The sequence below is a fragment of the Panthera uncia genome, chromosome E3 (genome assembly GCF_023721935.1).
Source record: "Panthera uncia isolate 11264 chromosome E3, Puncia_PCG_1.0, whole genome shotgun sequence".
NCBI lineage: Eukaryota > Metazoa > Chordata > Mammalia > Carnivora > Felidae > Panthera > Panthera uncia.
Genome location: NC_064815.1, coordinates 16679422 through 16750840, shown reverse-complemented (window position 1 = coordinate 16750840; position 71419 = coordinate 16679422). Strand labels below are relative to the sequence as shown.

The following is a 71419-nucleotide window of genomic DNA, read 5'->3' as shown; positions in this document are numbered from 1 at the left end:
CTTGGCTGGGATGGAGTGTGTAGCCTTTGAGCTGTATACATGAGCCGTGAAGACGTCTCACCGGCTTCTTTCCTTCTCTTTCTTTCTTTCTTTTTTTCTTTCTAAGCAGTGGTAAAACAGAGCTAACGTGAAGTTTACCGATTTCACCATTTTTTTATGTTTATTTTTGAGAGGGGGGGAGGGAGACAGAGCACGAGCAGGGGAGGGGCAGAGAGAGGAAGAGACACAGAATCGGAAGCAGGCTCCAGGCTCCGAGCTGTCCGCGCAGAGCCCGACGTGGGGCTCGAACTCGCAAGCCGTTAGATCATGACCTGAGCCGGAAGTCAGATGCTTCACCAACTGAGCCCCCGCCAGGCGCCCCTCAATCTGACCATTTTGAATTGTACAGTCCCAGTCCGGTGGCATTTAAGCGCGCTCAGTGAGCGTGAGCGTGCTTGGTTTCTTGCACACCAGCACCCTCTGCCGAGTCAACGTGCCAGCCTCACCTGCCCTTCTCTCCCTGTTCCCCTGCAGACTCCAGCTCGAACCTCTCCCTTCAGGAAAGGTGGACCGTGTTCAAGGTATGGATGGTGGCGGGTCCCCCGTGGCCAGTGTCCGCCTGCCAGCCTGCCACTTACAGCTTCTGACCCTTCCAGGGCCTGCTGTGGTACATCGTCCCCTTGGTCCTGGTCTACTTTGCGGAATATTTCATCAATCAGGGGCTTGTGAGTGAGGGCTGCTGGGGGGGGGGGGGGGGGGGGGGGCGGAGTAGCAACGGAGGCGGGGCCCCACGTGTCTCTGACCGTCTGCCCTGCCTGCTCTCTGCTGCAGTTTGAGCTCCTGTTCTTCCGGAACACGTCCCTGACTCACGCTCAGCAGTACCGCTGGTAAGAAGGGCGAGGGTGTGGCGGCAGGACGGGCAGGGGGCTGGGGGCGGCACCCGGAAGGGCTTCCTCCTACTCCCTGCCTCCACCGAAGGTACCAGATGCTCTACCAGGCCGGTGTCTTTGTGTCCCGCTCTTCTCTCCGCTGCTGTCGAATCCGCTTCACGTGGGTCTTGGCCCTGCTGCAGGTACCGAGCCCAGCCCTCCCTCTGTTCCCACCGTAGCTCCCGGCTTCCCAGACCCCAGGCTTCCCTCCCTCAGCAGGAATTATTTATTGCTCACCATCAGGTTCTGGGCCCGGGGGACAGAAGGCCAGCAGGGCTCCGGCTCTGCGTAAAACGCGTGGCCTCAGCAGCCTGGCAAACCTGAGTGCAAATCCCAGCTTGTGTACTCTGTAGCTGGGTGACTTAGGGCCGGTCTCTACACCAGCCTGAGCCTGGAGCGCCTCCTCTATAAATCGGGTGTGGCCAACACCTACTTGTCAGGGCAGTCGTAGGAAATAGAGGTGAGAGGAAGAAGAAGAAAATGAGATTTTGTATTCTGTTTTAACCCATTAGAAGCACTCACTTAATGGTTATTTCCACAAGCCTCGCGCAGAGACACAGGGTTTCAAATAACGTTTCTAAGGATAAAAAAAAAATGTACCATTCTTTTATTCTGGATGGTTCATTGTGATAGAATCGGTGATGTCGTAGTCAACAGGCTATTGACCTCAAGGCTGGCGAGCAAATTGTGACTTCCCACAGCAAAAGTATTACAGCGTTAAGTGCACAAACACCATCCACTCCCAATGGTCTAACCCAAGTAGCTTCACATAACCAGCCTTCGCTGTTTCAAGGTCATGTGTCTACAGCTCCTGGAGGTAACTCATTTTCAAGGTCATGTGTCTACAGCCCCTGAAGGTGACTCTCAAAATACATCTTTGGTTAGTACAGGAAAGTCCTTTCTAATAAGCTGAGCTCACGCCTCAGATAATGAGATATAGGGCAAGTGAAGATTTTGCACTTCTGGGTTATGACGACGCCATGTGAATGGCCTCCAGCTTCTCTGTTGGTCTGAGCAGTACTGCGAACCCAGGGCTATGTACCCCCAAAGTGCCAAAGCACTGCGTCAACAATTCTGAACTCAGTAGATGCCACTGAAATGGGTGGCTTGCGATTTTAGCTGTCCTTTTTTTTTTTTTTTTTAAAGTTTATTTATTTACTTATTTTGAGAGAGAGCGAGTGTGCACGCGCCAGTGAGCAGGGGAGGGGCAGAGAGAGAGGGAGACACAGAATCCGAAGCAGGCTCCGGGCTCTGAGCGGTCAGCACAGAGCCCGATGTAGGGCTCGAACCCATGAACTGTGAGATCATGACCTGAGCTGAAGTCAGACGCTCAACCGACGGAGCCACCCAGGCGCCCCCTACTGGGCGTGTTCTTTTCCATGCAGGTCTCTGAGCTTACCTCAGACTTCATGAATGAGAACCTCTGAGGGCAAGGTCTATGTGGGTCACCACACCCCTAGGTGTATGTACATCAACCTCGTGAGCTGCCACGGTGGCCTACCCACTGGGGAGGCAACCTTGTGTGCTCAGACCTGGGGCACTGGGGATCCTCTGAAGGACTGGAGCACACAGGAGGGACCTACCCCCTTGGGTGGGGTCGGAGAAGCTTCGTAAGAGAACTGAGAACACTTTAGCCAGAGTTTCTCAACCTCGGCACTGTTGACGTTTGGGGCTGGACCATCCTTTGTCGTGGGGCCGTTCGTGCCCGGCAGGGGGCTGGGCCTCTGCCTACTCCGTCCCCACTCGTGACAGCCAAGAACATCTTTACATGTTGCCCAGTGTCCCCTGGGTGGCGAAATCACACCCGGTTGAGAACTGCTGGTGCATGTGTAGCCTCAGTCGGGTAAAATGGGGGGGGGGGGGGGGGGGGCCCCGGGGGGGGGGGGGCACGGGGGGGGGAGGGGTCCTGATCCAAGCTGAGCCACGAACAGTGGTGGCTAGGAGATCCCAAGTGAGGGGAAGGCAGAATAGCGCTCCAGGCAGCAGGCGTGACAGGACCAAAGGTGAGGTGGGGCGAGACCTACGAGGTCTCGGGTACTGGGACGGGACAGGGAGCAGGCTTACCCCGGATCTCAGGGTCTGGTAGGCCAGCTGGGTGCTGGGATGTGATCCAGGCCCGTCAGCCCTCTCAGCATCTCTCGGAACCAGGGGCCAGTGGATGGGATCGCGGCCTCCCTGCCCGCCGCCGGTCCCAGGCTCAGCCCTCCCCTCCTCCTGCATCCATAGTGCTTCAACCTGGCCTTCCTGCTGGTGGACGTGTGGTTGAGCTTCCTGCCCAGCATCTACCTCGTCTTCCTGATCATTCTGTATGAGGGACTCCTGGGCGGTGCTGCCTATGTGAACACCTTCCACAACATTGCGCTGGAGGTCAGCACCAGCTGGCTGAGGGTTGTGGGTAGCCTCGCTGGGGAAGGCCAGGGCAGGGGTGTCTACGACTGAAGCCTCACCCCTGCTTTCTGCCCTCTCCAGACGAGTGATGAGCACCGGGAATTTGCCATGGCGGCCGCCTGTATCTCCGACACCTTGGGCATCTCCCTGTCAGGGCTCCTGGCCCTGCCTCTGCACGACTTCCTTTGTCATCTGTCTTGACACTCTGGCTTCTTGGAGCACTGGTCACACTAATCTGGGCCTGCGCTGACAGGCGGGCAAGTCAGGCCGCGGGCCCACAGCCCAGAGCTCATTCCCAGAGCTCCGCCCCAGGCTTCCCTGCACGGCTGGGGTGCAGAGAAGCACCGAGGTTCCGTTCCCCCTTGAGCTGGGGGGAGCCGTTTTCTCCCACTCCCAGGCTGGCCTTGGGGGGGTTTCTTCACGGCATTATGTCCTTGGAATAAATGCCTATTTTGTCAATTGATTCCTGTGCCATTTTTTTCTGGTTGAAAAAAAATGTTTCTTTTATTACAGAAGTAATACAAACCCACTTTGGAATGTAGGCAGGAGAGCATAAAGAAAGCATTTCAGCAGATTTCTACTTCATCTTTGAGGCCTTACTCATTCATTCATTCATTCATTCACTGTACGGGGCCATATATATATACATTTCCCCCCAACATGTAAGTTTTCATGCCTACAGGGAGGTTGAGAGAATTTGTATTCATGTAAGCATGGTTCCACAGTAAACCTTTTGCTAGAATTACTTTATCCCATATGTAACACTCCATGCAAATCAGCCTATCTTATTTTTGTGACATATTTCAAAGTAGGAGGCTGACTTTCATATATTTCTCCTATGTTTCTAAGATTTTATTTTATTTTTTAAAGTTTATTTATTTTAAGAAAGAGAGGAAGAGTGGGGGAAGGGCAGAGAGAGAGAGGGAGAGAGAGACTCGCAAGCAGGCTCCACCAGCACAGGGCCTGACACAGGGTTCAATCTCATGAACCGGGAGATCATGACCAGAGCCAAAATCAAGAGTCGAACATTTAACCAACTGAGCCATCCAGGCGTCCCAAGATTTTATTTTAAAGTGATCTCTATAGCCGACGTGGCGTTCGAACCCACAACCCTGAGATCGAGAGTTGCATTCTTTGCGGACTGAGCCAGCCAGGCGTCCCCAATACACTTCCCTCTAAACACATCAGCATGCAGGTGCGCCCGGGTGGCTCTGTCAGTTAAGCATCTAACCCTTGATTTTGGCTCAGGTCTAATCTCACAGTTTGTGGGATCAGCCCCCATGTCGGGCTCCATGCTGACAGCATGGAGGCTGCTTGGGATCTTCTCTCTCCCTCTTTCTCTGCCCCTCCCCTGCTCTCTCTCTCTCACTCAAAATAAATAAATAAACATTAAACGCTCTAGCATGTGGATTAGCTAGAATCTAGTATTTTTGTACAGTCCTTTTTTTAGGTATAATTTTTATACACTAAAATGCATAAATCGTATCTTTTTTTTAATGTTTACTTATTTTTGAAACAGAGACAGAGCATGAATGGGGGAGGGTCAGAGAGAGAGGGAGACACAGAATCCAAATCAGAGCTGAGCTGTCAGCACAGAGCCGGACGGAGGCTTGAACTCAACAAGACTTGAGATCATGACCTGAGCCAAAGTTGGACACTTCATCGACTGAGCCACCCAGGTGCCCCTGCATAAATCATATATTTTTTAAAAAATTTTAGGGGCTTCTGGGTGGCTCAGTAGGTTGAACACCTGACTTCGGCTCAGGTCATGATCTCACAGTTTGTAGGTTCAAGCCCCACGTCAGGCTCTGCGTTGACAGCAGGTAGCCTGCTTCAGATTCGCTCTCTCTCTCTCTTTCTGCCCCTCCCCCCCACCTCATTAAAAATTTTTTAATGCTTATTTATTTTGAGAGAGAGAGATAGCAAGCAAGGGAGGGGAAAGAGAGGGAGAGAGAATCCCAAGCAGGCTGTGCACTGTCAGCGTGGGCTCCAACTCCCACACACACGTGAGATCATGACCTGAGCCGAAGTCGGATGCTTAACCGACTGAGCCATCCAGGCGTCCCCATCGAGTGCTTTTATTCACTTAGTATTTCTTTTAATTAAGTGACCATACAAATTTTTAAAAGGAAGCTTAATGCTACTCTTGGAATCATGAGTTTGAAATGCTAGTTACATGTTTTCTTCACTCCATTAAAATAAACGCAGACAGTCCCTGACTCATGAGGGTTTCACTTACAATTTTCCGACTTTACAATGGTGTGAACGTGAGAGCCAGTCAGTAGAAGCTCTACTTGGAATTCGGAATTTTGATCTTTTCCCGGGCTGGCGATACGTGGTGCTATCCTCTCGTGACGCGGGGCAGTGGCGGCGATCCGCAGCTCCCAGTCAGCCACGCGATCGCCGGGGTCAACGACAGACTCACCTACAGCCCTTGTGTTCCCGTACAACCATTTTGTCACTTTCAGTACGGTATTCAATCAATCACATGAGGTATTCCACACTCTATTGTAAAATAGATGTTGCGTTCGATGACTTTGCCCCACTGCAGGCTGGGCTAAGTGTTCTGAACACATTTCAGGTAGGCTCGGCTAAGCCATGATGTTCAGTAGGTTGGGTGTATCACATGCATTTTCAAATTAAAATAGTTTCAGTTTAATGGGTTCATCACAACAGAACCCCGTCCTCAGTCGAGGAAGACCTACCGGTACATAACTCTCGGAGTTCAAAGTGAACATCCAAGTACGCTCTGAGACCATCCATCCCATCACTACTTGTGATGTTTGGGGCCCACGCTCAGCGAAACGTGGGCATGATGGTTAATAGCGTGGGCTTTGCAGGCAGAGAAGCCCGGTCTGCGGGCCCCAGCTCTACCATTCGCTAACTCACGATCTCGGGCAATTACCTTCATCTCTGCACTTCCGTCTACTGATTTGTCCAGTGGGAATAAGCGAAGTTCCAACCCCTCGTAATATGGTTGTGGAAACGACATGACCTCGTGGGAAGGCAGAGTCAGCACTCAGTACATGTTAGCTTTGATCCTGCTACAGTTGGAATCCTGCCTCTCCTGTTACACTGCGTTATGCCAGTGGTTCTCACACTTTAGTGTGCTCCAAAGGGCTAGTGAAATACGGATTGTTGGGCCCACCCCCAGGGCTCTGATTGAGGAAGTGTGGGGTGGGGACCAAGAATATGCATTTCTATCGTAAGTGTAGGTAATGCTGACGCTGTTGTTCTTGGGACCACACTTTTTTTTTTTTTAAGTTTATTTGAGAGAGAGAGAGAGAGAGAGCAGGGGAGGGGAGGGGCCCAGAGGGAGGGGAACAGGGCATCTGAAGGGAGGCTTTGTGCCAACAGCAGACAGCCTGATGCGGCGCTCGAACTCACCATGAGATCATGACCTGAGTTGAAGTCAGACGCTTAACCCACTGAGCCATCCAGGTGCCCCTTTAAAACATTTTATTTTATTTTATTTTTTTAAACATTTATTTTTGAGACAGAGAGAGACAGAGCATGAACGGGGGAGGGTCAGAGAGAGAGGGAGACACAGAATCTGAAACAGGCTCCAGGCTCTGAGCGGTCAGCACAGAGCCCGACGCGGGGCTCGAACTCACGTACCGTGAGATCGTGACCTGAGCCGAAGTCGGACGCTTAACCGACTGAGCCACCCAGGCGCCCCAAAACATTTTTTTTTAAATAGGACTTCCCTCAGCCTCCTTTTCGGTTCAACAAATTTATGAGTTTGTCCTTCGAAAGGCCAGGAACTTTTTAGATAGAAAAATATGTTTCATTTTGACGGGTACACAGTATTCCATCACTGTGGCCCTTTACAGCTTATTTAATCGTTCTATTAATGCTGGCCATTTGTCTTGTATCCATTTATTGTTATTATTATTATTAAACATAACCCTTTTACATTAGATTTTTCTGTATATAACAGTATTTCTCTGGGGTAGATTCTCAAAAGTGAAACTTGAAGGATGCGTGTTCTTTGAGGGCTGATACGTAACCACATAATTTTCTGAAAGGTGTTTTGTTTCACCAGTTTAGGGCACCTGTCAAGTGTGTGTGCTTCACAGCACCCTCCTCAGCACTGGGTATAATCATTTTTGATCATTTGCTAAGTGAGTGGAAACGTATCCAATCTGGATTATCTAAACGTTTCTAACAGCTTTACTGAGATATACATTGCTTCACGTAACCGTATACAGTAATCGGTTTTCTGTATAATCAAAGATAACTATGCCCCGTATTACAGTCAACTCTAGAACACCTTTATCACCCCATAAAGGAATCCTGTACTCTGTAGCTGTCACTCCCTACCCTTCCATCCCCACCCTACCCCCACCAGCCCTAAGAAACTTCCAGTCTACTTCCTGTCTCTATAGATTTCCCTATTCTGGGCATTTTGTGTGAATGGAATCATATAACATGTGGCCCCGGTGACTGGCTTCTTTCGCTTAGCATAATATTCTTAAGGGTCACCCATGTTGTAACATGGATCAGTATCTTATTCCTTTTTATGGCCGAATAATATTATTTCATTGTGTGGACATACAATGCTTTGTTTATCCACGTGTCCATTGATGGAAATCCAGCGCGTTTCCTTTTTTTAATTTTAATTTTTTGCTACTATGAACAATGCTGCTCTAAGTATTTGTGTCAAGTTTGTGTGTGTGTGTTTATTTTTGAAAGAGAGAGAGAGAGTGGGAGACACAGAATCCGAAGCAGGCTCCAGGCTCTGAGCTGTCAGCACAGAGCCCGACGTGGGGCTCGAACTCACAGACCGCGAGATCATGACCTGAGCCGATGTCAGACGCCCAACCGACTGAGCCACCCAGGCGCCCCACTGGGTCAAGTTTTTGAGCACACATATGTTTTCATTTCTCTTGAGTAACAGGGCCTATAACACTGTAGGTCATTTGGTAACTCTGTTTAATTCATGACGGAACTGCCAGCCTGTTACCCAAAGTGACTATACCATTTTACGTTCCACCAGTAACGCGTGAGGGTTCTGATTCTCCACATCCTCACCAATATTTACTCTTTTCCTGTTTTGTTTGTTTTTTTGTTCTTTGTTTTATTATAGCCTCCTAGTGGGTGTGAAATGGTATCTCATTGAGGTTTTGATGTGCATTTCCCTGATGGCTAAGGATTTTGAGCGTCTTTTAATGTACTTATTGGTCATTTGTATATGTTCTTTGGAGGAAAAAGTCCTTTGCCCATTTAAAAAAATGTTTGAGTTGTAAAAGTTCTCTAGGTATTGGGGCGCCTGGGTGGCTCAGTCGGTTAAGCGGCCGACTTCGGCTCGGGTCATGATCTCGCTGTCCGTGAGTTCGAGCCCCGCGTCGGGCCCTGTGCTGACGCCTCAGAGCCTGGAGCCTGTTTCGGATTCTGTGTCTCCCTCTCTCTCTGACCCTCCCCCATTCATGCTCTGTCTCTCTCTGTCTCAAAAAATAAATAAATGTTAAAAAAATTTTTCTTTAAAGTTCTTTATGTATCTTAGATACAAATTCTTTATCAGAGGCAGGATTTTCAAATGTTTTCTCCTCCTCCGTGTGTTACTTTTTTTTACCTTTTTGATGATGTCTTTGGTGCACAACACTTTTGAATTTTGATGAAGCCAAATTTATCTATTTTTCCTTTGGCTGCTTGGACTTTTGGTGAAATAGTTAAGAAAGCATTGCCAAAGCTACAGTCAAGAAGAATTATCCCTGTGTTTGTTTGTTTTTTTAAGTTTATTTATTTTTGAGATGGAGGGGGGGGAGGGTCAGAAGGAGAGAGAGAGAGAGAGAGAGAATCCCAAACAGGCTCTGCACTGTCAGCGTGGAGCTCAACTTGGGGCTTGAACTCACAAACCGTGAGATCATGACCTGAGCCAAATCAAGAGTCAGATGCTTAACTGACTGAGCCATCCAGGCACCCCTCCCTATTTCTTTTTAAAAGTTGTATTGTTTTGGCTCTTACATTTAAGTCTTTCGTCCATTTTGAGTTCTTATTTGCATGTCATGTGAGGTAAGGGTATGCCCAGAAAAGAGTTAACGTAGCAGGCCCAAACGACTAACCTTGTAAAAAGGCTGCTTGCAAGGTTGGCCTGTGGTTGGAGTTTGAGAACTTAGGTTTCAGGAGGATTCCCATCATTAATTGCTACCAGGGGCACACACTTCTTAAAAGGCTTGTACAAACACTATGGGTTCTGCTGAACACTTGATTTCCTTCTAGAAGTTTGGAATTTCCCTAGATGGCAACATTTCATAGGTGTTGTCACAATTCATTGCTGGGAGATTTAAATATGTGTTTTCACCAGGACAAGACTCGGAATCTTGTATCTGGTTGCCCTGGACTTCATTCCATGTGTCTTTCTTTTCCCTTTGCTGATTTTTGGCTTGTTTTCTTTCAGCCGTGAGTATGACTATATGCTGAGTCCTATGAGTCTTCCTAGTGAATCATTGAACTTGAGGATGGTCTTGGGGACCCCTAACACGGGGCCCAACTTCATCCTTTTGCATGTGGATATCCAGGTGTCCCAACGCCATTTATTGAAAAGATTCCCAGGGCACATGGGTGGCTCAGTCAGTTAAGCGTCTGACTTAGGTTCAGGTCATGATCTCACAGTTTGTGGGTTCGAGCTCCATGTCGGGCTCTGTGCTGACAGCTCAGAGCCTGGAGCCTGCTTCGGATTCTGTGTCTCCCTTCTCTCTTTGCTCCTCCCCCACTCACGCCCTATCTCTCCCTGTCTCAAAAATAAGTAAACATTTAAAAAAATGTTGTTAAAGAAAAAAAAAAACATTCCCTATTGATTTGTTTTGGAAAATCAGTTGTTATAAATCAGTTGACTGTAAATTTGGGGATTTATTTCTGGACTCTCAATTCAATCCTATCGATCTACATGCTTATTCTTATGCTATTACAACACTGTCTTGATTACTGTGGTTTTGTAGAGAGTTTTTGAAATAGGGAGGTGTGAATCCCCTAACGTTGTTCTTCTTTTTCAAAAACGTTTTATGAATCTCCGCATAGAAACCAACTTGCGATTTTGATAGGGATTGCACTGAACCTGTTGATCAGTTTGGGAAGTATTGCCAACTTAACAATATTAACTCTTTGGATCCATGAACATGGGATGCATTTCCTCTTACTTAGAACTTTATTTTCTTTCAACAATGCTTTCTAATTTCAAAGTATACGTTTTGCACTTCTTTTGTTAAATTTATTTCTAAGTATTTTCTTCTTTCTCAGTGATTTGTGAGTGAAATTGTTTTCCTTGTTTCCTTTTGGGATTGGCCTCTACAAACGTATAAAAATACAATTGCTTTTTGTCTTTTGCTCTTTTACCCTCCAACCTTGCTGAACTCAATATTACTTCCAACAGTTTTTGGTGAATTCCTTAGGATTTTCTATATGCGAGGTCTGCAAACCTATCTAATCTGTCCTTTATGTAATTTTTTGCCTAATTGCCCTGGCTAGAACCTCTAGTACAACGTGGAAGAGAAGTGGTAAGAGTAGACTTCCTTGTCTTATTCCTGATTTTAGGGGGAAAGCTTTCAATCTTTCATCATTAAGTATGATGTTAGCTGTGGATTTTTTGTAGATGTCCTATATATCATATTGAGGAAGTTCCCTTCTGTTCCTACTTTGCAAAGTGTTTCTATCATGAAGATGTTTTGCATCTTGTCAAATGCTCTTTTTTTTCACATCTATTGAGATGATCGCGTGGTTTTTGTCTTTTATCGATATGGTGTATTACATTGATTCATTTTTTCTTTAATGTGTATTTATTTATTTTGAGAGAGAGAGAGTGAGTAGGGGAGGAGCAGAGAGAGACAGAGTCACAAGCATGCTCCATAGTTTCAGCGCAGAGCCCGATGAGGGGCTTGAACCTAAGAATTGTGAGATCGTGACCTGAGCCAAAATCAAGAGTCAGATGTTTAACTGACTGAGCCACCCAGGCACCCCCCTCACAACTTCGTATTCCTAATAAACCTCGCTCGGTCACAGTTTGTATATTAGATTTTCTAGTGTTTTGTTGAGGATTTTGTGTCTCTATTTATAAGAGATATTAGTCTGTAATTTTCTTATGTCATTTTTTTCTAGTTTTTGGTATCAGGGTGACGCTGACCTCATTTAATGAGTTGGGAAGTATTCTTTTTTCTAGTTTTTGGAAGAGTTTGTGAAGAACTACTATCAATTCTTTAAGTAGTTGCAGAATTAACCAGTGAAACCATATGGATCTGGGCTTTTCTCTGTGGGAAGTTTTTGCTACGTGTGTTTTTAAGCACTTGAAATGTAGCTAGTATGACTGAAAAACTGGACTTCTAATTTCATTTAATATATAACAAACCACAGATGGCTATTGTTGACCATATTGGACAAAAGAGGTGTTGCTTGGGCAGTGGTTCTCAATGGGGTGATACTGCCCCCTATCGTCATTTTGGAAGTTTGTGGGGGTTTTGAATCTCACTGTGAATGAAGGCAGGGCCCTTACAGGGTGAGGGCCAACCCATCCTGCTATGTGTAATATTGTCCTGCATGAAGAATAATTTTCCTATACCCAAGTGGCCTGTCAGTGTCCCTGCTAGACATCTAACAATACGTGCCAAAAATCTAACTTCATTTTACATGTAAACTCAAGATATATCTTGCTTGATGGGGCGCCTGGGTGGCTCAGTCAGTTGAGCATCTGACTTCGGCTCAGGTCACGATCTCACTGTCCATGAGTTCAAGCCCTGCGTTGGGCTCTGTGCTTGGAGCCTGGAGCCTGCTTCTGATTCTGTGTCTCCCTCTCTCACCGTCCCTCCCCCGCTCATGCTCTCTCTCTCTCTGTCTCTCTCTCTCTGTCTCTCTCTCTCTCTCTGTCAAAGATAAATAAACATTAAAAAAAATTTTTAAAGATATATCTTGCTTGCTGTTAATCTGCACCAAATTTTCCAGGAATTAAACTATTATTTACATTGCAGGAAGACTGTGTTTTGTTTTCTTTGGATCTCTCCCAAGAGCTGCTCACTATGTTTGGAAAATACCCCTCACTGAAGGCATCCCTTATAATAAAACCTATAAGGCTGTACCGTAGCTGCCTCGTTCACTGTGATTCTAAATATATGTCAAAAAGCTGAGTATATATACAAATACCTCTTTCGAATTATCAAATATAAAGAAACAAGTTCAACATTTGTTCATATTATAATTGTTTTCTCATAAATCCAAACTATGTCATTGCAAGTAGCTGTAAATCTCTGACTCTTTCCTTATATCTTCTAGGGAAATCACACCTTAACATTTGCATATTTAAGTACTTCTTTCCTTTTCTTTTAATGTTTATTTTTGAATGAGAGAGAGAAAGAGAAGGGGTGTGTGAGCGGGGGAGGGGCAGAGAAAGAGGGAGACAGAGAATCCCAAGCAGGCTCCAAGCTGTCAGTACAGAGCTCTTTTGGGGCTTGAACCCATGAACCACGAGATCATGACCTGAGCCAAAATCAGAGATTGGACGCTTTACTGACCGAACCACCCGGGCACCCCTTAAGTACATATTTAAACTTTTTTAAATGCTTATTTATTTTGAGAAAGAGAGAGACAGAGTGTGAATGAGAGAGAGGGAGACACAGAATCCGAAGCAGGCTCCAGGCTCTGAGCTGTCAGCACAGAGCCTGACGCGGGCCTCAAACCCACGAACCAAGAGATCATGACCTGGGCCAACTGAGCCACCCAGGTACCCCTTAAGCACATATTTCAAATAGAGTTTATTTGTCTTTTTCTCCTTTATAAATACAGTTCAAGTATAGCAGTATTTACTCAAGCTGAATATACATTTACTCTATGGTTCAGCTATGGGCTCTCTCACCAAAGAAGGTACGTACTAATGTCCACAAAAAGAGTTGTGTAAAAATGTTGATAAAAGCTTTGCTCATAATAGCCCCAGAGTGGGAACAACCCAAACCAACAGGAGAATTAATACGTTATGGCCTAGTTACACAATTGGAGAGCAACGACCAGTATGTAACAACATGGATGAATCTCACAGATTCACTCACTTCTGAAAGAGGCCAGACACAAAAAAGGACATACATTATAATTCTATGTGTATGAGGCTCAAGGACAGGAAAAACTAACATGATGGTAGAAGTGAAACTAACAACTTGTATGTATGTTGCCTTGCCTTTCAATAGTAATCGTAAGAAGGACACATTATTGAACACAGACTACATGAAATGCATTGAGGGAGGAGCACCTGGGTGACTCAGTGGGCTAAGCATCCGACTTTGGCTCAGATCATGATCTCATGGTTCATGGGTTCGGGCCCCGCATCGGGCTCTGTGCTGACAGCTTGGAGCCTAGAGCCTGCTTTGGGTTCCATGTCTCCCTCTCTCTCTGCCCCTCCCTGACTTGTGCACGCGCGCTCTCTCTCTCAAAAGTAAATAAATATTTTTAAAAATGAGAAACAAGGGGGCGCCTGGGTGGCGCAGTCGGTTAAGCGTCCGACGTCAGCCAGGTCACGATCTCGCGGTCTGTGAGTTCGAGCCCCGCGTCAGGCTCTGGGCTGATGGCTCGGAGCCTGGAGCCTGTTTCCGATTCTGTGTTTCCCTCTCTCTCTGCCCCTCCCCCGTTCATGCTCTGTCTCTCTCTGTCCCAAAAATAAATTAAAAAAAAAAAAGTTGAAAAAAATAAAAATGAGAAACAAGAAAAAAGAAATGCATTGAAAGAGATACTAAAATGTATTAAAGATACTATAGCCCTGGGTGCCTGGGTGGCTCAGTCAGTTAAGTATCTGACTTTGGCTCAGGTCGTGATCTCGCCGTTTGTGAGTTTGAGTCTCGCAGGGAGTCTCACATCAAGTCTCGCATTGGGTAAGCACGAGCCCTGCTTCTGGTGAACGTGAGCCCCGCTTTGGGTGCGCCACTCTTCCCTCTCTCTCTGTCTTTCTCTCTGTCCCCTGCCCTTTGTGGGAGTCTCTCTCTGCCCTTGCTCACATGAGCCCTCTGTCTCAATTAAAAAAAAAAAAAAAAAAAAAAAGGGACGCCCCGGTGCCTCAGTCAGTTAAGCGTCCAACTTCGACTCAGGTCATGATCTCGCGGTTTGTGAGTTCAAGCCCCGTGTCAGGTTCTGTGCTGACAGCTCAGAGCCTGGAGCCTGCTTCGGATTCTGTGTCTCTGCCTCTGCCATGCTCATGCTCTGTGTCTCTCTCTGTCTGTCTCTCAGTAATAAATAAATGTTAAAAAAATTTTTTTGAAAAAGATATTATTCCTGTCTTCAAGGAGTTCAGGAGCTATTTGGGAAAATAAAACACACACAAAGTAAAGAGAAAAAATTGTATGTGTCAGAAGGTTATAGTGTCTATGAATTTCATAAAGTGTCTCAAGATAATTGTTTTAAGGGGCTCCTGGATGGGTCAGTCGGCTAAGTGTCTGACTTCAGCCCAGGTCACGGTCTTAACTGTCTGTGGATTCAAGCCCACGTAGGGTTCTGTGCTGACAGCTCAGAGCCTGGAGCCTGCTTCAGATTCTGTGTCTCCCTCCCTCTCTTTCTGACCCTCCCCCATGTGTGCTCCGTGTCTATCTCTCTCTCTCAAAAATAAATAAAACATTACCAAAAAAAATTTTTTTAAGATATTTGTTTTAAAAATGGGGCACCGGATCCACCAGAACTGAGGCCTCCATGGCTGGAGGGAGTGAGAGAGAGCGTGGTACCTAGGATTCAGTCCCAGAGAGCAGTCTTAAAGCAACCCTCCCCCCCCCACCGCCATGCTCAGTCCTGTCTCCTCTCAGTCTGCTCCCCTCTTACAATTATAATGTATCTCACTTTACCAACAATGAAGCAACAGAAAGAGAAATCAAGGAATCGATCCCATTTACAATTGCACCAAACACCATAAAATACCTAGGAATAAATCTAACAAAAGAGGTGAAAAATCTATACACTAAAAGATATAGAAAGAAATTGAAGAAGACACAAAAAAATGGAAAAAGGTTCCAAGCTCCTGGATAGGAAGAATAAAAATTGTTAAAATGTCAATACTACCCAAAGCAATCTACAGATTCAATGCAATTGCTACCAAAATATCACCAGCATTCTTCACAGATCCAGAAAAAACAATCCTAAAATTTGTAAGGAACTAGAAAAGACCCTGAATAGCCAAAGCAATCTTGAAAAAGAAAACCAAAGCAGGAGGCATCACAATCCCGGCCTTCAAGCTGTATTACAAAGCTGTAATCATCAAGACAGTATGGTACAGGCACAAGAACGGACACTCAGTTCAATGGAACAGTATAGAGAACCCAGAAATGGACCCACAAATGTATGGCCAACTAATCTTTGACAAAGCAGGAAAGAACATCCAATGGAATAAAGACAGTCTCTTCAGCAAATGGTGCTGGGAAAACTGGACGGCGACATGCGGAAGAATGAACCTGGACCCCTTTCTTACACCAGACACAAAAATAAACTCAAAACAGATGAAAGACCTAAATGTAAGACAGGAAGCCATCCAAATCCTCGAGGAGAAAGCAGGCAAAAACCTCTTTGGCGTTGGCCACAGCAACTTCTCACTCAACACGTCTCCGGAGGCAAAGGAAACAAAAGCAAAAATGAACTACTGGGACCTCATCAAAATAAAAAGCTTCTGCACAGCGAAGGGAACAATCAGCAAAACTAAAAGGCAACCGACAGAATGGGAGACGATATTTGCAAATGACGTATCAGAAAAAGGGTTAGTATCCAAAATCTATAAAGAACTTATCAAACTCAACACCCAAAAACAAATAATCTGGTGAAGAAACGGGCAAAAGACATGAATAGACACTTCTCCAGAGAAGACATCCAGATGACCAACCGACACGTGAAAAAATGCTCACCATCACTCATCATCAGGGAAACACAAATCAAAACCACAATGAGATACCACCTCACATCTGTCAGAATGGCTAACATGAACAACTCAGGCAACAACAGATGTTGGCGAGGATGCGGAGACAGAGGATCTCTTTTGTGCATTGCTGGTGGGAACGCAAACTGGTGCAGCCACTCTGGAAAACAGTATGGAGGTTCCTCAAAAAATTGAAAACAGAACTACCCTATGACCCACCAATGGCACTACTAGGCATTTATCCAAGGGATACAGGGATGCTGTTTCGAAGGGACACATGCACCCCCATGTTTATAGCAGCACTATCAATAATAGCCCAAGTATGGAAAGAGCCCAAATGTCTGTTGATGGATGAATGGATGAAGAAGATGTGGTATATATATACAATGGAATATTGCTTGGCAATCCAAAAGAATGAAATCTTGCCATTTGCAACTACGTGGAATGGAACTAAAGGGTATTATGCTAAGTGAAATTAGCTAGTCAGAGAAAGACAAATACCATATGACTTCACTCATATGAGGACTTTAAGACACAGAACAGATGAACATAAGGGAAGGGAAGCAAAAATCATATAAAAACAGGGAGGAGGACAAAACAGAAGAGACTCACAAATATGGGGAACAAACTGAGGGTTCCCGGAGGGGTTGTGGGACGGGGGGGATGGCCTAAATGGGTAAGGGGCATTAAGGAATCTACTCCTGAAATCATTGCTGCACTAGATGCTAAATAACTTGGATGTAAATTTGAAAAAATAAAATTAAAAAGAAAATAATGTATCCCGCTTTGCTCAACATTACAAAGTAAAACAATGTATCCAGAAGAGTCTTCTGTGGCCTCCGAATTAGAGGATCTGTCACTAGCTGAGCCATCACCTGCATTTTCAGAGTCTTGGTTTTCTCATCTGTAGAATGAGGTTAGTAGTGACTGCTTTTCCTGCCTACCTACAAGTTTGTCACGAGTTTCAAATGCCTTTGTGCGTTTGAAATTGCTGTTCAAATGCCAGTGATGACTAACACCTTTCGGCTTGCGGGTTGCATTATTACAGGCCTTCAGAGAGAAGCAATCTGCCAAGGGGTGTGTGACGCCCACATGAACTGTATGCACCAGACTGATCAAAGCTCTGCCAGGGTGTGCTTCCTGTTCTGCCACCATCGAGGAGCCCATCAAAATCTAGGCATTGACAAAATTCACCTATTAAAAACGCCCATGTTACGCTTGGCTCCAGTTACGAGGCCTCGTTCTGCCCTTAAAGGAAGAAATTCTCAGCTTTTCTTTACTCTGCTGACCTCATTCCCACCCATCCTATTGAGAAGACCAAGTTTTGTTTGTTTTTTTTTTTTTAACTCACAAATTGTTAGGATCTTGCTCTAAAACAGAAAAGCTCTCAACAGTTCTGAAGGCCGTGAAGGAATATTTGGGTTGGAATACGGGCTAGCCGTGTGCTCTTGGGCAAGTCACTTGACCTCCTGCCTAGGCGACACCATCCTCTTCTCTAAAGGGTTGTTGTGGGGGCACCTGGGTGGTTCAGTCGGTTGAGCGTCTGACTTCTGCTCAGGTCATGATCTCACAGTCTGTGAGTTCGAGCCCCGCGTCGGGCTCCATGCTGACAGCTCAGAGACTGGAGCCTACTTCAGATTCTGTGTGTCTCTCTCTCTCTGCCCCTCCCCTACTCGCTCTCTGTCTCTCTCTCTCTCTCTCTCTCTCTCAAAAATAAATAAACATGGAAAAAAATTTATTTATTTATTTATTTTTATTTATTTTAAATTTTTTTTTTAATATATGAAATTTATTGCCAAATTGGTTTCCATACAACACCCAGTGCTCATCCCAAACGATGCCCTCTTCAATGCCCATCACCTACCTTCCCCCCCTCCCCCCCCCCATCAACCCTCAGTTTGTTCTCAGTTTTTAAGAGTCTCTTATGCTTTGGCTCTCTCCCACCCTAACCTCTTTTTTTTTTCCCTTCCCCTCCCCCACGGGTTCCTGTTAAGTTTCTCAGGATCCACATAAGAGTGAACACATATGGTATCTGTCTTTCTCTGCATGGCTCATTTCACTTAGCATCGCACTCTCCAGTAACATGGAAGAAATTTTACAAAGAGCTGCAAAATATATGAATAATGAAATAAGATACAGAAAAGCACAAAAATGTGTTAATGATTTGTGTAAGAAAAAAGGAGGGGATATATCTCTTCCATCTCTCTACTGATATACCTCTCTGTATAAATATTGGTACATAAAAAGATACAGATATATGTGTGTATGCATATTATAAGGGTTATATTGATAAGATCTATCAGAAACCTCGCTATCTACACATCCTTATTGATATAACCCATATACATACCCATACACACATATATCTGCACCGAGTCCAACATGGGGCTTGAACTCAACCAACCGTGAGATCAAGACCTGGGCTGAGATCAGAGTCGGATGCTTAACCGACCGAGCCACCCAGGCGCCCCTGTATCATTTACGTTGTGTGAATTAATGAACATAATTACATTCTGTAATCATGCACACATATTATTAAGAGAAAGACCATCCATGTGAAGGGGTTTGACACACACTAAGCGCCTTAAAGATATTTGTGGATGTGAATCTTATTCATTAAGACCTCTATTTACCTAGGAGTTCCTGAGTGTGTTTTTATTTAAAAAAAAAATAACAAAAGCTGCATCCAATGTGGCATATTAAGTTGTGACAACCCTGGATGGGTTGTGGGTCCATAGATGTTCACTAGAGTACTCTTTATTCTTGTCTCTATGTTTGAAATATTTTATAATAAAAAATAAAATTTCATAAAATAAATGATTAATAAATAATGGATCATATTAGTAATTTATTAATAATAATAAAATAAATGGTGAATAAATAAATTCAATAAAATAAATTAATAAAATAAATTTTATTGGGGCGCCTGGGTGGCTCAGTGGGTTAAGCGTCCGACTTCGGTTCAGGTCATGATCTTGCAGTCTGTGGGTTCGAGCCCTGTGTTGGGCTCTGCGCTGACAGCTCAGAGCCTGGAGCCTGCTTCAGATTCTGTGTCTCCCTCTCTCTCTGCCCCTCCCCTGCTCATGCTCTGTCTTTCTCTGTCTCAAAATTAAACAAAAACATTAAAAATATTTTTTTTAATTTAAAAATAAAAAATAAAAAAATAAATTTTATTAATAAAATTTAATAAAATCTACTACCCTGCTAGGTAGTAACTGGAGGCGAATGGAAGAACAGAATTTAGAGGTGGGGTGGGGGGGCTCTGGTCATGTTCTGGTTTTGATGTGAGTGCTGGCTCTATAAGTCTGCTCACTACGAAAATTCATCAAGCTGTATCTGTCACTCATCTGAACCTATGTTACACTTCAAAAAAAAGTTTACTAAAAAAACCCTTTCCTGTTAAATTGAAATTTTTCATAATCACTTAGTAAAAGATTGGTTTAAAAAAATTCAGTATGAGATGATTTTTTTGCAAATTATCAGGGTCTGGGGAGTAACAGGAAGCCACGCTAAAATCAGTAGCTTTCCTTTAGTGTTAATGTGCATTTCTTCATCCTCACTGACGTTGATCTTTATCTCACCCAACCTCCTTCACCCTTTACCTTGGGCTCCCTTGGCAATTTCAATGCATTCTTTTTCTGTTCTGGGAGGTGATGAAGTTGATGTTGGAATCAAATGGACCTGTGGGGAGAGAGGGAAGGAGAGAGGAAGAGAGAGAGAGACAGACAGAGAGTGGGAGATGGGAAGAACAGAGATGACTGGCCAAGATGTGCAGAGAGGCCCTGCCACATTCTAATCCCAGTATACCAGTTGCTAAATGTCCCAGAGCTTTCCTGTTTCTGGGATTTTCATACTCTTTTCCCTACCCAAAGTGGCCTCCTTCTTTCCCTTCAGTCTGCTGCTAATTCCCACTTTTTTCAGAGGAGCATTGTGCTTTCAATGCTAAACACGGGCCCAGACGTGCAGCAAATACTGAATGAATGAAACTACCTTTAAAAATGTAAGACAGTCCCTGTGGTGGTAAAACCCCTGCTGATGGTTTCTTCAACCCACCCGGATTTAAATCCACAGGACTAGAAGGACCTGAATGATCTGGTATTGTCTACATCTAAACTATTAATGCCTGATCACTTTGCTGATAGCACACTGGCATTCCCTTTACTCCCAGAACCTGGCCTCAGGACGTTTGCACTTGCTGTTTCTCTTTCCTAGAAGAAGAGTTAGAAATGCTCTTTCCCTGAAAGACCTTCTGCATGGCTTCCTTCTTTTTGTCATTTGGATCTCAACTCAAACGTCACCTCTTCAAAGAGGCCCTGACCTTCCTATCCAAAACAACTTTCCCACCTAACCAGCTACTTTAATATCTTTATGGTGCTTATTACTATCTGAAATTATGTTTACTTGTTAATTTATGCCACTCCACTAGACTGAGTTCCTTGGGAAGTTAGGGACCATTTCTGTCTTGTTCACTGCTGTATCCAGTGCCTAGAACACTGCTGGCTCATGATAAATGCTTGATAAATACGTATTTGTGTTATAATGAGTGAATACTAGCTAATTATTACATGCTTATTTTGTACAAGGCACTGTCCTAAATGCTTCACATATACGAAGCCATTTAACTCTCATGCAACCCCATGAGGTAGGTGCTATCATTGTCATTTTACAGTTTGGGGAGAATGAAACACAGAGAGATCAGGAAATTTGCCTAAAGTCACACAAAACGGTGGAGCTAGGATTTGAATCCAAAGTCTGATTCGAAGTTTGCTCTAAGCCTAGCTCCAAAACCTAGCAGCTCATCAGTATTACGTGGGCACTTTAAAAAAGTAAACTCCCGGCCCTGAAATTCTGATTCCGCAGGAGGTGGCTGAGGATGTACCTGAGTAACAAAACGTGACGACATCGCGCAGTACGCTGTGAGACTCTTGAGGAACCGCCTTGCCTGCCAAGGTGACGTCAGGCCGGTCTCCGCCCCTGAGTGGCGCGAAGACCACTGGGAATTGTAGTCGCCGGTGTAGTTCAGCAGCGTCTCCCGGAAGTGCCGTAGCGTCCCGCCTTCCCTCTCTTTCCGTTTCCGCTGTGCCGGCTACGCAGTGTGACTCCCGAGTTGCGACGGTGTGTTTTTCTTGGGCCTTGTTCTTTGGGGAGGGATCGCGGGTCGGGGTACTTGCGGGGACAGTGAGAGGTGGGGGTCGAGAGGTGACGACCCCAGTCCTTTCTTGTGGCCTGTGACTCCGGCTTTCCCCACAGGTCCCGCTGCGCCCGCCGCAGCCTCTCAGCCCGTCGCCATGTCGCGGTTTTTCACCACCGGTTCGGACAGCGAGTCCGAGTCCTCCCTGTCAGGGGAGGAGCTCGTCACCAAACCCGTCGGGGGCAACTACGGCAAACAGTGAGTGGGGGGACTGCGCGGGGGTGACCAGTCGAGGCGTGCGGCGTTAGGCAGGCTCCGCGCGGCCGCGTATGTGGGAGAGGTGGGGAGGGGAGGTGGGGGCGAGAGCGAGAGCGAGTTCTCGAGAGTTCGAGGAACCAGAGCAGTAGTGTTGGCGGGACAGCCTTCATGCTTCGGGGTGCTGTGAATTGTGTACCACCCGCCGGGTACAAAGGATAGAGCCAGAGGTTTCCCACTGGCTGGGTCTGTTGCATCAGCTTCCTAGCTGGCTTATATGTCCACAGCTTCTGTGCCACCTCTCCTCTGCTCGGCATGGGACTCCAACAAAAGTCGTGGTTATTCTGACCGCTAAAAAACGCTGCTCGCAAAAAGAAATCCAGAATGCTCGTTTGGTATTTCAGAGCTGCTTGATGTGGCTCTGAAGCCCAGCCACCTGGCGTTGTGGGCTGGTTCACAAACATCTATTTAAACATCTATTATTTTCCTTTTTTTTCGGGGGGGGGGGTGTTCTCTTAAATACCCTTTCCCTATCTCTGCGAATTAAAATTCTTTGCATCAGTGGAACGTTGTTTCTCCAACTTCCTTCCCACACGTGTCACCTTCACGATTTTTATTTTTTTTTATTTTTATTTTTTTTTTAACGTTTTATTTATTTTTGAGACAGAGAGAGACAGAGCATGAACAGGGGAGGGTCAGTGAGAGGGAGACACAGAATCTGAAACAGGCTCCAGGCTCTGAGCTGTCAGCCCAGAGCCCGACGCGGGGCTCGAACTCACGGACCGCGAGATCATGACCTGAGCCGAAGTCGGCCGCCCAACCGACCGAGCCACCCAGGCGCCCCACCCTCACGATTTTTATATCCCTGTGCGGTTTGAAAACACACATACGTACCCATGTGTACCTACCTGCATGCAATTTTATATTATTGCCGCAATCGGAAAACCAATATGACTTCTAACATAGAAAATGATTGGAAAGATTAATAAAATGGAAGGAAAAGAATGGAAGTGTGTTGCCAGCTGAATGCTGTCTGTGGTCTTATTAAAGAAAAGCGCTAGTAATGGAGATGTTAAAGCCATTAGGACTTTAACCTTGCCGTTGGGCTCTCACACTCTGGGAAACATTGCTTTCTGTGATCTAATTCAAATACCACCTTCTTAACGCCATTTCCTTTCATTCTAGTTGTGGTACCTTGTGTGTGTGTGTGTGTGTGTGTGTGTGTGTATGTGTGTGCTTCGTTAGTTGTGTCTTCATGTAATAAGTTTTCTGACGCTGTGAATAATAAGCACCTTTATTTTTGAGAGGATGGGGATGGTCATTTTTGTAGGTGCAACAGTGACAAAAGGGCATTCTTGAAGCAGGCTTCAATAACGGGGTTATAGATGATGAAGTTTTGAAGAGGAAGACTCAAGGATGAGTGTGGTATGATGGCTTGAATATTTCCATTTTTTCTGTCCCGTCTGAGAAGGGCACTAGAGATCACTTGAAAAGACTGGAGCCAGGAAGGGAAGTTAGTGATCTCTGTTGTTTCAAACAGGCCGTTGTTGCTCAGTGAGGATGAAGAAGATACCAAGAGAGTTGTCCGAAGTGCCAAGGACAAAAGGTGAGGCCAGGGGGAGGCCGGGTGCCGGGGAGTCTCTGCAGCAGTGGTGGCTTTTCTGGTGTCGGTGGGCATGTCCAGTGTGATTTTGGGCGTCCGATCTAGGTTTGAGGAGCTGACCAACCTCATCCGAACCATCCGTAATGCCATGAAGATCCGGGATGTTACCAAGTGCCTGGAAGAGTTTGAGCTCCTGGGGAAAGCATATGGGAAGGCTAAGAGCATCGTGGACAAGGAAGGTGTCCCCCGGTTCTACATCCGCATCCTGGCTGACCTGGAGGACTATCTTAATGAGGTGTGATTCCTGTGGGTAAGGGTGGATCCAGAGGGGATCGTGGTCCTAGGTCCTGCGCCTAACCCACTTCCAGGGATCCTGTCGCCTCTTGGTTGTTTGCTGTGTGTACGGTACTTCCTAGAACATAAGAAACGGGGGGATGAAGCGAGGAGAGGGACCTTTTTCGGCCAAGCATCTTAATCGTATTTGTTTTTATGTTGTTTATCTGTGGCTTCTCTTCTTTTGGTGGTAATACACAAAGGATCTGTTTTAAAAAAATAACAAATATGGTTGGTAAGTAGTGCAGACGGTGTACAGATAGCAAAACTCATAGTGGTGTGCTGAAGCCTGGAGTTTAAGAAGATACCACTTAGTCACAGCCCCCTCTTCCCCCTTTCTGCCCTCTTTTTTCCTTTAGCTGTGGGAAGATAAGGAAGGGAAAAAGAAGATGAACAAGAACAACGCCAAGGCCCTGAGCACCCTGCGTCAGAAGATCCGAAAATACAACCGAGATTTTGAGTCCCATATTACAAATTATAAGCAGGTAGGGATGCTGGAGGCAGACCTTCTGCCCTGTGGGGACGGTGACTCCACGAGTGAGACAAAAGCGTTTGCAAACGGAAGATGTGACTAGAGAAGGAATCAGGTCACGACTGTCTGGGGTGAGGGGGTAGGCTGGGGTGGTGCTTGGCAGGCCTCGTGAATTATTTTCTCGTTTCCCTTTGTCAAGAACCCTGAACAGTCTGCAGATGAAGATGCTGAGAAGAATGAGGAGGATTCAGAAGGTGAGAGGGGACCCCCTTACTGCAGGCGGTTAGAGGCCCAGAGCTGGGGCTTCCCTTGGCCTGGCTTCTTCGCTGCCTTCAGCTTTGCTCTTGACCATCTTGCTCTCTCCTCGCTCCTCTGCCACCAGCCTCTTCGGATGAGGATGAGGATGAGGATGGAGTCAGCGCTGCAGCTTTCCTGAAGAAGAAACCAGAAGCCCCTTCTGGAGACAGTCGCAAGTTCCTCAAAAAAATGGAGGTAAGAGCCAGGGTGAGACTACGAAGGGTGATTTGCCTCCTGTGGACCGTTCTTGGGTTTTTGGGGAGAAGACTCCCAGAACCCTAGGGCTGGGAGGGGTGGGGTTAGTAGAGTCCGGTTTGAGAACAGGCTTCCCCTTGGATTAGAGCGCTGAGCGACCTGGGACAGAGAGAACAGAATAGATTCGGGGCCCAGCTCTGCCCCTGGGGAGCTGTGTGTCCCTGGAGCAAGCCAGCCCTTCGCTCTGGGCCTTGGCGGTCCAGTCCAGCTCCTAATATGCCGATTCACAAATGACCACTCGTGTTCTGCTCCTGAGAGACTCTGGAACGTGTGTTAGCTGGCAGAGCGGGTTGGCCAGTCGGCCTCCTCATCTTCTTCCTGCCGATTCTCTTGTTTCTGTAAGGATGAAGATGAGGACTCGGAAGATTCAGAGGATGATGAAGATTGGGACACGGGTTCCACATCTTCTGATTCAGACTCAGAAGAGGAAGAAGGAAAACAGACCGTGCTGGCCTCAAGATTCCTTAAGAAGTAAGAAAAGTAGTGGTGCTTCAGGCGACAGTGGGGAGGGTGGGAAAGCCTGGCGTCGTCTTGAAGGCTGTTGCTTTTTCCACGGAATCCTTGCGGGTTGTTCAGGCCAGCGGGGGGACCTTGGGGTCAAGTATGTTGGGTGGCTAAGGGCACAAAGCTAATGTGTCTCATGAGATTGAGGATGGGACTTGGAAGCCCCGGAGGCAAATATTTTAACCAGGACATGACTCCCCGCGTGTGGACTGAATGTGAATCTCTTTCTGGCCCCAACCAGCCATGCGTGCAATACTGGACAAGCTCCTTAACCTTTCCAGGTTCTGTCATCTAAAATGAGGGTTACTTGACCCTGCCTCCAAGGGTAGCTAAGAACGATGACATAGGGAAGTGGCTGAGCCCGGGGCCAGCACACGGCACTGCCACTGTTCTCCCTGAGAACGTCGTAGTGTGTAAAACAGAGACCACAGCAAGTCTTCCTGAACTTGGCCGGGACTGTCCTGGAATGGGGAAGGAGTCTGGTTTGGATTCTGGTTCCAGCCCTTAGTCCTGTGGTAGCTGTCAACTTTGCTACGTCACTGAACCTCCATAGGCTCTGTTTCTTTCTCTGAGGTCAAGGTGAAGAGCTGCCCCTGTGCACCTGGCAGGGGTCCAGTGTGGAGCTCACTGGTAACAGTGTTGCTTTCCTATAGGAACTGTTGCTGTTCTTGGGATTTGCTTTGCTTTCAGAAGTTAGGGTTGTGTTGCTTTAGGAGGTAGTGAGTTCCCTGACACTAGAGAGGACCAGGCACAGGCTAGTCTGGGAAGCATTTTTTATTCTGTGCTCCCCTTGACCGGTCAAGTCCAGTGAGCATGCGTATCTGATACGCGTTTACGCACAACACTTCTGACACCATACACGTGGGGTTATTTTTTCTTCCCACCTTCCACTTTCTCCAACTGTCCGGACACCAGCGTGGTGTTCAATATGCAGTTCGGTTCTGAAACTACCCGGAGTTAACTGCAGACCCCACAAGACTGCCCCCATCTCGGACACCAGTGGCAAGTCCAAGTTTGGTTCCTGGACTTCTGACCAACCGGCTGTAAATTCAGAGTTTCCACAATCCCCTCCTCAGTTGAGAATTTGCTAGAACAGCCTAAGGAACGTGGGAAAGCACTTTACCTGCTATTGCCCATTTATTTTAGAGGGGACAACTCAGGAACAGCCGGTTGGAAGACATGCGTAGGGCAGAGTATGGGAGAGCAGGCACAGAGCTCCTATTCCCTCTGGGTGCCCCTCGTTCCTGATACCTTGAGACATTCACCAACTAGGGAGCTTTCTAGACTTCATCATTTAGGGATTTTGGTGGAAGTTTCATTACCTTAGCCTGATGGATTAAGTCATTGATGTCAGTCTCTCCAGTCCTTCTTCCCATCTTAGTGGTCGTGGTGGGGCTGAACATTCCAAAACCCCCAATCATGCCGTCATCTTTCTGGCAACCAGCCCCCCTCCCTTTCCCTGGGCAACCACTGATTTGCTTTCTATCCCTAGAAAAGTTCGCGTTTTCTAGACTTTTACATAAATGGAATCACAGTATGTTACTTGATTGGGAGGGATTTGGGTTCTTTCGCTCAGAATAATTATTTTGAGATTAAATTCATTCTTTTACTTTTCACTTTTTTCCTACTTTTTAACCCATTTCTAGATTGTCTTTTTTTTTTCTCAGTTTGTTTCTCTACTGGCTTGGGAGTTACATCCTATCCTTTTGGAAATTACCCTTGATACATATTTTTTTAATTTTTTTTTTTTTAACGTTTATTTATTTTTGAGACAGAGAGAGACAAAGCATGAACAGGGGAGGGTCAGGGAGAGGGAGACACAGAATCTGAAACAGGCTTCAGGCTCTGAGCTGTCAGCACAGAGCCCGATGCGGGGCTCAAACTCACGGACCGCGAGATCATGACCTGAGCCGAAGTCGGCCGCTTAACCGACTGAGCCACCCAGGCGCCCCGATACATATTTTTTTAAACATGAAATTTTATTTTGTATACCTAGCCCAAAAAACACCTAAAATTAGATTTAGTTAAAATTCCAGTTGACAGAGGTCGGGTTAACCATAGAATCCTCAGAGGTCTTTGACATTGAGTTTGACTTCATAATGTCAAAGAATAATCCAGAGACACTGTTTTACTTGTATTACAAGACCAATTAAAAAAGTTTTTTTTCCTTTTTTAATGTTTATTTTTATTTTTGAGAGAGAGAGCACGAGCATAGGAGGGGCAGAGTGAGAGGGAGACACAGAATCCAAAGCAGGCTCCAGGCTCTGAGCTGTCAGCACAGAGCCCAACGCAGGGCTCAAACCCACAAACTGAGATCGTGACCTAAGCCAAAGTCGGACGCTCAACCAGCTGGGCCACCCAGGCACCCCACACAAGACCAGATTTTAAGATTGACTTCCAACCAAGAAAAAGAAAAAGATTTAGATAATAAAAAGGAACAAGGAGAAAGACAAAAACCACAGATGATATGGAACAGTAAATTCTGATTGCATGTATTTTCTCATTAACTAAGCCAACCAGCATTAGTGTTAGTTGTTAATGGGTTTTCTAGAAGCATGATAGTTTTTCCATAATGTTTGCAGGATCCTTTTTCACCATCTCCATAGTAAGCCAGTCTATATACCCTTTTCCTCAGAATTTCTCAGCTTTTTTTTTTTTTTCAGTGTCTTAAGTTTATTTATTTTGAGAGAAAGAGCATGAGTGTGTGAGAGAGGGGGAGGGACAGAGAGAAAGGGAGAGCAGGCTTCATGCTCAGTGCTCCAGCTCACTCGGGGCTCTGTGTCACAACTGAGAGATCCTCACCTGAGCCGAAATCAGGAGTTGGACGCTTAACCGACTGAGCCACCCAGTTGCCCGTCAGCTTTCATTTCTCTGATTAAAACAAGCATATAAAGGAATGGATTTAATCTCAAGAGTTTGTCTCTTTTTCATGAGATGTCGTCTCTTAATGTCTAGCAACATTAAGGCACCTGGATATTAGGTAGTGGCTTTGGGCAGAAAATATGAGGACAATCAAAGATATTATAAGAAACACAAGAGTCTGTGTTTTATAAAGAAGCAGCTCTGAATTTTTTTTTAAGTTTGAGAGAGCGGGGGGGGGGGGGGGGGGGGGGGGGCGCGGAGAGAGAGAGAATTCAAGCAGACTCCGCACTTCCAGCACCAAGCCTGATGTGGGGCTCAAACCCATGAATCATGAGATCATGACCTGAGCCAAAATGACGCTTAATGGACTGAGCTACCCAGGCACCCCAGTTTAGGGAACTTTTTCTTTTTAATATTTATTTTAAGAGAGCATGTGCACTCTTGCATGTGTGAGTGGGACAGGTGGAGAGAGAGAATCCCAAGCAGACTCCACACTTAGTGTGGAGCCCCATGTCGGGCTTGATCTTACGACCACAAGGTCATGACCTGAGCTGATACCAAGAGTCAGATGCTTAACCAACTGAGCCATCCAGGTGTCCCCCAGTATAGTGAACTTTTAAAATCAAATAGCTTTTTTCTTTTTTTTTCTTTTTTCCTCATGTGGCTTCTTTTCTTTTTCTATTATTTATTTTCTGAGAGCACGTGAGACGGGGAGGGGGTGGAGAGAGAGAGAGAAAGAATGAATCCCAAGCAGGCTCCATGCTTAGCATGGGGCCAGATACGGGACTCGATCGCTCAATTCTGGGATCATGACCTGAGCTAAAATCAAGAGTTGGACGCTGAACTGACTGAATCACCCAGGCGACCCACAAGTGGCTTTTTCCTTTCTTTCTTTTCTTTTTTCTTTTTTTTTCTTTTCTTTTCTTTTCTTTTCTTTTCTTTCTTTCCTTTTTTTTCATTATTTTTGAGAGAGAGAGCACGAGTGGGGGAGGGGCAGAGAGACAGAGAATCACAGACAGAGACACAGAATCCAAAGCAGGCTCCAGGCTCTGAGCTGTCAGCACAGAGCCTGATGTGGGACTCAAACCCACGAACTGTGAGATCATGACCTGAGCCAAAGTTGGGCACTCAACCAACTGAGCCAACCAGATGCCCTCGCTTTTCTCTTAATTGATTTATTTTTCAGGGTATTTGTCCAGGTACAATAAGATGTTATTCATTGCACGTTTTTATTATAGTCTTGACTTTATTTATTATGGTATTTATTTAGGGTTAATCAGTTCTTAGCTAAGGAAATTAATATGAGGTTGGGGCTAAAATGTGTATTTAATTTGCTGTATGGGCCACGTTAGAGGTAAATGACAGATTATACAGTAATGTTTCTGAATTTATAATTAGGGTAGGAATTCTTAAGTACAGACTAATGAAATCTAATGTCTTAAATCCTTTCTGATAAATTGCCAAGTTAGACTTTTTTTTTTCTATTCATTCCACAAATATTTATTGACTACCTGCCATGTTAAATGTATTGGTTCACAACAACCTTGGGAGTTCTGAGGGTGAAATCTGAAACCAGTCTCTACATGGAGGACAGGGAAAGACCAAGGAAAGAGGCAGATGATTCCAGGTTGGTTTGTGGCAGGTTTAATAAGCAAAGGGACTCATATACAAGACTTATCTTGGGAGGCTACGAGACTAGTGTTATCTCCGCACCCGCCTACCTGAATCATAAAAGTATAGATAGAGGTCTTAACGTGATAGTGTCACATATACAGTCCAGATGGTCTTAACACATCACTCACAAGGTTGCATTCTGGAAACGGCCCCCAAAGTGGGAATGGTGGGCAGAATGTATGTTGCAAGGACAGGGGAGAGGGTAAGGAGCCTCCTGTTGCCTGTGTCCAGCTCAAGGGTTAACTGGCAGTCTTATCCCTTTGATGGCCTTCCAGCAGTGAGTTATCAAGATTTTTTTGAAATTTAGATAATACTTAATTGTCGAAAAGGTTAGCGGAGAAAAAAGGCAAAAAAGATTAACATATCTTTAGTCTTGGGGCACCTGGGTGGCTCAGTCAGTTAAGTGTCCAACTTTGGCTCAGGTCATGATCTCGTGGTTTGTGAGTTCAAGCCCTGCATCAGGCTTTCTGCTTTCAGGACAGAGTCTGCTTCAGATCCTGTCTCTCTCTCTCAAAAATAATAAACATTAAAACAAACAAACACATCTTTAGTCTCTTGGCCATGTGTTTAAGTAGAAGTGTATTTGGTGATGCTCTTTTGCAACAGTAGCTTGTCTCTGTTGGATGTATAACTGAGAGCATAAACATTAGTTTTCTGGTAATTTCTAACAACATGTGAATATACCAAAGTGTTATCTGTCATAGTAGAGAGGTCAAGCCAAGTTTTAGTCTTTCAGTTAGAATTTCGTAGGGTGAGAAGGGCTGCCTGGTTGGCTCAATCGGAGTGTGCCACTGTTGACCTCAGGGTTGTGGTTTGAGCCCCATGTTGGGTATAGAGATTACTTAAAAATAAAATCTTAAAAAAGAAATTTTTTTTTCATAGGGTAAGAGTTGTGTTTTTGAAGTATAAATCCCAACCCCCTCAGGGTTAGGAGTAAAACTTTAGGGTGAGAAAGATGAAGGTCTTTTGAAGTTTAAGCTGCATTGGTTTTTAAATAGCATTAGGTTTTTTGATCTTCTCAGAGCTTTAGAGTTGATATGACCAAGAGATTTCAGTTTAATGAACATACTTTGCATGTTTGCAAAGTATTTTACCTATAAAGTGAGTTTTTATCATTAGTATGGCAGTAGTATGGAGAGAAAACGAACAAGCTGTTAAGAGTTGTGGCGTACGTCCTCTGGCAAGGGGAAAAGTTTAATCCAGCTGGCAAGTGTATAAACTATTTCTAAAATATATTCAGACCTTTTAAACAATTCAAATGAAATTTATTTTTATTTTTTATTAATTTTTTTAATGTTTATTTTTGAGAGAGGGCAAGTGGGGGAGGGGCAGAGAGAGGGGGACAGAGGATCCCAAGCAGGCTCTGCACTGACACCAGCAAGCCTGATACAGAGATGAAACTCACGAACCTCGAGATCATGACCTGAGCCAAAGTTGGACACTCAATCGACTAAGCCACCCAGGTGCCCCAAAATTTATTTTTAGATGTCTAAATGGCAGTTGATGGGGTGCCTGGATGGCTCAGTTGGTTGAAAATCCGACTGTTAATTTCCGCGCAGGTCACGATCCTAGGGTTGTAGGATCAAGCCCCGTATTGGCGTGGAGCCTGCTTAAGATTCTCTCTCTCCTTCTGCTCCTCTCCCCTGCTTGTGTGCCCTCTCTGTTGATAATTTGTCTTTTGAAACTGGAAAGATTTTTTTGTTAGTATCTGTGTAAAGTTTGTGATAACTTCTCTCTGATTTGGGGTTTGTATTTCATTAGATAAGTATTAAAGCCTGGAGATGGTTTCAGACACCAAGTGGCTTAAGACCACTTTGGGGTAGCCACTGATCTTTTTCACTTTTGTGGGAGAATTTTGTTGTCTTACGCTATTGTTTTTTAAATTCAGAACTTAGGTTAATTGTCATAAGCAGGGAGCAGACAGTCTAGGAACAGCAGTTTTTTTACACTAAGTTCAAACTGATTAGTTGTTGGCTGGTGAAAAGATCAGTCTGGATAGAGCAACTAGCATTAAAGCTACATAGCTTATCAAGATAGGTTTTTCTGGAAAACCTGAGAGGTTAGCTATGGGACAACATGGCAGGCTGCTTTTGTGTCTCCCGCGGCTGGGTGGGCCCCTCTACCTCATTAGACCAGGCCACACTGTTTCCACCATAAGAGTTTCTTAGTGGGTGTGATATGGTGACAGACCTTGGTAAGTAGCCTGTCAAGTTCACAAGCTTGATAGTCCTTGCTTTGGTTATGGTTATGGTTATGGTTGACTCAAGCTCATTCTCACAGATTGTAACTTGAACCCAGGGCTGGATGGAGGGAAAGGGGAAGTTCATGGGAAGAAGCAGCCTCAGAGGTGGACTGGGACTGGTCTTTCACCTTCTCCCATGTCTCCTGGCAGGGCCCCTACCACCGAGGAGGACAAGAAGGCGGCCGAGAAGAAACGAGAGGACAAAGCCAAGAAGAAGCACGATAGGAAATCTAAGCGCCTGGATGAGGAGGAGGAGGACAATGACGGCGGAGAGTGGGAAAGGGTCCGGGGGGGTGTGCCCCTTGTTAAGGTGAGGACAGTAGTATCAAGATGAATTGGGAAATGGTTTGGTAGAGCATACAGCTGTCTCCCTGCCCCACTCAGGGCTTGGGAGAAAAGTTAGGGCAAGAATGATGGGACATGTGTTGCCTAGGAGAAACCAAAAATGTTTGCCAAGGGAACTGAGATCACCCATGCTGTTGTCATCAAGAAACTGAATGAGATCCTACAGGCACGAGGCAAGAAGGGAACTGATCGGTAAGATTCACGGGCCTGGACTGGGAATGCTCTTTTTCTTTAAGACACAGGTAGAGATTAGTGGGGAAATAGTGCTGTTTTGGGAAGACCTATATGTGGCTATAGTTGAAGGAATGGTATTCGTGGAACTTACCGGTCCAGTTTCTGCTATTGACTCTCTCTTTGATCTTAAACCAATCACTTAACCTTTTGGGATTGTTTGCTCATCTGTAACACGGAAATGATGCTCTCTTTAGTTATTTGGTGCCTAAAGGGGATGGCAGATTGTTAGTGTTATTGCTGCTTCTGTTTGGAATTTATAAAGGAGAAGCAAGGACGCGGGTGGTGAGGTTAGGGGGTTAGTGGGAATGACACTGCCTTGCTTGTTGGCAGAGGGCACATTGCGTGACAGGAGGAGGGTTTTGATTTGTCTCCGATGCCTCACCCACCTGTGCTCCCCTCCAGTGCAGCCCAGATTGAGCTGCTACAGCTGCTCGTTCAGATTGCATCTGAAAACAACCTGGGAGAGGGTGTCATAGTCAAGATCAAGTTCAATATCATCGCCTCTCTTTATGACTACAACCCAAACCTGGCCACGTACATGAAGGTGAGGGCAATGAAGAACCATCCCAGAGCTGAGCTGGTGGGTTGGGGGTGTGGGGTGCCTAGTGTCTTAAAACTCGAGGGCTGTGGAAGCAGTCTTGGTAGTTGAAGGCCCTGTGGATTCCTGGTGAAGGAGTTCTTGGGAGGCCTCTGTTTCTTCCACCTTCACACCTCTGACTGCCATCTGATCTCTTGCAGCCTGAGATGTGGCAGAAGTGCCTAGACTGCATCAATGAGCTCATGGACATCCTGTTTGCAAACCCCAACATCTTTGTTGGAGAGAACATTCTGGAAGAGAGTGAGAACCTGCACAATGTTGACCAGGTAAAGAGAGAAATTGGAGGCTAATTGGAGGTGTATGTTTTTTCCTTGGGAAGGCTCAGTGGAGACAGGAGGGTTGAAGTCTGGCACTGAGATCTGGGCTAATTTATTTGCTCCTCCCCTACCTTCCTTTTCAGCCACTGCGTGTCCGTGGCTGTATCCTAACCCTGGTGGAACGAATGGATGAAGAATTTACCAAAATAATGCAAAATACTGATCCTCACTCCCAAGGTGAGCCTGGGCAAGCGTGGGCATCAGTTAGAGGAAAGGTGCAGGGAATGAAACAAAGCGTTATATTAGCAGAGTGTCTGGGGAGCCAGCCCTTACTTAGCCCAGCATTCACACACACGACCTGGGAAGATGCTAGGCCCCACCCCCATCACTTCTGATTCAGTAGATCTGGGGAAGGGGCTCCAAATTTTGCATTTCTTACATGTTCCCAGGTGATGCTGCTGTCTGGGGACTACACTTTGAAAATCCTTGAGGTCTGGCCTCAGTCCACTTTGCTTAGCTTGGATCCAGAGGCATTTGGGTTGGGGGAAATACAGGACGCTTACTCCGTGAAATTGGAGTGTGCCCACCTGTCCCCTGGGTCAGGCGTGTAGTGATGAACAAGTCAGCCAGAGGCCTTTCAGGCTCGTGGAGCTTACGATTTGGTGCTGGAGAAAGGAGAAAGCCATTTCAGTAAGTAAATAAATGAGACAGTTCTAGATCATGGCTGGAGAAGGCGACAGAAAGCAGGGGCCGTTGGCATGGGGGGAGGTTCGTCGGAAGAGCACACCCGACGGGAATGGAAAGCGACTTCGGTGTGTCCAGGGAGGGGATGGTGTTTTCAGGGCACCGTGAGGAGACTTCGCTGATGGGCGCAGAAACCACATGGAGCTAACTGGGTTGGTCGGGGACGCACGATGAGGAGAGGCGGGTGCCTGGCTGAGATGAGGGACGCCCTCCTTTCCAGAGTACGTGGAGCACCTGAAGGATGAGGCGCAGGTGTGTGCCATCATTGAGCGCGTGCAGCGCTACCTGGAGGAGAAGGGCACCACTGAGGAGATCTGTCGCATCTATCTGAGGCGCATCCTCCACACCTACTACAAGTTTGACTACAAGGCCCATCAGCGGCAGCTTACCCCCCCTGAGGGCTCCTCGAAGGTGAGTCTTAGCAGCCAAGTCACAGCGGGAGGGAAGTGCCTGTCAGGACTTCGTGGCAGATCTGTTCCCTGGGAATTCTCGGGGGTGGAGCAGGGAGGGAGACTCGGAGGGACTAGACGGAGGCTGGACGGCGTCTCACCTTTGATCGCGGAGGCCTGAGCCATTGTCTCTACGGTACTTTCCTTTCGACGACATCCCCCCCCTCCCCCCAGTCTGAGCAAGACCAGGCAGAAAACGAGGGCGAGGACTCCGCTGTGCTGATGGAGAGGCTGTGCAAGTACATCTATGCCAAGGACCGCACAGACCGTATCCGCACGTGCGCCATCCTCTGCCACATCTACCACCACGCCCTGCACTCCCGCTGGTACCAGGCCCGCGACCTCATGCTCATGAGCCACCTACAGGACAACATTCAGCATGCGGACCCGCCAGTGCAGGTAGGATGGGAAAGAGGCGCTCTGGCCCCGGTGGCAAAGGGAAGACCCGGCCAGGCCCCTGTCTGGAGGCAGAATGGCTCGGCCAGGTTAGTCACCTCTCTGGCCGGTGCAGACGTGAGCGGGCGCTTGGTCCTTCCCAGATGCCAGCATTCTCTGATCCCCCTGCACATTAGCATATTATTTCCTGTTCTGACACCACTGGAGTCCTCTGGGATGGAGCTTTGGGTTCAGCTAACATTTTTCATCCCTACTGCGTGTCTAGTTCAGAGCATTAGGAGAGCTCTTGTTTTAATAGGAGGAGAACGGTAGCAAGTTGTTCAACTAAGGAAAGACGGGACCCGGATGCAGGGTGATGTGTTAGGACCTCTACGCGTGTGGCAGTAGTGGGGGACATTTTCACATAGGAGTGCGGTGTCATCTAGGTGCAGATCTGTAAGTGTGTATTTGAAACAGTGAAGCAGTATTGACGTGGTGAATCCATGGTGAACCCGAGCGGTGGCGGTTTTTAAACAGCGCTTCCATTTGTTCTCTTTTATTCCAGTGTATGAATTTATCACAAGTTCTTGATGTGTCTTCTTCTTGGTAGATGCCTCGTCTGTTTCCAGCATGGGGCTGTTATAAAGAAGCTGTCATGAGCATTTATAAGCCTTTGTGTGGTTGTATGTTTTCTCCTGGGTAAATGGTTGAGAGTAGAACTGCTGTGTGCTAGTTTAGGTCTGCGTCCAGTCATAAGAAACCCAAAAGTGCCGACGCCACTTTACACTCCTGCCATAATGTGTGGATATTATAGTTCTTGTCGATATTTGGCATTTTCAGTCTTAATATAAGCCACGTTGGTCGTTATGTGGTAGTATCTCATCATGGCACTGATTTGTATCTCCCTCATAACCTGAAGTTGAGTACTTTTTCACGTTTATTGATTCTTTGTCTTTTTTTTTTTTTTTTTAAACTTTTGTTTATGCTTGAGAGAGAGTGTGCACGCGCGCATGCAAGAAGGGGTTGGGGACAGAGAGAGAGGGAGACAGAGGATCCAGAGTAGGCTCTGCTCTGACAGCACAGAACCCGAAGCAGGAGTCAATTCAAACCATGAGATCATGACCTGAGCCAAAGTCGGACGCTTAACCGACTGAGCCACCCTGGTGCCCCTCTTTATGTCTCTTCTTTCGTGAAATGTCTGGTCACCTCTTCCCTGTCCTCCATTTTGAAGATTGGATTGTTCCATTTTTTTATTATTGGATACCAATCCTTTGTCATATAAATGTTTTCCAAATATTTTGTTCCTGTCTGTGGTCTGCCTGTTCATTTTTAACACCATGTCTTGTGGTGTAGTCTAATTTATCAGGGTTTTTTTAGTGCTTATTACTTTCGGGATCCTATCTAATGAAATCTTTGCAGTTCATGAAGATACTTGTTTTTTTTTAAGTTCTTAAAAGTCTTAGCTTTCACGTTTAGATCTACGATTTTGATATATGGTATGAAGTTAGTATATTTTTGTTTTGTTTCCTTCATTCATCTCTGTCCTTAGGCCAGTCCCACACTGTCTTGATTCCTCTGCCCGTAGAGTAAGTCTCCCAAGTCAGGTAGTAGGAGTCTTCCCACTTTGTTCTTTTTTAAGATGCTTTGAGTATTCTGTGACCTTTGCATTTCCACATAAATCTTCAAATTCTCTTGTCAATTTCCACAAAAATGCCTGTTGGAATTTTATGGAATCTGTAAATGAATTTTGAGAGGACTGACATCTTAACAACATTGAACCTTTGGATCTAAACACTTTATCTTTTTGTTTTATTTGTTTCTGCAGTTTTCTGTGGATTTCACTGTAGATGCATTACACATCTTCTAAGAAATTATTCCTGAATGTTACGAGTTTCAATGCTGTGTAAATGGACTTGTTTTTTATCTCAGTTTCTAATTGCTAATTAACTACTTGTGTATAAGAAAAACGATTCATTTTTGTATTTTGGCCTTGAATGCATCTGTTGGGCTAAATTCACTTATTTGGTTTAGCATTCAATAGATAATCCTTAAGATTTTCTGCTAAAGCACTCACGTCACGTACACGTAGACAGTTTTATTACTATGTCAGTCTTTAGGACTTTCCTTTTTTATTTCTTGCCATGTTGTGGTAACTCAAATTTCCAGTACTTAGTGCTGAGTAGAAGTACTGAGAGCAAGCACCTTGTCTTGCCCCCCAGCCTTAGGGGAGCAGTCGGCATTTTACCACTGAGTGTGATGTTAGCAGTAGCATTTTTGTAGGTACATTTTCTCAGATTGAGGAAGTTCTTTTCTGATTCTAGCTGACCAAGAATTTTTGTCCTAAATAGATGTTGAATTTTGTCCAGAGCTTTTTCTGCATCTGCTGAAATGATGCAATGATTTCTCCTTTATTGTGTTCATAGGGTGAGTAACCATGGTTTTAGATTTTTGTATCAGCTTTTCATTCCAGAGATACATCCCCGTTGATCATGATATATTATGTCATTCATCTATTGCTGCATTTTGTTTGCTAATATTTTTTCAGGCTCTTTGCATCTGTGTTCATGACTGATACTGACCTGTATACTTCTGTTGTTATAATAAAGAGTTTATCTGCCCCCACCCCCAGAAATCTGCACCACCTGAAATCTTCCCGTCTTAATTAGTGGCAAGTCCATACTTCAGTTGCCTAGGCCAGAAGCCTCGGAGTCGTTAGTTCTTATTTTTCTCTCATGTGCCACATCTCATTCCCCAGCCGTTCCTGTTCAGAGTCCATACCTGACCACTCATTACTTCCATCGCTCCCCTCTGGCCTGAGCCACTGTCATCTTCCTGGTGTCTGTTTCTGCTCTTACTTCCCTTCCCTTCACTTCCCTACAGCAGCCAGGGTTAACCTCGTTAAGTCAGATTATACCACCTGTTTTCTCAGAACCTTCCCATGGTTTCCCATCTCAACATCCTTAACGTGGCTTCCAGGGCCGTGTGCTTGCCTCTCCAATTTATGCTCACCTCTTTACTGGCTCGGGCTGAATCACACTCCTTGTTCCTTGAGTGCACCTGGCACAGTTCTTCCATAAAGCCTTTGCATTGACTTTTCCTTTTTTTCTAGAATACTCTTCTCCCAGATATCTGCATGACTTTTTCTATCAGGTTTCTATTTAAACTTTACCTTCAAAATGAGGCCTCCCCTGGTTATCCTATGGAAAAATTGTGAGTTCCTACCACCACCGCCACCACCCAGACTCCCTTCTTAACTCTTCTGTTTAATTTTTCTCCTTGGCATGAGTCACTGTCTGCATGCTGTGGTTATTTTGTCCTCCATACCCTTATCCCTAGAACGTAAGCTCCGCGGAAGGATAGCGACTCGCGTGTTTTGCTCCCTGTCCCGGCCCACAGCCCGGTGCCCGGCACCAGTGGGTGCTCGGTGTAGATTTCTGGAGCAGATGAACAGCTTGCCTCATGGTCGTCACTTCTGAGTGCATTGCCCTTTGTCCCCAGATCCTGTACAACCGCACCATGGTGCAGCTGGGCATATGTGCTTTCCGCCAAGGCCTGACCAAGGACGCTCACAACGCCCTGCTGGACATTCAGTCGAGCGGCCGGGCCAAGGAGCTTCTGGGCCAGGGTCTGCTGCTGCGCAGCCTGCAGGAGCGCAACCAGGAGCAGGAGAAGGTGGAGCGGCGCCGGCAGGTGCCCTTCCACCTGCACATCAACCTGGAGCTGCTGGAGTGCGTGTATCTGGTGTCCGCCATGCTCCTGGAGATCCCTTACATGGCTGCCCACGAGAGTGATGCTCGCCGGCGCATGATCAGCAAGCAGTTCCATCACCAGCTGCGCGTGGGCGAGCGGCAGCCCTTGCTGGGTGAGTGTGGGGCTCTGCGGTGCCGCAGACTCCCCTCATCGGGCCCTCGCTTCCCCTTTATTCGGAGGATTACGAGAAGCTGAAGGGAATAACTTCCACCCGAGATGATTCTGTCTGATGGGATGATCTCTCCACGTGTAACCTAGAAGTGTTCCTTTTACTCAATAGTCTCTGCAGTCTCTTGCTGTGGGATATGGTGTCTTAGCTTACAGATTAAGCTCCTTACTTCCTGTCATTCTTCTCTTCAGTCGATGTTTCCCAGCATTATCTTTTTTTTTTTTTTTTTTTTTTTTTTTTTAAGTAGGCTCCACGCCCAGCGTGGAGCCAGTGTGGGGCTTGAATTCATGACCCTCAGATCAAGACCTGAGCTGAGGTCAAGAGTTGGTCTCTTAACCATCTGAGCCACCCAAGCACCCCCTCAGCATTATCTACCTACCAAATTTATGATGTTATACACCCCCAGTACCTTCCAGAGTTCTTCATTGTCTATGGAATAAAGTCCAGCCTCCTTAACTAAGTTAAACTCTTCATGACCTGACTCCAATGATAGTTTTTATTTAACACAAACTTACATAGTACCTTTTTTCTGGCTGGCACCGTTTTAAGTGTTTTCCAGATAACGATACTGTTTTATAAATAATACATTTAATTGTCGTTAGTAATAACCGTGTGATATGGGTACCGTTATTAACTTCTTGTTTTCTGAGGCATGGGGGTTAAGTGACTTAACCCAAGTCTTGGTTGGTTAACCAAGTTAACCCGAGGTTAACACAGCTGATATGTGTCTCTCTAATCTTTCTTTTTTTCTCATTTTTCCTTTTGTGCACATTGTTTTCTACCAACCCAACTAGACCTTTGGCATTTGAAAATCTAACATTGGCTCCTTTGATCACTTGAAGGTCTGATCGATCATTCCAGGGGTTGAATGGGATGTGATTTCACTGGGAAAGGAATGGTGCCCTTCTGGTGGGGTTGGTGCCTGAAGGACTTGGTGAGGGACCAAGCTTACTGTCCACAGCCACATCCCCTCAGTTCTGTCCTCTACTGGTTGTGTTAACTGCTGGTGCCCCTTTTACAAATTTTGTCTGCCTTGTGTAGTGAAACTTTGTTTTCTTTTAATTGGAAAATTTATAGTGAAAGTCTGTTTCCAGCATCACTTACAGCTCTCTGGTTCACTACAGTCCCTGCCTCTCTATTACTGTCTAAAACCAAAAGGCAGTTTCTGTCTCTGTTCTGCACTACTGTTCGTTTTATGTAGAGAAATACTCCTTTGAACCTCTAACTTTGCCTCTTTTAAATTTTTTTTTTTTTTTAACGTTTATTTATCTTTGAGACAGAGAGAGACAGAGCATGAACGGGGGAGGAGCAGAGAGAGAGGGAGACACAGAATCGGAAGCAGGCTCCAGGCTCTGAGCCATCAGCCCAGAGCCCGACGTGGGGCTCAAACTCACGGACCGTGAGATCGTGACCTGAGCCGAAGTCGGACGCTTAACCGACTGAGCCACCCAGGCGCCCCTAACTTTGCCTCTTTTAAAAGTCACAGAGTAGAAGCTGACCAGAAGTGTGTTCTCTTAGCCTTATACATTTCTCTTTGGGGCTGATCTGTTATACCTTTGAGCTTGCTGTCTGTTCCAGGTTCTGCCATGTTCGTGTTTCTTTATACCTACCATCCATTTCCAGTCTTAAGAGTTTTTGCACTTGCCTGTCAACTCGGAATTCCTGTGACTCTTTTTAGCCACGTTTTCTCTTCCTGGCTTGTCTTTAAGGAAAAATTAGCTGAACAGCGTGATATACAGATCTGTTCAAAATCATGAAGGTAGTATAAGAAGGAATGAAGTTTGGTAACTGTTTTTCCAGCTGAGATATTAGAAATTGTTTTAGGTCAAGAAACCTCCTAAGAACCTGATGAAAGCTGGGGACCTTTCCCTGGGAAGATGTACATGAGGATAGGCGCAACAATTTGCCAACATTTTCAAGGCGCTCACCAGTCCCGATGCGTGTCATAAACTGATTTAGTCCAAATAAACGTATTCTGATGTTAAGTGATTTCTGCAATCACATGGCTATTTAATGGGGAGCTGGGAGAGTCCCAGTCTGATTGTTTGCTCTCTCGTCCAGTGTTCCTCCTTGAATAGTGCCCAAGGTGGGAGCTATGTTGCCAAGCTTCCCTAAGCCCTGCCTTATTCCCAACCTTTCAGGTCCCCCTGAGTCAATGAGGGAACATGTGGTGGCTGCCTCCAAAGCTATGAAGATGGGCGACTGGAAGACCTGCCACAGTTTCATCATCAATGAAAAGATGAATGGCAAAGTGTGGGACCTTTTCCCTGAGGCTGACAAAGTCCGAACCATGCTGGTTAGGTGAGCGGAAAGGAAGGCCATGGTGGGTGGGGAAGACAAGACTGGTTGGTCTCCTTCAGTGGAGATGTTCCCCCTTTCTCCCTTCTCCCCACAGGAAGATCCAGGAAGAGTCACTGCGGACCTACCTCTTCACCTACAGCAGTGTCTATGACTCCATCAGGTAGGATGGGCCCCGAGGACGTACAGGGGGCCCAGCTTCGTAGTCAAAGCTCCTAATTGCTCCCTGCTTCCTGCCTTGCTTCTCCACAGCATGGAGACCCTGTCTGACATGTTTGAACTGGACCTGCCCACCGTGCACTCCATCATCAGCAAGATGATCATTAACGAGGAGTTGATGGTAAGGGCCAGGGTGATACGTGGGCAGGCAGGTGGAGTCATGGGGAGTTCCAGTGGAGATCTCCAGTCAGCTTAGAGACCTGTGTCGCGTCCGTTCTCTCTCTCCCTCCCATCAGGCCTCCCTGGACCAGCCGACGCAGACCGTGGTGATGCATCGCACCGAGCCCACCGCCCAACAGAATCTGGCTCTGCAGCTGGCTGAGAAGCTGGGCAGCCTGGTGGAAAATAATGAGCGGGTGTTTGACCACAAGCAGGGGACCTACGGTGGCTATTTCCGAGGTAAGTGGTTCTGTTTCTCTGCTCTCCCAGGGTGCTGGCCCCCTTCCTGCCTCTTCACTGTCATTCACCTCCTCCCCCGTCCTGCAGACCAGAAGGACGGCTACCGCAAAAACGAGGGCTACATGCGCCGGGGTGGCTACCGCCAGCAGCAGTCTCAGACAGCCTACTGATCACTTCCTCTGTTCCTGTGGCCTCACCCATTCAACCCCGAAGTCCTCAACCACACTCTGACTTATTAAAGTTCTGTTTTGAGTTGTTACGGTTCCTGTTGTCTGCATGTCGCCACAGAGGTGGGTCGGACATGTTCATTTGCTAATTGTATTTCTGCGCCTTCCGCCACATGATAGGCACGAGGCTCAGGACGCAGAGGTGACTTGTGCATGTCGCTGACTTCAGAGCTTGCTGCTCTTTGACATTCGATAGAAAGTTCTAATAACATGTGAGAAGTTGCTTTTTTTTTTAACGTTTGTTTATTTTTGAGAGCGAGAGAGAGCACGAGCGGGAGGGGCAGAGAGAGGGAGACACAGAATCGGAAGCAGGCTCCAGGCTCTGAGCTGTCAGCACAGAGCCCAACGAGAGGCTTGAACCCACGAACCGCGAGACCATGTCCTGAGCCGAAGTCAGGCTTGCCGAGCCACCCAGGTGCCCCATGTGATAAGTTCTAACGGTATGAAAGGCAGTGGGTGTGCCGAATAGGATGTAGTGATGGTTGGACCTTGGTGGGGGTTGGGTGGTGGTTCCCCAGGCAGGGAAAAGGGAGAGTTAGTGTAGACCCATGTGAAGTATGGTCTTGGGACCAGTGTGGGTCCACGGTTAACCTGTCTGCGATGAGACAGGGATCGTAATTAAGAGTCCGCACTGAGAAACATGCCACCTCTGTGACATCTAAACAGGTGATCGTGTTTCTAATTTGTTTGTGTTGGGTTTTCAAAAGTATCGGTCCACAGGAAATCTGAAAATTCTGTTTAGTGCTCCACCCCCACATTTGAGAAGCACTGATGGAGGGAAAGGAGAAGGAGCAAGTGCAAAGAATTGGGAGGAGCACAGGAACAGTGTGGTTGGCATGAAGCGTGCATGGATATGTGCAGGAGATAGGATGGGACTCCACCTGGTGGGGACTGAATGCTTTGGACTTCTGGAAACAAAATACATGAATGGGCCCACTCTTAAGAAGGTAATGGAGCAGCATTATAGACTGGAATTGGAGACCAGAGAGCCAATCAAAAAGTAAAAAGCATCTGTAGCCAGAGTGTTTGGGATCTGAGCTGAGGGAGGGGCCGAGGAGGGAAGTACGGAACAAGCTGGGGTTTCTGTGACCTGCTGAGAGTGGGAGTCGTAGGGGTCAGGAATGAAAGGTCCTCCTGGCTGGGAATCAATAGATCTAAAAAGGCCATTAACAAGAAGTACTTAGGGAATTCTTTGTGTTCAGGGGTATACAAACAGCAGGGTATGTAAAGTGGACTGAGTGTGGTTAGATGTTAAAATGTTGAGTTTGAGACGCATTTGGAACATAAAGCAGTTGGATATTAAGAGGTTGGATTGCATATTAATTAGACTGTGAGCTAAGCTGCTATAACAAAGGGATTCCAAAACAGTGATTCAAACAGAGTAGTTTACTTCCCATGCACAGAGGTAGGTGAGTGGTCCAGGCTTGGGGTTAAGCATCTGTGTTCCACAAGATTATCTAGGGACCCAGGGTCCCACTGTCATATTGCAACGCCAGCCCCACATCTTTGTTCAAACCAGCAGAGGGGGGAAGACGAAGTAGTGGGCCTGGATATTGCACTCATCCCTTTGGCTAGAACTTAAGTCTCATATTCTTACTCTGTCCCTGTGCGGAAAACTAAAATCCCTATGGCTGAATGGTCGTGGGCTCATTCCAACCTGGGAGGGTTCTATTACTTACTTGGGGAGAGGGGTTCTATTACTAAAAGAAGAAAGTGGACACTGGGGGATAATTATTAGTCTATTGCAGAAGGAGAAGAAGAGGTACGGAAGTGAGTGCTTTGTAAATGCTTATCAGAAGTGTGGGCCGTGGGTAACATTTGTCAGAGACAACATTATTGACTGCTTCTGTGCGGGTGTTTTACGTGCCTCATTTCGTTTAGTCCTTTTAGAATAATTCTGTTATCATTTCCATTTTATAGAAGGGGAAACTGAGGGCCAAAACAGGTTAAGTGAGATCCCATAACTAGGAAGTGAGGGAAACAGATGCACAACAAGGTAACCTGATTGCGTGAGCCTGGCTTTTAACCATTGTACTTAGTGCTAATTATGTTTCTGGAATGCGCAGCATAGAGGGTAGGGCTAAAGACTGAACTCTCAGGATAGGAGTGATAGATGAAGGGGAAGCCAGAGAGAGGAGTGGCCCCAGAGGTGGAACCAGGGAGGAGAGGCAACGGAAAGGCTGAAGAGCCTATGCATCTCTGGGCTATGCTGCCTTGTGCTGAATGTGGCCGCTTTAGCATTCCTTAGCAAAAGGTGGAGCCATTCATTACATGCTTGGTTCCAAGGGGTACCTTTCATCTTCTAGTCTATGAGTGGTAACCATCAACCATTGTTGTCAAAGCCTTTTCTATCCAGGGCTTGATGATTTAAGCTTTGCAAGCCGCATATGACCTGTCACATACAGCCTTGCTGCTTTTTAGCAACTCTTTAGAATTTAAAATCCATCCTTGGCTGGTTGTACAAAAAGAATCCACAGACTACGTTTGCCCCAATCACTGCCCTAGATACCAAGTGATCGGTGCCCCCTGGAATTGTATGACAGAGCATTACTGACTGAGGCCTATAAAACGTTGGGCATTGTTTTACCTCAGCTCTGGCATTTGGAGAGAAGAAAAAGAAATGACCTCTCCCAAAGCACACCCTTCAGTTTTTGTGAAAAACTCAAATCCACAAGTTTTTCTCAAAATTTTCAAAGTGTTTTTTAAAAATACCTGAAACAGTAGCTTTTTGTAAGCAGAACAGTTCATATTTACAAAGAATTTCCAAAAAAAATTATTTTCAATGTTTATTTTTGAGAGAGAGAGAGAGAGATCATGGGATCGTGAGTGGGGGAGGGGCAGAGAGATGGAGACACAGAATCTGAAGCAGGCTCCAGGCTCTGAGGTGTCAGCACAGAGCCCAATGTGGGGCTTGAACCCACAAACCATGAGATCATGACCTGAACCCAAGTCAGATGCTCAGCCAACTGAGCCACCCAGGCCTCCAAGATTTATAAATAATTTTTTTTTTTTTAACGTTTTATTTATTTTTGAGACAGAGAGAGACACAGCATGAACGGGGGAGGGGCAGAGAGAGAGGGAGACACAGAATCGGAAGCAGGCTCCAGGCTCTGAGCCATCAGCCCAGAGCCCGACGCAGGGCTCAAACTCACGGACCGTGAGATCGTGACCTGAGCGGAAGTCGGACGCCCAACCGACTGAGCCACCCAGGCGCCCCTATAAATAATTTTCAAAAGAAACCTAAATGAATTTGAGCACTTCAGATGAAATATAGCAGTTTTTGTTAAAAAAAAAAAAAAAGCCTCAGAGGCACAAAATCTTGAAAGTATCTTCCCAGCCATGTTTAAATAAATTTAATTGAAAAAAGATAGTGTTTGGAAAACAGACTCTGAAGTAACTTCCCAACAGGAGTTTGACCAGTAATTAATATCTGAAGTCCAGTAATTATTGCATTAATGAGCTCAGATTCAAAAGTTCACAAAATTGATCTCTCAAGGTCACTTAATTGTACAAATCACGCCATTAACAATAGTCTTTTAGGAAAACAAGATCAGATTCAGGAGTTTTCAAAACTAACTTCCAAGGAGTTTGAACAGATTTAGAGGATAGAAAATTTCTGTGTTAAACTTGAAAAAATCATCTCAAAAACATGTTCAAATCTGGATAAAGTAAAAAGCCATTTTTGAATATTAAACCCAGTTTAAACTTTTTTTTTTTTTTTTTTAATTTTTGGGACAGAGAGAGACAGAACATGAACGGGGGAGGGGCAGAGAGAGAGGGAGACACAGAATCTGAAACAGGCTCCAGGCTCCGAGCCATCAGCCCAGAGCCCGACGCGGGGCTCGAACTCACGGACCGCGAGATCGTGACCTGGCTGAAGTCGGACGCTTAACCGACTGCGCCACCCAGGCGCCCCTAAACCCAGTTTAATAGATTCACCAAACTAACTTTGTATATGAACTTAAGCACATGGAGCTGGAGATCGCTGTCGTGGTAAAAGCGAGATGAAATTCACGCATTCTCCACTGTTCCCCCCCAACATCAGTTTGAGCAAAGTTAGATGGAAAACAGCAGTATAGACTTGTGAAATTGTGTGAAAGCACAGGCTCCTGAGTTCTCCAAAGTTGCTTCCCAGCTTCTGATGCTAGTCAAGAGTTAAACCCGCTAGACCCAATCTCCCACTGATTACAACTAAAAATGGGGAAAAAATACAAAAAGAGTTACTTAAGGACTCTAAAAGGTAAAAGCAGGCAGATCGGGGAGGGGAGTCAAAACTTAAGTAGCGCATACAGAGGTGAATTTCCTGGTGTTTTCCCTTTTTCGTGGCTTTTGCCTCTGAGGTCAGGCTACAAAAACCCCAAAGGGACCCATCTTAGCTGTGGCCACAGAACCAGGAAAAGGCAACCTGTGACTAGGAAACATAACAAAATCCCATTTCTTTTCTTTTTTCCTTCCTCTGGCCTTCCCACAAGCGCAAATAAAAGTTGCAAGGCTGTGGCAGTTTGGCTCTGGTAGCTAAAACTTCTGAGGTAGAGGAACCAGGAAAAGGGGACAGTGGTCTCATTTTCTTTTTTTCTTTTTCTTTTTTTTTTTAACGTTTATTCATTTTTGAGAGAGAGAGAGAGTGTGAGCGGCAGAGAGGCAGAGAGAGAGGGAGACACAGAATTCGAAGGAGGCTCCAGGCTCTGAGCTGTCAGCACAGAGCCCGACGCGGGGCTCAAACTCATGAGCTGTGAGATCATGACCTGAGCCAAAGTAAGATGCTTAACCGACTGAGCCACCCAGGCACCCCCATTGTATTTTTCTCTTCCTGTTTTGGCCTAAGGGTGCCCCTGTCATCTGTAGTAGTGGCACCAGCAGTTAAAACTTCCAAAGAACCCTGCCTTTCTGACTGAGATTAAATTGCCTGCTAAAAATTCATGAGACTTTAACAGAATCTAGTCTCACAACATAATAAAAAATGTTCTGGATACAATCTAGAATTATTCATCATATGGCCAGTTTTCAAGGGAAAAGGCTATTGACAGATGCCAACTGATAACAGAACCTGTAAAGCACCTACTGTAACATTATTGCATGAAACAACCTTTCAGTGAACGAAAAGGTAGATCTTCATATATCATCAATAAAATACAAGCAAATGAAATCCAACAGCTTATTACAAGGATTCTGCACCATGACCAAATGCATTTATTGCAGAAATGCAAGAAGGGTGATTCAACATCAGGAAATCTGTGTAGAGGGGCCTGGGTGGCTCAGTCTATTGAGCGTACAACTTTGGCTCAGGTTATGATCTCACGGTTCGTAGGTTTGAGGCCCCGCATCAGGCTCTGTGCTGACAACTCAGAGCCTGGGCCTGCTTAGGATTCTGTCTCCCGCTTTCTGCCCCTCCCCCACTCGTGTGAGCGCGCGCGCGGGCTCTCTCTCAAAAATAAACATTAAGTTTTAAAAAACGTGTAATATACCACATTAATAGAACAAAGGAAAAATTCGTCAGCTCAATTGATGCAGAAAAGGCATTTGACAAAACCAAGTGCCCTCTTATGATGAAATACTGGAAAAGTAGGAACAAAAGGAACTTCCTTGATAGTGATAAGGGCATTTGTGAAAACCTGACGGCTAACATGCTTAGTGATAAAAAACAAAGTACACCCCCCCAAGATCAGGAAAAAGACAAGGAAGTTCTCTTTCAACATAGTACTAAAAGTTTGAGCCAAAGTAGTTGGACAAGAAAAAGAAATAAAAGGCATCCAGTCTTGAAAGGCAGAAAGAAATAAAATCTCTATTCACAGACATGATCCTGTATATAGAAAAACCCAAAGACTCCATACGAGAGCTACTAGGACATTCAGCCAAATTACGGAGTACAGATTGTTCATGCATCATCGGACACTATCAGGATGAAAGGCAGTCCACAAAGTGGGAGAAGATATTTGCAAATCCTGCTTGATAAAGAGTTAATACCTAGAATTTATGAAGAACTAAAACCCAACAACAAAACTTGATTTTAGAATGGTCAAAGGAACTTGAAGACATTTTCCCAGAGATACCCAAATGACCAACAGGCACATGAAACATTAACCATTAAGGTAGTGCACATCGAAACCACAGTGAGGTACCACTTAACACCCATTAGCACGGCTATTATGAAATAGAAAATAAATGTTGATGAGGATGTGGGGAGATTGAAATTCTTGTACATTGCTGGTAGGAGTGTAAAATGGTGTGGCTGCTGTGGATAACTTGGTGGTTCCTCCAAAAGCTAAACAGAATTAGCATGTTACCCATCGGTTCCATTTGTTACATACCCAGAAGAACTGAAAACAGGAACTTAACACAGGACAGAAGGTACCACGTGGAGAATGTAGTCAGTGGTATCGTAAGAGTGTTGTATGGTGACAGATGTAGCTACGCGTGTGAGTACAGCATAACTGTTGAGTTGTGGAATCGCTGTGTTGTACATCTGAAACGAACATAGCATTGTATGTCAACTACACTTCAATAATAAAAAGAAAACAGGGACTTAAGCTGATACCTGTACACCAGTGTTCATTGCAGCCTTGTTCACAAGAGCCAAAACATGGAAGCAACCCAAGTGTCCATCAGCAGAGAAATGGATAGACAAACTGATGTATACATGAAATGCAATACTGGTCAGCCTTAAAAAGGAATAAGGTTCTGATACATTCTACAACATGGATAGAACATGGTAAATGAGCCAGACAAAGGAGCGTATACATTGAATGATTCTACTTCTATGAGGCATCTAGAATGGGCAAGTTCACAGAGGCGGAAAGTGGAATGGAGATTACCAGAGGCTGGGGCACAGGGAAATGGAAAGTCATTTCTCGTGGTTACACAGTTTCAGTTTTAGGTAAAGAAGTTTGGGAAGTAGATTGTAATGGTTCTGCAACATTGTGGGCGTACTTAAATACCACTGAGTTGTGTATGTAAAAATGGTTAAAAATTACCACTATGCACCGATTTGAATTACCAAAACCCGGAACAGACACCACCAAATGCTGGCAAGGGTGTAGACCAACAGGAAATCTTACTCATTGATGGTGGGAATGCAAAATAGTACAACCACTTTGAGAGACACTTGGGCGGTTTCTCACAAAACTAAACGTACTCTTACCATGCCAGCCAGCAGTCATACTCCTTGGTATTTACCCGAAAGAGTTGGAAATTTACATCTACACAAAAACTTGCACTTGGATGTTTATAGTAACTTTATTTGTAACTGCCAAAACTTGGAAACCACCATGTCCTTTGTAGGGTGGGTGGATAAATAGACTGGTATATCCAGACCCTGGAGTAGTATTCAGTGCTAAAATCACCAAGCCATGGAAAGACATGGAGGAGGGGTGCCCTGGGTGGCTCAGTCCATTGAGTGTCTGACTCTTAATTTCTTTGGCTCGGGTCATGACCCCAGAGTCGTGGAATCAAGCCCCTTGTTGGGCTCTGCACTGGGCGTGAAGCCTGATTAGGGTTCTCTGTCTCTCTGTCTCTCTCCCTCCCCACCCCTCCCGTCTGTCTCTCTCTTCCCCCTCTCCCCCACTTTCTCTCCCTCTTTCTCTAAAATAAATAAAATAAAATTAAGAAAAGACCTGAAGGAAACTTAAATGCATTTTCCTAAGTGGAAGAGGCCAGTCTGAAAAGGCTGCATGTTGTTTGATCCCAACTGTTTGACATTTTGTAAAAGGCAAAACTATGGAGACGGTAAAAAAATCAGTGGTTGCCAAGGATTAGGGAGGAGGGATGCACAGGTGGTGCACAAAGGTATTTTTAGGGCAGTGAAATTACTACATGATACTATAATGGATACAGGCCATTAAATTTTTGTCCAAACCCATAGAATGCATAACTAGAGTGAACCCCAGTGTAAATTGTGGACCTCGGGTGATGATGTATCAGTGTAGGCTCATCAGATATAACAAATACACCATTCTGGTGGGAGACATTGATAATGAGGGAGGCCGTACATAAGTGAGAGCAAGGGGAATATGTGGGATATCCCTTTTTTCTGCACAATTTTGCGGTGAACTTTAAAAAAAGTATTTTTTAATGGTAAATTTCATCTTATGTGTATTATACCACAGTAAAATAGAAACTGATCAGAGACCTAACTATAAAAAAAAACTTACAAAACTATGGAAGAGGGGCACGTGGATGGCTCAGTCGATTGAGCATCCAACTTCAGTTCAGGTCATGATCTCACAGTTCGTGAATTTGAGCCCACATCAGACCTGCTGCTGTCAGCCTGTCAGCACAGAGCCCACTTCAGGTCCTCTGTCCCCTCCTTTCGGCCCCTCCCCCGCTTGTGCTCTCCCCAAAATAAATATTTTAAAAAACAAAATTTTTAAAAATAAAACTATTAGAAGAGAATCCTGAAGGAAATCTTTGTGGCCATGAGTTAATTAAGCAAATATTTATTAGATATAATACCAAAAGCATAATTCATAAAAGAGCGAAAAAAGTAAATTGGATCTGATCAAAATTGAGAAATTCTGTTCTTTAAAAGTCACCGTTAAGAGAGAATGAGAAGACAAGCTACAGACTGGGAGACATTTGCAAATCACATGTCTGAAAAAAGACCTGTATCCAGAATATGTAGAGAAGTTAAAAACTCTGTAAGAAAACAGCCCAATTTTAAAATGGATAAAAGAGAGGGGTGCCTGGGTACCTCAGTCAGTTAAACATCCAACTCTTGATCTCAGTTCAGGTCTTTTTTTTTTTTTTAATCTTTATTTGTTTTTGAGGGAGAAGAGCGTGAGCAGGGGAGGGGCAGAGAGGGAGACACAGAATCCAAAGCAGGCTCCAGGGTCTGAGCTGTTGGCACAGAGCCTGATAGCGGGGCTCGAACCCACGAGCTGTGAGATCATGACCCAAGCTGAAGTCGGACGCTCAACTGACTGAGTCACCTAGGCGCCGCAATCTTGGTTCAGGTCTTGATCTCAGGGTCGTGAGTTCAAGCACTGTGTTGGACTCCGCGCTGTTCGTGAAGCCTACTTAAAAATAAATGGGTAGGGAAGCAAAAGTAATATAAAAACGGACAAAACATAAGAGACTCTTAAATACAGAGAACCAACAGGATTGCTGGAGGGGGTGTGGGAGGGGGGATGGGATAAATGGGTAAGGGGCATTAAGGAATCTACTCCTGAAATCATTGTTGCGCCATGTGCTAACTAACTTGGATGTAAATTTTAAAAAATATAGAAAGAAAAAGATGGGTAAAAGATTTGAACAGACACTTCACCAAAGAAGATAACTATATTAATTGCCAATAAGCACATTAGGAGGAGACTCAATATCATTAGTTTTAGGGAAATGAAAAATTAAAGCCACAAGATGCCACACTACACACCTATAGAATGTCTGAAATTAAACAGATTGATATCCTAAGTGCTGGAAAGGATGCGGAGGAACTGGAACTCTCATACGTTGTTGGCAGGAATGTAAAATGGCGTAGCCAGTCTGGAAAGCAGTCTGACACTTTCTTACAAAGCTAAACATATGGCTACCCTATGGACAGGGGTCTCAAGACATTTAAAACATTGAAGACACCCATGTGTAATACTCTCCATGCCTTGTTTGCCTTTCCTGGACTTGTGACAACCCTGTGGATGAGAAGGGCAGAGGTGTGGCAGGGCCAGATCCTGGCTTGGGTTCCCCTTCTACCACTTCTGCACGTGTGATCTGGGGCAGATTTCTCCCAACCTCTCTGAGCTTCAGTTTCTTGAGTACCACGGCAACATCACCGGCACACTGTAAGATTTAACAAGAACTATGATAACAAAGCACCAGGGTGGCTCAGTCGGTTGAGTACTGGACTTGGGCTCAGGTCATGATCTCGCGGTTCGTGGGTTTGAGCCCCAGGTTGCGCTTTGCACTGATGTTGTGGAGCCTGCTTAGGATTCTGTTTCCTTCTCTCTGCCCCTCCCCAACCTCTCAAAAATAAATATTAAAAAAAATTAACAAGAGCTGTGATAGTACGGTTTATAAAAAGCCATTTAAGTATGAAATGTTATGCTACATTGTCATGAACATCAGGAAGTTTTAACTGCTTGAGGTCACACAGCTAATGCAAAAGAAACATGATGTTAGAAATTGAAGGGACTTCCAGGATGTTGTGGTCGTCTTCCCACATCTGCCAGATGAGGACACGAAAACACAGCAAGAGAAAGTGATTTTCCCGAGGTATTTTGCCTCCCTGACTCCCACCAGTGTTCTCTCCATGACCTCTCCCCTTTAGTGTAGGAAAGAAACTCAGTCCCAAGAAGCCCTCTTCGTGTTGCCCGTTCTGGATGCCTCTCCTGGACACTGCCACAATTCCTCAACATGGGTTGCCAACCCCCAGAAAACAAACATGATGAAGTTTCCTAGGCCTGGCCTTGCCACATCTTAGCCTCAGAAACGAATTCTGGAGCCTGAGAAAAAATGGCCACCATATTTGGAATAGAAAGTCCAAACCTTTGCTCCAAAGACTAGGTCAGGCAGAGGGAAAAGGCTGTGGCCAGTTAAAAGCTAAGAGTTTGGAGGACAAATGTCACGCCCCTGCTGGAGTTCAGTCCAGGCTCTGGGGCTGCCAGAGGTATGGAGGGTGTTTAGGAAGGGCATGCAGTCTGCAGGTATGGAAGACCCCCCCCACTAACCTACACATGCATCCTGAGTGATAGCTGAGTGGAAAACATTTTTTCCCCTGACCTTCAAGTCACTCTTGCTTATTGTAGGAAACATGGAAAATACTAGAAAGTATGGAGACAAATCGCTTGTAACTTGCATACATATTCTACTACCCAGAGGTTATAAACACCGTTAACATGTTGGTGTCTTTTTTCTGGTGTGTGTATTAGTTTATTACCACATTGGAATAATTCTCTTTCCATATATATAGGATATAGAGTGTGTGTGTGTGTGTGTGTGTGTGTGTGTGTGTGTGTGTTCACTTTGTATTGCTTTAGTGTTTTGTTCTTCGTGGACATAATATGAACTTTTCCTTGAGAGAGCACAAGCGAGTGGGGGAGGGGCAGAGAGGGGGACAGGATCGGAATTGGGCTCTGCACTGACAGCAGTGAGCCAGATGTGGGGCTCAAACTCACAAACCACGAGGTCATGACCTGAGCCAAGGTCAGACGCTCAACCAACTGAGCCACCCAGGTGCCCCCCCCCCCATTTTTTAAAATTCTAACTAATCCTCCGTTTGGGGAGGTAAGAGGGCATAGTAGCCAAAGGACAGGACTTAAGTCATCGGGGTTCAAATTCCAACTCCTTCCCTTATAAGCTACTGCCCTTGGGCAAATCACTTTCCCTCTTTTTTTTTTCTTTTTTTTTAAGTTTATTTTGAGAAAGAGAAAGAGCAGGGGAGGGGCAGAGAGGGAGGGAGAGAGAGAATCTCAAGCAGGCTCTGTACTGTCAGCGCAGAGCCCAGTGTGGGGCTTGATCCCATGAACTGTAAGATCCATGACCTGAGCCGAAACTCAACCGACTGAGCCATCCAGGCACCCCAAATCACTTCCCCTCTTAAGCCTCAGCTTCTCCATCTGTACAAGAATCATACCTGTCTATTGGGATCGCTGTGTAATATAAATGAGATGGCATGCCTTGCGTGAGTCCAGTCTAAGGCATAGTGAAGCGTTGGCAGGGACAGTGGTATTTCACACCTTCAGGAGCATCCAGTGCTGAGATAGAGGCCCTCATGGGAAGGAGGCAATTACATGGCTATTGCAACCGGCCATTCACATTCATAAACGCTTGTAGAGCCCCTACAGGTGCAAAGTCTCAGCTAGAGGTGCAGTGTAACCCAACAGTGACCAGGTGGCTCTGTGCCACGGGTTCACAGCCTAAGTAAGTGGGGAGAAGGCAGAGACCTTGTCGCAGAGGCGGGAACCAACCTGCCCTTCTCAGATCTCACTTTCCTCATCTCTCAGATGAAGAGAATACTTTTCAACATACAGGAACAAAAACTTCGTGTTCAAAATGTTCCATTAAACTGATCATTTTTTTTTTTTACTTTACAAGAAATTGAGATGAAAAACATCAAATAGCCATTTAAAGCAAGGAATTCAGTGGCATTTAGTATATTCACAATGTGAATCTGTATCTAGTTTTAAAATGCTGCCATCACACCAAAGTAAAGTCCCTTATCCGTTAAGCAGTTTCTCACCATATTTCCTACCCCCACCCCCAACCCTGCAGTCTGTCCTTATTCTGTCTTTATGGATTTATCTCTTCTGGATCCTTCATATCCCTTTGTGACTGGCTTCTTTTGCTTCACATATTTTGGAGGTTCATCCACATAGCGTGTGCCAGAACTGCATTCCTTTTTGTGGCTGAATAATATTCCATTTATTACAAATATTCCAGAACTCATTTATCCATTTATTCACTGATAAACATTTGGGCTGTTTCCACCTTATATTATCTAATTTTTAGCATTATCTCTTTTTATCCTCACCAAAACCCATTTTTTTAATGTTTATTGTTGAGAGAGAGAGTGAATGGGGCAGGGGCCGAGAGAGAGGGGGACAGAGGATCTGAAACAGGCTCTGCGCTGACAGCAACGAGCCCAATGGGGGCTTGAACTCATGAACCACGAGATCATGACCTGAGCCAAAGTCAGATGCTCAACCCACTGAGCCACTCAGGCACCCCAAAAGCCATTTTTTAAAGGGGAAACCAAGGCTCAAGAAGGTCACGTGACTTGCCCAGGGTTCCCCAGGGACCTAGAGAGGGAGCCAGATGGGCTGAGACCCAGGACTGGCCTCTGCACTTCATTATCATGTCATGGCAAGGTCTGAGTTTTTGATGAACCGATGAAAGTGTGGCCTGGGTAATGAGAGACATTTGACCAAGGAAGGTTTTCTGGAGTGTGTGGCATCTGAACTACACTCCCTTTGAGGGAGAGATAGAACCCCTCCTTCCAGGTCTGCTGAGCCCCCGTACTCCAGGTCCCCAGGCCAGCAGGTGGCGTGGATCAGCAAGAGGTACACACATGAGTTTTGTTGACCTCTAGAGAGGGGTCACTGGATCTTTCTAGGGAGAGCTCTGGCCTGGCTACTGGAATTTCTGCTCTGAGTCACATATAAGAAACCTTGTTTCCTTGAGACCTGAGGTAACCACCTTTGGGATTGGTGTTTCACTTCCCAATCAGTGTCTTAGTGGAGTCAGGGGAGAGACATTCGTTTATCCTGGTCTAGGGATCACAACTCAGTGCCCACTGGGACCATTCATGAGGAAGTAATGCAACAGAACAAGATAAATGAGAAAGGGCAACTGATGTGTTGACGGAGAATGTGGCAAACTGGAGAGTGTATGCCCTGTCTCAGGAGTCAGCCCCTCAACATAGGTCTGGTGTTGCGAGAGCTGGTTTTTTCAAGGGAAGCAGAAATCTAGATTTTATTGTGACATCTTCTGATCGCAATATGTTGGATTTTTATAAAGCATTTTGCTGATGAATAAATTTTGTAGGACAAACAAAACATTCGTTGGCTAGTTTGGTTCTGGGGCTCTTGGTTTGTGAATTCTGCTCCCATCATGTAGTTACTGTCAATTAAGCATTCAACCACAATTTATTGAGGCTTTCATGTAGGTCTTTGTGGAAGGAAGGCACTGGGGAGAAACTCAGTGAATGTAATTCATTTAAATACGGACTGTGCACTGTCTCTGTGTTAGTCCCTGATCTGGGCCCTCTGGACACATATGAACAAGGACCTTATGCTCAAGAGACCAGGGGAAGCAAGGGCCACCTCTGTGCTCTAGAGAACATACCTGCAGTCAAAAGATGTGAGAAAGGGACTTCCAGGACAATCCAGATGATCCCCTCTTTGGGACTCTGGATGCCTTCAGATCCAACCACCAGGTGCCAATTCCCCTCAAGTTTGAGGGCATAAAAGGGCATATTTTGCTGCCTTTCAAAAATCCTAGGGCTAGTTTCTGTTTTCATCCTGCAGGCCATCTTTATTTTTCCAGGAAGTGGTATTCTCTCACAGAGTCCAAGGCCCACTCTTCTAAAAGCAGCAAAAGGCCATATGACAGCAGCTTCTGCTTTAACCAATCCATTCTGCCCTCACAGCCCTTCTCAGTCTTCCCCACCAGCAAAGCCTCATATTCTCCACACTCTAAAAACAGAATCCCCTGAGAAGCTTTAAAAACATACTGGTGGGGGTGCCTAGCCGGGCCAGCCAATAGAGTGTGTGACTCTTGATCTCAGGGCCATTAGTTCAAGCCCCACTTTGGGCATAGAGCCTATGAAAGAAAAAGAAAAAGAAAAGAAAAAAAGAGGAAGAAAGAAGGCAAAAAAACAGACACTCAGGTCAATGGAACAGAGTAGAGAACCCAGAAATGGACCCACAAATGTATGGCCAACTAATCTTTGACCAAGCAGGAGAGAATATCCAGTGGAATAAAGACAGTCTCTTCAGCAAATGGTGCTGGGAAAACTGAACAGCGACATGCAGAAAAATGAACCTGGACCACTTTCTTACACCATACACAAAAATAAACTCAAAATGGATGAAAGACCTCAATGTAAGACAGGAAGCCACCAAAATCCTAGAGGAGAAGCAGGCAAAAACCTCTTTGACTTTGGCTTCAGCATCTTCTAATTCAAAGTGTCTCCAGAGGCAAGGGAAACAAAAGCAAAAATGAACTATTGGGACCTCATCAAGATAAAAAGCTTCTGCACAGTGAAGGAAACAATAGGCAAAACTAAAAGACAACCAACAGAATGGGAGAAGATATTTGCAAATGACATATCAGATAAAGGGTTAGTATCCAAAATCTATAAAGAATTTATGAAACTCAACACCCAAGAAACAATCTATTGAAGAAATGGGCAAAAGACATGAATAGACACTTTTCCAGAGACATCCAGATGGCTAATAGACACATGAAAAAATGCTCAACATCACTCATCATCAGGGAAATACAAACCAAAACCACAATGAGATACCACCTCACACCTGTCAGAATGGCTAACAATAACAACTCAGGCAACAACAGATGTTGGCAAGGATGTGGAGGAAGAGGATCTCTTTTGCATTGTTGGTGGGAATGCAAGCTGGTGCAGCCACTCTGGGAAACAGTATGGAGCCTCCTCAAAAAATTAAAACTAGAACTACCCTATGACCCAGCCATTGCACTATTAGGTATTTACCCAAGGGATAGAGGTGTGCTGTTTCGAAGGGGCACATGCATCCCAATGTTTATAGCAGCGCTATCAACAATAGCCAAAGTATGGAAAGAGTCCAAATGTCCATCAATGGATGAATGGATAAAGAAGATGTGGTATATATACAATGGAGCATTACACAGCAATCAAAAAGAATGAAATCTTGCCATTTGCAACTACATGGATGGAACTAGAGGGTATTATGCTAAGCAGAATTAGTCAGAGAAAGACAAATATCATATGACTTCACTCATATGAGGACTTTAAGATACAAAAAAGATGAACATAAGGGAAGGGAAGCAGAAATAATATAAAAACAAGGAGGGGGACAAAACATAAGAGACTTTTACAGAGAACAAACTGTGAGTTGCTGGAGGGGCTGTGGGTGGGGAGATGGGCTAAATGGGTAAGGGGCATTAAGGAAGACACTTGTTGGGATGAGCACTGGGTGTTATCCATAGGGGATGAATCACTGGAATCTACTGCTGAAGTCATTATTGCACTATATGCTAACTTGGATGTAAATGAATATATATATATGTGTGTGTGTGTGTGTGTGTGTGTGTGTGTGTGTGAAAGAAAGAAAAGGAAGGAGGGAAGGAAGAAAATAAGTCAAAATATATTAAAAAGTAAAATCAAATAAATAATAAAATGAAAACATACTGATGATCCAACTGTATCCTGTTTTTGAGAGATCTACTTAGATTCAAAGACACAAACAGGTTGAAAGTAAAAGAAGATATGCAATGCAGAACAAAGCTGGAGTGACTGACTGTACTAACATCAGGCAAAATACACTTTAAGAAAAAAATTGCGAGGCGACTGGGTGCCTCAGTCGTTTAAGCATCCGACTGTGGCTTAGGTCATGATCTCACAGTTCATGAGTTCGAGCCCCATGTCAGGCTCTGTATTGACAGTTCAGAGCCTGGAGCCTGCTTTGGATTCTGTGTCTCCCTCTCTTTCTGCCCCTCCCCCACTCACACTCTGTCTCTCTCTCTGTCTCTCTCTCTCTCTGTCTCTCTCTCTCTCTCTCTGTCTCTCTCTCTCAAGAACAAATAAACATTAAAAATTCAAAAAAAAAAAAAGGAAAATTGTTACTGCAGGCAAGGGTGTTTTTATAATGATAAGAGGGTCATCCATTAGGAAGACCTAACAGTTAAAAAACATACAAGCACCTAATGTTAGAGCCCTCAAATACATGAAGCAAAAATTAATAGAACTGAAGAGAGATACGGGCAGCTCAACAGTAATAGTTGAAGACTTCAGTACCCTACTTTCAACAACGTATGTGATAACTAGGCAGAAGATTAACATGGAGATAGAGGACTTGAACAACACTATAAACCAACTGAACCTAAGCATTTGTAGAACACTCCATCCAACAATAGCAGAATAAACCTTCCTAAGTACTCTTAGATCATTCTCCATGTAAGAACATAGAGTAAGCCATGAAACAAATCTCAATAAGTTTAAGAAGATTGAAATCACACAAAGTATGTTCTCCAACCATAATGGAATTAGATCAGAGATTAAGAACAGAAGGGATTTTGAGAAATTCACAAGTATGTAGAAATTAAACAACACACTCCTAAAACTATCAATGGGTCAAATTTATTTTATTTTATTTTTTTTCAATGGGTCAAATTTAAAATCACAAAGAAAATTGGAAAGTACATTGAAGTGAATGAAAACAAAAATACAACATGCCAAATCTTAGGGAAATCATATTACTCAGGCTTTAGAGGGAAATTTATAGTGGTAAACATCTATATTTTTAAAAGAGAAGAAAGATCTTGCATCTATAAGCTAAACTTCTACCTTAAAGAACTAGAAAAATAGACCAAAGGCAAGCAGAGGAAGAAAATAAGAAAGACAAGAGCAGAAGTAAATGAAACCAAGAATAGAGAAAATGAGTGAAACTGAACGTTGATCCTTTGAAAGATCCACAAAGTTGACAAACCTTTAGATGGATTGACCAAGAAAAAAAAGAGAGGGCTCAAATTATAAAGCAAGTACAAAAGAAGAGACATCACTACCAGAAGAACAGAAATAAAAAGATTATAAGGGACTACTATAAACAGCTGTATACCAACAAATTAGGTAACCTGGATGAAAGGAACAAATTCCTAGAACAGAAACTACTGAAACTAAGTCAAGAAGAAATATCAAATCTGAATAGATCTATAACAAGTAAAGACATTGAATTAGTAATTTTAAAAAACTTAACACAAGGAAAAGCCCAGGCCACATGACTTCATTATGAATTCTACCAAACATTTAAAGAATTAACATGAGGGGCGCCTGGTGGCCCAGTCGGTTGGGTGTCTGACTTCGGCTCAGGTCATGATCTTGCAGTTGACAGGTTTGAACCCTACATCGGGCTCTGTGCTGACAGCTCAGAGCCTGGAGCCTGCTTCAGATTCTGTGTCTCCCTCTCTCTCTCTGCCTGTTCCCTGCTCATGCTCTGTCTCTCTCTGTCTCAAAAATAAATAAACATTTTAAAAAAATAAAGAATTAACATGAATCCTTCACATGCTCTTCAAAAATTGAAAGAGGGAGGAAGACAACAGAATAGCAAACACCAGGAATCCGTCTCCCACTAGACAGCAGTTGTACTGGCAGAGTCTGTCTGATGTGACTATTTTAGAACTGGAGTCTATTGAAGGCTTGCAATTCCAGGGGGATGTGTTGGGTAGTATTTAATTTCAATCCATTTCAGCTCCTACCTTGATAGCAGCTGCCCAACCCCCAATCCTGTTGCAGGCAATGGTGCACATGTTCTTGGAACAACTCACATGCAGCTTGTGGAAGCCAGGTTGGGCAGTCCTGTCCTTCAGATAAAGGGGTATCTGTGTTCTCGTCACTGATTGCTGCTTCTGATCATAGAGGTGCACACCCAGAGGCAGGCAGCCTTTGATGCGTGTACACACACACACACACACACACACACACACAATCACTGTTGCCAGTCCCTCTCCCTCTGGCTGAAGTGAGTTCTAGGGGTACCTTTTAAAGCAAAGGTACCCTTTCTTCCCTTTTATTTTTGTCTTCTTCTTCTTTTGTGAGCCAGACATTAAAGACTAGGATATCCAAAACCAACCATATATACAGGGAAATTAGAGAGTCATCACACATGCCCAGAGAAAGGTGTAGATTCAGAAAAGACCTGAAGAGACCTTAGGTTTACAATTCAGTCTAATCTTCAGCACAGAGCAGCCTATGGGATGCAAAAAGCAAAAATAGCAAACTCTAGGAAAGAAGAGTCTGATTTGTAGTTGACAGCTTGGAGCCTGGAGCCTGCTTCGGATTCTGTGTCTCCTCTCTCTCTCTCTGCCCCTCCACCACTCGCGCTCTGTCTCTCTGTCACCCTCTCTCAAAAATAAATAAGCATTAAAAAACGAACAAACAAACGTTTAAAAAAAAGTAACAAAAGTATGGCCCATTCATAGGGGAAAAGAAACCAATAGAAACTGTCCCTGAGAAAGACCAGATAGAAGACCTACTAGACAAAGACTTTAAAACAGCTGTCTTAAAGATGCTCAGAGAATCAAAGATATGGAAAAGTTAAAAAAAAAAAAAAAGAGGTACGAACAAAATGTAAATGTCAATAAAAAGATAGGTTTAAAATGAAACTAAAAAGAAATTCTGGAGCTGAAAATTACATACCTAAAATGAAAAATTCGCTAGAGGGATTCAAGCATAGATTTGAACAGACAGAAACATAATCATCAAACTTGAAGACAGGACACGTGAAATTGTCCAGTCTGAGGGACAGAAAGAAAAAAGATTGAAGTGAACAGAGTCTCAGGGTTCTGTGGGTCAGTCATGATCAAGCAGACCAACATATGTGTTGTCAGAGTCTCGTAAGCAGACCAGGGAAAGAGGCACAGAGATTATTTGAAGAAATAATGGATGAAAACTTGACAAATACCAGATTAAATAGTCTTTAAATTTTAAAAGAACACAAGAGACAAAGAGGGATATTATATATTAATAAAAGGGCTAATACAGAAAAAATGTAATAAGTATAAACATTTACACACCTGATAGGCCATCAAAATATGTAAAGTAAAAACTGACAGAATTGAAGGGGAAAATAGACAATTCCACAAGAGTTGGATACTTAAATATTCCACTCTCGGTAATGGGTAGAACAACCAGACAAAAGATAGGTAAGAACACAGAGGACTTGAACAACACAATAATCCACCTACATCTAGCAAATATATACAGAACATTCTACTCCACAAAACAGAGTACACATTCTTCTCAAGTGCACGTGGCACATTCTCCAGAATAGACCAACGTTATGCCACAAATTAAAAATAGATTTAAAAAATTTTTTAATATTTACTTTTTAGAGAGAGAGAGAGAGACAGAGCATGAGTGGGGGAGGGGCAGAGAGAGAGGGAGACACAGAATCTGGAGCAGGCTTCAGGCTCTGAGCTGGCAGCACAGAACCTGATGCAGAGCTCAAACTCTGAACTGCGAGATCATGACCTGAGCCAAAGTCGGACACCCAACCAACTGAGTCACCCAGACGCCCCTAGAATTTTCAATATCATGTTGATTAGAAGTGGCATAAGCAGGCATCCTTGCTTTATCCCTGACTGTCGAAGAAAAGCTTTCCATCTTTCACCCTTGACTGTGTTGTTCTCTGTGGGTTTTTCATATATGGCTTTTATTATATTAAAGTAGTTTCCTTTTATTTCTAGTTTCGGAAGTATTTTTATCATGAAAGAGTGTTGAATTTTGTCAGATGCTTTCTGTGCATCAGTTGAGAACAGAGCTCATGCTCTGTTTCTCTTTCTCTCTCAAAAATAAATAAACATTAAAAAAAAAATTCTAGCCAGAGCAATTAGTCAAGAAAAATAAAGGTATCTAAACTGAAGAAGTAAAATTATCTGTATTTGCAGATGACATGATCTTATATGTGGAAAACCCTAAAGATCACACACACACACACACACACACACACACACACACACGAGTTTAAGCTAATAAACGCAGATAATAAACCAATTCAGCAAAGTTGGAGGATATAAACTCAACACACAAAAATCTGTTGTGTCTCAGGGCGCCTGAGTGGCTCAGTCTGTTAAGCGTCTGACTTTGGCTCAGGTCATGATCTCACAGTGTGTGAGTTCAAGTCCCACGTCAGGCTCTGTCCTGAAAGCTTAGAGCCTGGAGCCTGCTTTGGATTCTGTGTCTCCCTCTCTCTCTGCCCCACCCCCGCTCACACTCTACCTCTCTCTCCTTCAAAAATAAATAAACATTTAAAATTTTTAATTAAAAAAAATCAGTTGTGTCTCTAGACACTAACAATGAACAATTCAGAAAAGAAATTAAGAAAACAATTTCCTCCGGGTGCCTGGGTGGCTCAGTCTGGTGGAGCATCCAACTTTTGGTTTTCGCTCAGGCCATGATCTCACGGTTCGTGAGAATGAGCCCCGCGTTGGGTTCTGCACTGACAGTACAGAGGCTGCTTGGGATTCTCTCTCTCCCTTTCTCTCTGCCCCCCACCCCTGTGCTCTCTCTCTCTCTCTCTCTCTCAATAAATAAATAAACAAACACTTTTTTAAAAAAGAAAGAAAAAACTCATTTAAACATAGTAAAAAATAAAACCAGAAAATAATGTGTTGGAAAGGATGTGGCAAAATTGGAACACTCAGGCATTGCTAGTGGGAATGTACCATGGTCCCACCACTGTGGACAACAGTATGGCAGTTCCTTAGAAAATTAGACATAGTTACTGTATGATCTAGCAATTCCATTTCTAGGTATATGCCCCCAGAAATGCAGGCTGTCACCGAGATCTTTGTACATCCATGTTCATAGCAGCATTATTCACATTAGGCAAAATGTAAACAACCCAGGTGCCTAGAGGTGCATGAGTAGATAAGCAATGTATATTGTATATTCAATGAAATATTATCCAGCCAGAAGAAGGAAGCAAATTCTGACAGATGCTACAACATGAATTGAACCTTGAGGTTATTATAGTAAGTGAAATAAGGCAGTCATAAAAAGACATACACTATATGATTCCACTTATATTAGGTACTAGAATGTTCAAATTCATAGAGACAGGTGGTGGCCAGGGGCTGGAGGGAAGGGGAGAATGGGAACTGATTGCTTAATGGGTACAGAGTTTCAGTTTTGCAGCATGAAAAGAGTTCTAGAGAGGGTGGTGGTGATAGTTGCACACCGATTAATTTTTTTTAATGTTTATTTATTTTTGAGACAGAGGGAAACAGAGCGCGAGTGGGGGAGGGGCAGGGAGAGAGGGAGACACAGAATCTGAAACAGGCTCCAGGCTCTGAGCTGTCAGCACAGAGCCCGATGCGGGCCTCAAACCCACCAACCGTGAGATCATGACCTGAGCCAAAGTCGGACGCTTAACCGACTGAGCCACCCAGGTGCCCCAATTGCACACCGATTAAAAACAATTAAGATGGTTTAAAAAGGGAAGTACACTTTCTAACTTATGCTGAGACCAGTATTACCCTGATACCAAAACCAGACACAATCACAAGAAAACTACACACCAATATCCCTTATTGATATAGATGCAAAAATCCTCAAAAAATATTAGCAAACAGAATCCAGCAGCACTTAAAAAGGATTATATTCTACTCCAACATGTAAAAAACTTGGGATTATCACTTCAATCTCACAACAACAACAAAAAAAGCTGAACAGGGCGCCTGGGTGGCTCAGTCGTTAAGCATCTGACTTCGGCTGAAGTCATGATCTCACGGTTCGTGAGTTCGAGTCCAGCTTCGGGTAAGACACAAGCCCCATTTTGGGTGAGCCCCACTTCTCTCTCTCTCTCTCTCTCTCTCTCTCTCTCTCTCTCTCTCTCCCTCCCTCCCTCCCTCTTGGGATTCTCTCTCTCTGCCTGTCACTCACTTGGGCTCTCTCTCACTCTAAAAAAAAAAAGAGAAAGAGAAAAGAAAAGAAAGAAAGTTGAACAAACTGAAAACGAAGAACCATTTTTAGATGCATCAGAGAATGGAAGTTACAAGGCAAAGCAACAGTCTGAAAACTGAAAAGACAAGCAATACAGAGAATCCCAGTTTACCAGGTGCAGAAGGAATTGGAACCAGGAACCGGTAGGAAAACACACTGCAATCTGTGAGCCTGTAGAGGATAAAGAGGGGCTAGTTTCAGAGTTAAAAACTCCCAGGGACTCAGTCTTAGGGGACCCTCACACTATTGACTTTTACCTCCAGGAGCCCACCACCTTCTCATAATGAATATTGGAGAAAAATATCCTCATGGAGGGGAAAAAGTAACTATTTAGTTCCAGGACATTCTGTTCTCTATCTGTCCTCAAAGGAAGCTACTTTATCAGAGCCTAACCTGTATGGGGAAGGGGCACATCCACCCCCAGCCCTCTCTAGCCATGCTGTCTCATTTAAGAAGGGGAAAAAGCTGAGAAGCATTTGTAAATATCACATTCCAGGGGCACAGATCCACTAAAATACTGTGGTATTTACAAATCACAGGATTATAGATTGCTTTCCCCTCCCCCCCATTCCTTGCCACCACATCAAGAAGACTCCCATACAGTAACAGAGGATTATAGTTGAAAGAACTGTATGGGCTAGACTCTATCAAAGAAGGAGTTTCAGGGAGCCTGGGGGGCTCAGTGGGTTAACCGTCTGACTTCAGCTCAGGTCACGATCTCGCAGTTTGTGGGTTTGAGCCCCACGTCAGGCTCTGTGCTGACAACTCAGAGCCTGGGGCCTGCTTTGGATTCTGTGTCTCCCTCTCTGCTCCTCCCCCACTCGAGCACTCTCACTCTCTCTCTCTCTCTCTCTCTCTCTTCCTCTCAAAAATAAATAAACATTATTTAAAATTCTTGAATAAAATTTATTTATATTTAAAAATTTTTTAATGTTTATTTATTTTTGAGAGAGAGAGAGAGAGTTCAAGTGAGGGAGGAGCAGAGAGAGAGGGAGGCACAGAATCCGAAGCAGGCTCCAGGGTCTGAGCTGTAAGCAGAGAGCCAGACGCGGGGCTCAAACTCATGAACAGTGAGATCATGACCTGAGCTGAAGTCAGAAGCTTAACTGACTGAGCCACCCAGGTACCCCTAGACCAGGTTTTTAAAATAACTATAATACGCTAGGAGCTCTAATGGGAAAGGGAGACAACATCCAAGATCAGTAACATAAGCAGAAAGATTAAAACTCTAAGGAAGAATCAAGAGAAAATACTAGAAAGCAAAAATACTAAACAGCAATGAAGAATGTCTTTGATGGACTCATTGGTAAACGGGACACAACTGAGGAAAGGATCAGTGAACTTAGCAATATGTTAGTAGAAGCCTCCCAAACAAATGTGAACATAAAAAATAATGGAAAAAAAAAGAAAGAAATAGGCTATCCAAGAACTCTGGGACAATCCCAAAAGGTGTAACATACATATAATGGGAATACCAGAAGGAGAAGAAAGAAAGGAACAGAAGAAATATTTGATTAATGGCCGAGAAGTTTCCAAAATTAATGAAACACCAAACCACAGATCCAGGAAGCTCAGAGAACAACCACCAGGATAAGTATCAAAAATTCTACACCTAGACATATCATATTCAAACTGCAGAAAACTAAAGACAAAGAGAAAATCTTGCAGAAAGCCAGAGGAAATAAAACACCTTGCATGTAGAGGAACGAGAATAAATATTACATCAGGCATTTTTTTTTTCACAAACATGTAAGCAAGAAGAGAGGGGAGTAAAATATTTAAAGCACCAAAAGAAACAAGAAAACCTCTACAATTCTATATCCCGTAAAATTATCCTTCAAAAATGAGGGGGAAACAAAGATTTTCCTCAAACAAAAATTGAGACAATTTTGTAACCAGTAGACCTGTTTGCAAGAAAGGTTAAAAGAAGTGTTTTAAAGAAAAGGAAATGATATAGGTCAGAAACTCAGATCTACGTTAAAAAAAAAAAGAGTGTTAGAGAAACAATACATGAAGGTAAAATAAAACCTTTATATTTCTTATTCTTAATTTATCTAACAAGTAACTTTTTGCTCTAAATGGTAATAGCAATCAGGTGTTGGATGATGACAGCTACAGAAATTGAATGTTACAAGGGATGGAAGGGAGGAATACTGTAAGATATTTGACTGTCCATGAAGGAACATATTTAAAAATGAGCCAATGGGGCGCCTGGATGGCTCAGCCAGTTAAGCGTCTGACTTCAGCTCAGGTCATGATCCCACGGTTCATGGGTTCGAGCCCCTCATCTGGCTCTGTGCTGACAGCTTAGAGCCTGCTTGGGATTCTCTCTTCTCTGCCCCTCCTCCACTTGCGCTCTTTCTCTCTCTCAAAAATAAATAAACATTTTTTTTAAATGAACCTAGATTAGTTGCAACTGTATATGCAAACTCTAGGGAGATCCTAATACCACAACCAGATAAAGACAATACGAGAAAGGAAAACTATAGGTTAATATCTCCCTGAACATGGATGCAGATATCCTCATCCAAATATTAGCACATTGAATCCATCAGTGTTTACAAAGAATTTACACATAATGACCAAGGAGGATTTATTCCAGAGATTCAAGCCAGAGTCAACATTCAAAAATTAATTAATGTAATCCATCACATCAACAAGATAAAGAAGAAATCACAAGATTCTATCAATAGCTACAGGAAAAGCATTCCACAAAATCCAACACCTACGCATGATTAAAAAAAAATTCTCAGCAGATCAGGGATACAGGAGAACAAAATCTATAGCTAACATCGTACTCAATGGTGATAAAGTAGGTGATTTCCTTTTTAAGACTTGGAATAAGGCAAGGATGTCCCTTCTCACCACTAGTATTCAACATTCTTACTGCTAGTGCAGTAAGATAAGACAAGAAAGGTGCACAGATTGGTAAGGAGGAAACAAACTATCTTGGTTGCAGATGACATGATTGTCTACATAGAAAATCCCAGAAAATTAACCGTAAACTCCTGGATAAAACACGGATATCTCCTTTTACCCCTTCCATTAAAACTCTAGTTTCTAGCCAGGACAAGTAGGTGAGTTTGAGAAGGATTGGTGTTAGTTCTTCTATAAATGTTTTGCAGAATTCACCACCGAGGCCATCTGGCCCAGGGCTTTTCTTTGCTGGGAGGTTTTTGCTTACTGATTCAATCTCATTGTCTACAGGTCCATTCAGATTTGCTCTTCCTTCATTTTTGGTAGATTGTATGTTCCTAAGAATTTGTCCATGTCATCTAGCTTATCCCACGTGTTGGCATGCAGTTGTTCATAGCATATTCTCTTTACTCTGAAGGGTTTGAAATCGGAATACTGAACTGATTGTAACTGGTGCTGGCTCCTTCTCCCTCTTCTTCACAATTCTGTCTCTTCTCCCTATCTCTTACCCTCTACTTTTCATTTTTCAGCCTTTCTCGCTCTTCACACCTCTTCAACCTGTCTCTTTTTCCTTCTTTCTCCTGACTCATTATTCCTCCTTCCCATTCAGCTTTGTAGCTTACAAAGCTACATTCGTGAGTCCTTGGGGGCCTCTCTGTGCTGCATACGTGTCCCTTCAGTAGAAGGAACATCATTGGTCTGGTTACTCCAGATACACTGTCATGTCCCATATGGCCTACACATTATGGCCTAATTTCTGGAGAAGGAGGAGAACAGTAGTAATGAGGCGTCCCCCCGGGTTCTATTTTCAAGGCAACACTTCCCTATTGATACTCAGAATGCAGTAAGCTTTTAGGTCTTTCTCTTCATTGCCCTCAACTTCCACATGACCCTATCTCTTCCTGAGTTGTCTGCATCTGAGATGAAAGGTATTCCAGACAAATGGATGAGAATGTTTGTAATAATAATCCATCTTCCCTTTTCACATTCCTCTGGCTGTCCCCCCATCTCCCCACCACCCCCACCATCTCTCTGCTCCCAATCCAGGTATCTTCAAGGGAGAATACCACTCTTCTCTGACACTTCGAAGATTTCTATGCAGTAGTGGGCCTTCAGGCCTGGTGGCTGTGGGGTAGGAAGGAACAGCCAAGGGTGATCAGCACTGGATTCCCCACACAGACCTGGAAAGCACCTTTGACCTGGAGCCGCTCTAAGCCTGATTCTACAGCCCTAAGATCAAGGGCCTGACTTTTTACCTGTCACGTGGTCCACCCAGCCATAGGACATCCCTGCAGCAGATACTATGGTTAAAGTTCAGAGAAAGTGGAAAGCAGTTCAGTGAGATGGCAGAAGAGGTCAAAGAAGATATGAAAAGGCCAACGAAGGGGTCACAGAAGATAAAGAACATGGAAAGGAGGGAGACAGAAGACGGTCTGGGTGAGATGTTTGCAAGATAACTTCTTTACTTACAATTTCTCATTCTCCGGTGGTCTGTAAACATGAGCGGTCAAGTCTGTAAACTGTCAAGTATCCTTTCAGTTCTGATGCCAGCTCTAGCTTCCATCATTTCCTTCCTTTGCTTTATTGCCAAATGTATAGAGAATACACCACTCATTGAACACTTAATGCTCACCAGATGCTTTCCTTGTAGCAGTGCTTCTCAAATTTTTGTGTGTGTCAGGACAAAAAAAAAATATATATATATATATATGTATATACATATGTATATATATATATATATATGTATATACATATGTATATATATATACATACATATGTATATATATACATATGTATATATATATATGTATATACATATGTATGTATATATATATATACATATATATGTATATATATATATATATTGCTCAACACGGGGCTTGAACTCATGACCCTGAAATCAAGACTTGGATGCTCTACTGACTGAGCCAGCCAAGTGCTCCAAGGATACCTTTATACTCTTATTAAGGAACCCGAACAAACTTCAGGTTATGTAGTTTATCATGTAGCCATGATGTTCATCCCACTGGAGATTAAAATGAAGATTTAAATGTTAGTCTCTCATTTAAAAATGCCAATAACAAACTACGTTAACATAAATACCGTGGTCTTAAATGAAAAGACAATGTTTTCCAAAAGAAAAACCCAAATTTACAGAGAAGGAAAGCTTGTTCTACATTTTTGTAAATCTCTTTCATGTCTGACCTGACTGGAAGAAAGTTGGCTTCTCATAACTGCTTCTGCATTCAGTATGGCTTGATGCATTGTTTTGGTTGAAATATACAAAGGAAATCCAACCTCATGCAAATATATAGCTGGAAAAAGGAAGACTATTTTTCAGATAATTATGGATATACTTTTTTGATACTACACCAAAAGTTGACAGAGTTGAATTGTTTTAAGATTCATTAAAAATGTGGAATGTGAAATCATATCAGTGAATATATCCTACTCTGTTATATGAAATTCCAGTGGTCTATCTTTACCACCAATCTCATTGGGAAAAAAATCTTAATGTATTGAGAAGCTGTCAGGATCTTGATTACAGGCATAAGTTTTCAAAAATTATATATTTTCATTTAAAAGGTAGAATTTTATCACTGGCAACAAACATTGCCAGTTTTTTCTCTTGGCGTCACAGGCTTACTTAATTCATTTTTGTAAAACGTCTCCTAGAGATGACATAATACTATATATAAAAAACACTAAAATCTCCACTAAAAAACTACTAAAACTGATCAATGAACTCAGTAACACGGGATACAAAATCAATATACAGAAACCTGTTACATCTGTATACACTAATGATGAAGTACCAGAAAGAGAGATTAATAAAACGATCCCATTCACAATTGCACCAAAAATAATAAGATACCTAGGGATAAACAAGGAAGTGAAATACCTGTATTCTGAAAACTCTGAAACACTGATGAAACAAATTGAAGATAATACAAACAAATGGGAAGATATTCCTTGCTCAGTGATTGGAAGAAAAGATATTGTTAAAATGTCCATACTACCCAAATCAATCTACAGATTTAATGCAACGCATTGCCAACAGCATTTTTCACAGAACTAGAACAAATCCTAAAATATGTATGGAACCACAAAATACCCCGAATAGCAAAAACAATCTTGAAAAAGAACAAATCTGGAGGTTTCCCAATCCCAGATTTTGAGACACCCTACAAAGCTGTAGTAATCAAAACAGCATGGTATTGGCGCAAAAAATAGACACATAGATCAATGAAACAGGATAGAGTCCAGAAATAAATTCATGATTACATGATCAATAAATCTATGGCCAAAGAGGCAAGAATACGCAATGAGATGTTCTCTTCAATTAGTGGTGTTGGGAAAACTGAACAGCTACATGCAAAAGAATAAAACTGGACCACTTTCTTACAGCATGCAGAAAAATAAACTCAAAATGGATTGAAGACATAAATGTGAGACCTGAAACCATAAAAATCCTAGAAGAGAGCACAGGCAATAATTTGTCTGACATCGGCCATAGCAACATTTTTCTAAACGTGTCTCCTCAGGCAAGGGAAATAAAAGCAAAATAAACTGTTGGGACTTCATTAAAATAAAAAGCTTCTGCACAGCAAAGGAAACAATCAACAAAACAAAAAGACAACCTACCGAGTGGGAGAAGATATTTGCAATGATATCTCTGATAAGGGATTAACATCCAAAATATATAACAACTGTAGAACTCAACACCCCAGAAACAAATAATCCAGTTAAGAAATGGGCAGAAGACATGAACAGACATTTCTCCAAAGACATCCTGATGACCACCAGACACATGAAAAGATGCTCAACATCACTCATCATCAGGGAAATGCAAATTAAAACCACGATGAGATATCACTTCACACCAGTCAGACTAGCTAAAATGAAAAGCGCAAGAAACAACAAATGTTGTCAAGGAGGTGGGGGGGTAAAAAAGGGAACCCTCCTGCACTATTGGCTGGGAATACGAACTGTTGCAGCCACTGTGGAAAACATTAAGGACCTTCCTCAAAAAATGAAAAAATGAAATGACCCTATGATCCAGTAATTGCACTACTGGCCATTTACCCAAAGAATACAAAAACACTAATTTGAAAAGATATATGCACCCCTATGTTTATTGCAGCATTATTTACAATAGCCAAATTATGGAAGCAAGCCAAGTGTCCATCAATAGATGAATGGATAAAGAAGATGCAGTATGTGTATGTGTGTGTGTGTGTGTGTGTGTGTGTGTGTGTGTTATGGAATATTACTCAGCCATAAAAAAGAATGAAATCTTAAAAAAAAAGAAAAGAAAAAGAACGAAATCTTTTGTAACAACATGGATGGATCTAGAGAGTATAATGCTAAGTGAAATAAGTCAGTCAGAGAAAGGTAAATACCATATCATTTCACTCATATGTGGAATTTAAGAAACAAAACAAATGAACGAAGAAAAAAAAAGAGACAACCAAAAAGCAGACTCTTAAAAATAGAAAACAACCTGGTGGTTAC

The 71419-nt window shown here is 44.1% G+C and overlaps 2 protein-coding genes across 4 annotated transcripts in view; both read left to right on the top strand.

The window, feature by feature from the left end:
* The window catches only part of CLN3 (CLN3 lysosomal/endosomal transmembrane protein, battenin), a 10773-nt gene extending 7014 nt beyond the window's left edge, over positions 1-3759 (top strand). For all 3 annotated transcript variants that reach the window (XM_049638531.1, XM_049638532.1, XM_049638533.1), the window contains 6 exons: positions 514-560; positions 636-704; positions 811-866; positions 958-1051; positions 3135-3275; positions 3378-3759. In XM_049638531.1, the coding sequence (XP_049494488.1) occupies positions 514-560; positions 636-704; positions 811-866; positions 958-1051; positions 3135-3275; positions 3378-3497 (527 nt within the window). In that variant the 3' untranslated portion in view covers positions 3498-3759. The remainder of the gene's footprint in view (positions 1-513; positions 561-635; positions 705-810; positions 867-957; positions 1052-3134; positions 3276-3377) is intronic.
* A 17448-nt stretch (positions 3760-21207) lies between these two features.
* Positions 21208-41876, top strand: LOC125928016 (eukaryotic translation initiation factor 3 subunit C). The gene is made up of 21 exons (XM_049638523.1): positions 21208-21267; positions 21403-21541; positions 23079-23144; positions 23247-23436; positions 23834-23959; positions 24146-24200; positions 24329-24438; positions 24842-24969; positions 31931-32090; positions 32214-32317; positions 32762-32903; positions 33098-33223; positions 33358-33451; positions 34179-34369; positions 34582-34806; positions 38281-38644; positions 40843-41002; positions 41097-41162; positions 41252-41339; positions 41455-41617; positions 41705-41876. The coding sequence occupies exons 2-21, from the start codon at positions 21441-21443 to the stop codon at positions 41785-41787; spliced, it is 2742 nt and encodes a 913-aa protein (XP_049494480.1). The 5' UTR covers positions 21208-21267; positions 21403-21440; the 3' UTR covers positions 41788-41876.
* The last annotated feature ends 29543 nt before the right edge of the window (positions 41877-71419 follow it).

What these genes read in the sequence shown, in the direction of transcription:
- LOC125928016 (XM_049638523.1), top strand. Translation starts at nt 21,441, where the DNA reads ATGTCGCGGTTTTTCACCACCGGTTCGGACAGCGAGTCCGAGTCCTCC. An exon ending in GGGGGCAACTACGGCAAACA is followed by an intron (nt 21,542 to 23,078) that starts GTGAGTGGGGGG and finishes TGTTTCAAACAG; the next exon opens with GCCGTTGTTGCTCAGTGAGG. An exon ending in GGGGTGTGCCCCTTGTTAAG is followed by an intron (nt 32,091 to 32,213) that starts GTGAGGACAGTA and finishes TGTGTTGCCTAG; the next exon opens with GAGAAACCAAAAATGTTTGC.